This window comes from Cryptomeria japonica, chromosome 9, assembly GCF_030272615.1.
Source record: "Cryptomeria japonica chromosome 9, Sugi_1.0, whole genome shotgun sequence".
Lineage (NCBI taxonomy): Eukaryota > Viridiplantae > Streptophyta > Pinopsida > Cupressales > Cupressaceae > Cryptomeria > Cryptomeria japonica.
This window is the reverse complement of record NC_081413.1, coordinates 204,218,524-204,290,612: the sequence shown is the minus strand read 5'-3', so window position 1 is coordinate 204,290,612 and position 72,089 is coordinate 204,218,524. Positions and strand designations below refer to the sequence as shown.

General features: G+C 35.6%; 1 protein-coding gene across 1 annotated transcript; it reads right to left on the bottom strand.

Annotated features, from left to right (window-relative positions):
- Window positions 1-49,352: 49,352 nt before the first annotated feature.
- LOC131038880 (uncharacterized) lies at window positions 49,353-54,127 on the bottom strand. Its single transcript, XM_057971440.2, has 3 exons — window positions 53,903-54,127; window positions 52,111-52,388; window positions 49,353-50,095 (listed from the first exon to the last, which is right to left on the bottom strand). Exons 2-3 carry the CDS (start codon window positions 52,165-52,167, stop codon window positions 49,580-49,582), a joined length of 573 nt encoding a protein of 190 aa, XP_057827423.1. The 5' UTR covers window positions 52,168-52,388; window positions 53,903-54,127; the 3' UTR covers window positions 49,353-49,579.
- Window positions 54,128-72,089: the final 17,962 nt, after the last annotated feature.

The following is a 72,089-nucleotide window of genomic DNA, read 5'->3' as shown; positions in this document are numbered from 1 at the left end:
TTGATTTTTTGTCCTTTTCAATGGATCTCCAATAGATTTTTTTGAAACCTGCAAAGTTCTTCATCAGGGGGATCCTATTTCTCCTTTCCTATTTATACTAATGGCAAAAGCATTAGGTAGGTCAGTAATCAAAGATCAATAGGATGGAGTTCTTAGAGGGATTAAGAGTACAAATGCAGTTGAAGTTGTCACTCATCAATAATTTGCAAATGATACAATTCTCTTTGGGTAGGATGACAAGAGGGAAGCAATAAAATTTAGGAAAATTCTCAGAAGCTACTCCAAATCTTCTGGTCAGTAGGTAAACCAACTCAAATTAAAAGTTTTCTTCTTTAATTCAAACCATTGATTGAGCATGAGATCTTGTCTCTTTTGGGATTTTGGAGAGGGAAACTCCCTTTCTCTTATTTAGGTTTGCCTTTAGAGAAGGGTTCACGATCATCCAAATTTTGGGACCTAATAGATGAAATAATGGACAAAATATGGATCCTTGCAAGACAAAATAAATATCCTAGGCAGGTAGAGTAACTATGTTAAAAGCAGTTCTTTCTTCTCTACCTATCCATCTAATGTCTTTCTTATCTCTCTATATAAGAGTGAATTCTAAGTTACTTAAGAAAATGAGAACCTATAATTGGTACAGAATGTTTGATAAAAATAAAATAGCTTTGCTCACTTGGGGAAAACATTGGTAGGTCCAAAAATTTGGGGGGTGTTGGTTTGAGGAATCGTCTTTGGTAGAATAAATCTCTAGGAGCAAAAATCATTTGAAAACTTTATATAAGGACTTCAATTTGAAATGGGCCAGAATTCTAAAAAGGAAATATTTAGATGATTTGAGCCTGAAAGGGATCTTTAGGTCTTAAGATCCACCAAAAGGTTCAAGTGTATGGAATTTTTAATTAAAATGTAGAGAAATAATAATAAATTAGATCTCATCGAATATAAGGGATGGTATCAAGGCTCTTTTTCGCTCTGATTCCTAGGGGTGATATCCAGCCTTAGACAAACTAATGGATGTCACTAATATTAAGACTATTAGTGATAGCCTCTGGGGCACTCATGTTAGGGATTATATTATTTTTTTAGGAGAAGAATCTTCTTTGGGTTGGAGATGCAACTTTTTTTATGACCTCCCTATTAATAGAGAAGAACTAAAGAAATTAATGGAGATCCTACAAAACAAATCAATTTCAATTAGTGTTGAATCAAATTCTGTGATTTGGCCAAGGGAAAATTCAGGAAACTATAATGCAAAAGATGGTTATAGAGAATCAGAAATTTCAAATAATAAAGAATCAACATTTTTAGAAAACAAAGATCTCAATTAAATTTTGATGGGTGTTGAACTCACAAAGCTGGTTCCCACTTTTTGGTACATCCTGATTTTCGCTGATATCATACATTTTTTAGAAAATATAATGATTTAAGCTTGAAGAGGTCCCATTTGAAGTAATTAATTGAAGAGAGTTAGGTCAAAGGCTCTTAGATCAAAATTTCTTGGATAGAACTTCTCTACTTCTAAATCATACTTGCAATGGAGTCTCCTTTGCATCTATAAAATGTTGATAAAAAACCAATTTTACATTATCTTTTGAGGGGTCAAACGAACTCATTTAGAAGTTTTGTTTTCTTAAGGATTTAGTCGTTATTATAAGCTTTCCAAATAGTATAATTTTTAATATATTTAATTAATTATATATTTTTATTTTATTTTTTATGAATATAGGTTTTTCACCGAACATGAACTTGTTTGTTCAATGCATTGGGAAAAATAGTAAACTAATTCAAAAAAATTCTGAAAAATATCTATGCACTAGATATTGATGTCTTCTTTCTAACAAAAAAAATTAAACTGAATTTTGATATATATAGAACAAGTTATGTGTTCAAATGTACACCTATATCTAAATTATAATTAGTTGGACTTCAAAAATTAATATAATAAAAAATATTCAACATATCACTATCAAACCAATTGCATGCCCTGGGTATTGATGTTACAAACCAAAATTTAACAAAGATAAGTTTTTATCATATATAGGAAAAAAAGGTTATACGTTTCGGGATGCACATCACTCTTAAAAAATGTTGTTTGTTGTAAAAAACTACTCTTGAGGGAGATGGAAAAATTAATAAAATTTTATTCAAAAAATTTTGTAAAAATTATATTTAAGATCTACAAAAAAAGATGTTACAAATCACTAGTTTACATCATCTTCAAATTCTTAATGGTTTAAAAGTTATAGGTGTCAAAAAGTGAAGGTTTTTTTGCAAAATGTTCATCTAAGTGTCAAAGTTGGTCAAAAAGTGGGAACCAATATTGTGAGTTCACCCTGGCACCAGGACAAAATATGTCTTCCCAAGGTAGGTTACTTTGCTTAGACAACCCTATAGGGTATAATTATAATAATACAATGGTTTAGAAAGATAGGTTTTGCAGGTACCTCAATTTGTGTCTTATGTGAGCGTAATGAAGCATTTATAGATAATATTTTATTGACCTGACCCTTTTCTAATAGCTATTGGCAATGGTTATGTGTCAGATTAGGCTAGTTTTTTGCACTCCCAAACGATGTAGTAAGTATGTTTACAAGTTGGCCTACTCTTTACTCTTCAAGTTTATTTCGCTCTATGTGTATTTTTTCTCCTTCAATACTTATATGGGAACTGTGGAAAGAAAGAAGAAAAAAGAAGTTTCAAGGTGGGGGGGGGGATGGCTTGGAAGACCCTTATAAACATGATTGAAGCTGCAATTGTGGTAGTAGTAAACAATATAATTACCATATTTGGGTCTAATAAATCCCAGCCAACTAGTTGGGATAATAAGATGAAGGATAATTGGTCTGGGTTAAAAATTCCTTCATTTGTTGGGCAAGGGGGAGAATATTCTAAGAATTCTAGAAACCAAAGTTCATGGACTCCTTTGGAGTTTGGGTGGTATAAAATGAATTTTGATGGGTCCTCTCATGGAACTCCTAATATCTCAGGAGAAAGTTGTATCATTCATTCCTAAGAGGGAGTGGCAGTAGCTAAGCAATCCAAACGCATAGAATTAGATACAAACACTATAGAAAAATTTAAAGCAGCAATTGAAGGACTGGTTATTTGCATAGAATTAGGTTTAAGTGAGGTGGGAATTGAAGGTGATTCAATAATTATCATTAATGCTCTTAGAATGGGGGCCCCTCCAAATTGGAAGATAAGTTATATTTTAGGAAGAGCTTTGGAGTTGTTAAAGTCTTTTCAATAATTTACATTAAATCATGTTTACAAAGAAGTAAATTTTTTTGCTAATGAATAGGAAAATATGGGGATAGATAGAATCAATAACCAACATATTAGTGAGGCAGAAATAATTTCAAATAAGCCACTTTAAGAAGTTGGGATTCAAAGGTTGTATTGTAGGATCTTGTTCTTGTTCAAAAATTAGAAATTTATTGTTACAATATCAAAAATCTCAAAATATGGAGGATAAAAATTAAAGAAGAGGGGAGTATTATTCCATGATCTACTCCTTGCTAAGAGTAAGCTCAAAGATGGAATTGAGGATAATCCATATTGTCTCATTACAAAAAATTTAAATTCTCATTGTGAAAGTGCTTCAACATCATAACTAAAGTACATGGTAGGTTATTGGGATGCATGCGATTACCATTTTGGGCAACAATGAATAAAAAGGAAAAAAAATAAAACCCTATTAAAAGAAATTTCAAGGCAGGATTACCAAGGAGATTCTGTCAAGAAAACATCACTAACATTATGAGAAAGGAATAATCTCATTTAATGCAATACATTTGATTTGTTAAGTGTTGATAGCAGGGTGAAGGAAATATTTCCTTTCAACTACGAATTTTGAATTGCCTTTTCAAATCCCTCTTTAGACAATGATAATAGATATGAGAAGGTCTAATTTCATTAAATCCTTCAAATTTGATCAGTGATAGTTGAGAGCTAGGTGAAGGACATATTTGTTTACAGTAATGATTTCTTCTTTGTATCCCCTAGGTAGAGAATCCCATAAGATTTTATAACCTATATTAAGGTAGAGACTAATTAACTATGTTTTGCAGATTAGAGATTCTTCTCCTTACAAAGAATTTTTTGTTGGGATTGAAGCCTTATCAACTTTGGATCGGGCATAAAAGAGTGATCTTATTTTTTTCCTTTTGACTTTCTATTTTTGGCAAACAAGATCTTTTTGGAGCCAAGAGTTCAAACTTTAGTCAAGTAGGCAGTTTTTGTGGACGTTTGATGGCATTAATAACACAAAATTGGTGGTACAAATAAATAGTGGGATTAAGACGACTGTGGCTTCCTTCACAAGCTAATTTCATTACCTTTTATCCTCATTCATTTAAACAGTTTTTCTCGAAGCGTTGAAGATGGTTGTAGATTGTCTGAACTGGGCCCTTAATGTGAAGAAGGTGTGATGGACTCCCCTATCTATCTGGTTGCCTCTAAAAGGAAAATGGATTTCTTGGGAAAATAAAGGATAGGTGCCTAAAGGAAGTGTTGAATTTAGATCATTCGATGATTATTATGGAAGTTAGAAGGATTTTAGGAGAAATATAGAGTTAACATGGAGATCCTAGTGCTCTTCATAGAAACACTCCTTCACACGGGTATTTCCAAGGAAAAGACAAAGGCCCTTAGTAGGAGAGTCTTCAAGGCAACCTTGTTGGGGGACCTAAGCAGGGTAATGAGAAACAATGATGAAAATTTGACAATTCCTCTACCAATGGACTATATGGTAACAATTAGAAATGGGAAACCACCTGCTCATTTTCCCATCCTCTATATTGAGGATGAGAAGCCATTCTAGTCAAAACAATTTGGGATAAATTAAAATGCACACTTCTTACAAAATATTTTTCATTTTTCTAAGATTTATGATCAAGGATGGATTAAGAATTACTTGGAAGGTAATGATGTCCCTCTAACCATATTTGAAGAAAAAGTAACTTCTTGGGTGGTCAAGCTCAAAGAAATTATGGAAGAATTAGGTTTAGAACCTCCTAAAGTTGCCATCCGCTTCTCGTGTACTCCTTAGGTCCGGTTTATCAAAGAGGTTCTTGCCATTTTTAGTTAGGGTCATTCAGGACAAGTAATGGAGTCTCCCTCTTCTGGTTCAAGCCATGGGAATTTAGATCGCTCATTCTCATCTCGTGCTCCATAATATAGGTGTTTCAAGTTCTAGTTTATCTTCTCTAGAATTTTTGGATGGAGGTTAGGGTTTTTAAGGTTTTAGAAAAAACTTGATAATATATTTCATAGACTTCTCATTTGATTTTGGTTTTTGTCTAGCATGGATTGGCATTCGACTATGATGTCAAGATGATCAAGTTGGTTCAATCTCTGCCTTTAGTTTATAAATTCTCAAACTTTTCTAATGTTTTGTTAAAAGTTGTTTTTTTAAATATTAATATAAATAGCATCACTATGTCCCTTTATTGATGAGAAAAATGTTATCTTAAAACTGAGAAAAACATTTATTCCTATCTTTAAAAAAATTAAATTAATTTTTTTTATAATAATATTATAAAATGATATATATTAATATTATATAATTGAAGTAAATTAGTGAGAAATTGAATTATTATATTATTTAACTACACATATTAGATCATTGGTAAGCTTGTTTCTTTTAAAACGCAATGTGAATTGATTGTTAAAGTGGGGTTTGAGGATGATTTAACAACAAAGGATAAGACAAAGAGGCTTTTATTTTCATGCATTATGGGTGAGGATAAGACAAAGGGAGATAATATCTGAAGGGCCCATCAAAGCTTTGACTATCAACAATTTATTTATATAAATATTGCTATTATCTTTTTTATTGCTATTACAACTTACAAGTTTGATAAAAATGAGTTGGATTAACCTTCAAAATTTCTAAAGACTACTATAATCTAAACATGTTTTAATTTAATTGCATAGAAGATTGTTGATTCCTCTATGTTACATATAGTCATGTGTATTAGGTATATCTTACTAATGGAGTTTCTTGAGGAAAGAGGTAAATTTCATTTGATTTTAATTTGTCTTATATATTATCCTTTGAATTAAGGTTGCATTAAGGTTGTAGGTTCATAATGCAATCTAGACAAGGGCATGTTTTATTGATTAAATTATTCAATCACAATCTTTAATCAAGTTTGTGTCCATGTATAGTTGTAGAAAAGATCACTTTCTTAGACAAAACTCTAATTTTTAATTAAGTCTTGTTATACACATGATTATGAAAATATTGAGAAACTTAGAGGAAAATTCTAATTATGTAGATGTAATTGATAATAATATTGACTTTTTTACACCGAGAAGCATATTACACTCAAAAAATCAATGAAAAAGCTCTGTAAATAAAAAATCCATTTAATTTAAATTGAAGTCTATTGTATTTTATATATAAACAAATTTAGTGATTTATTTATTTTACGTTAAATTTTTTATTTTTAAATTGTAAATACTTTATCAATGTTAAAAAACTATGTTATATTATTTTATTAATTAAAAAAAAAGCATGTTATATTTGAAAAATATAAGAATGTCATGGATAAAGATATCCTTCCAAAAAAAAAAGAATCTTCTTTTAAAATATTCACAATAACTATTAATACAAAAATAATAATTTAATTTTAAAAGAGTTTTTACAGCAATAAAAATAAATAAAAATTCTTAAGTTCAAAATTATTTTAAAATACAATCTAAATAAAATAATAAAAGTAACAATCTAAATTTTCAAGAAAATTAAAATATTTTTTAATAACAAAATTTAAGAGTTATAACAAAACTATTCAGATCGAAAGAGATGGCAAAGGAAGAAAATTTGAATGTGCAGCGGGTGGGAAAGTGCAGTGAGGGAGAAAATGGCAGAGGAAGCACGGGGAATGTCTTGGGAGAAGAGGATGCAGATGGAAAAGATGATGGGGGTCGTAGTGAGTCTTGGGATGGAAGTACTCTGCGCTTTCCAACATGCCATAACGATGCTTTGTCTGGCAGTATCGACAGCTCACGTGTTTTTTAGGGTCTGAGTGTTTTTACCAGTCATTTGGACTCTTCTTCTACACGTGACTACAATAAGAAATGGTCATCTTTGTTTGGTTCTCATCCAAAACGTAAGTCATTTTCTCTTGTTTCTCATAGAACGGATCCTATTTCTGGTTTGCGTTCGATTTTTATTTTGGACTATATTATGGATAAAAACCTAGCCAATATGGTATTTGTCTTGGTGGGTAAATTTGTGGGGCTAAGGCCTAATATTGAAACTATTCATGCCTAGGTTGCTCAAAAATGGAAAGGAAAGGGCAAAATTGAAGTTACTGTGATGGTAAATGGTTTTTATTATTTTTCCTTTAACTGTGATGAAAATTTAAAATCCTTCTTAGTAGGAGGTCCATGGATGTTGGGTACATCCTCTTTGGCTCTGAAGAAGTGGGAACCTCATTTCATTCCAAAGGATTGGCAGTGCAATGAGACCCCCAGTTGGGTTCGCTTGCCGGGTCTCCCTTTGGAATATTGGAACAAGGAAATCTTTTTGGGTTGGCTGCTTGGTTTGGTGAGTTTCTATCTCTAGACCCAATGATGGTAGCCAAATGAAGACTAGTCTATGCTCGCATTTGTGTGAATATTAAACAATCAATAGACCTTCTCTAGGAAATCACTTTCAACTCAAAGATTGGCAAATGGGTTCAAAAAGTGGAATATGAATCAATTCCTTTTGTTTTCTTCCATTGTAAGAAGGTTGGTCATTGGGTTAGGGACTACCCTGTCAAGATACAAACCAAAAATGATTGGAAGAAAAAATCCTCTGAGTTGGCTCCTTCAATGGATAGGCCCCTCGTGCCCGAGATATTGAGTTCACAGCCTCATGCGTCAACCGCTTTTGGTATTCAAAGTGAGGAATGTCAGATTTCGCAGGGGGAGATGATGGTTAAAGATTCGAACATTGTTCCTTTTGGGGTCCCTCCCCTAGAATGTCTTGTCCTAGAGGATATTTCCTTCCCTTCGGACGAGATAAGATTATTGTGGGATCCCCTACTCCCATTATATCTGCGGAGATAAATTTTAATTTTATTGTGGACATGGGGTCATCTTAGGAAAAGATGGGTTAGCTGAATTCTTTCTTCGCTGAATCTTCACATCCCAACTCCCCTTTGGATATTGGCCCAGTGACTGAGGATCCTAATCCTTTTATTGAAGTTACATCTAAGTGTATACACCTAAAAAATGTTCTAAATATAATTAATTAAATAAGTAATTATTTAATTAATCCCCCTTCCCAATTTAATTGAATTCATTAGCAATTTGATTAAATTCTCCCATTCATCTACTTATTAATAAATCTAAGGATTTATTTAATAGGTTCATTTCAATAGTCCCCTTTGATTAATTAATCTAAATTGATTAATCCCCCCCATTAAATTCATTTCTTCTAATCCCCTAGTTAATTAAAACAAATCATTTTATGAGTTTGTTGAAAGTTAATTAGACTTTTCCTATTATTTGAATTTTTAAATTCAAATTCCCCACATGCCCCCTATCTTCTAACCACCTAACCTAACCACCCTCTAGCCTAACCCATTCCACCTAATCCTAGGTTTAACTAACCTATCCAATCTTGGACATCCTAACCTCCTATGGGTTGGATATTCTCCCCTTGAGACACATGGCACTTTTGCCACATGTATCCTCCCTTAGACACTTGCCCTCTTGTGAGAAAGATTCCTTGACACTTGTCACCACAGAGATGACAAGTGTCCCTCCCTCCAACCTCTTTTCCAACCTCCTCCAATTTCACCCTTGATATCTTCAAACTCAATCTTGATTGTTGATTCATGCCACCTCATCCTTGGCCTTGGAAATCCTATAAATATCCCCCATTTTGGAGCACAAAGGATCCCATCTCATATCAATTTAGGCATTGTTACTATAGGCATATCCATTCTATCATATCATTTAAGCATTGTTATTATAGGCAAATGCATCTTAGATCTAGCTTAATTTGATCTTTTTCTAGAATAACTGTTGAATCGTGTAGCTTAATCAATATCTATTCTAGCTTAATTGCATTATCATCATAGCTTAATCATGCATATCATTAGCTTATTTAGCCTCTTGGATCAATCTAGCATAATCAATCTCATCTAGCTTGCATATTATCATTTTAAATCCTACGTCTAGGTGTAGTCAGGTTACTGGGATTGCTTATCCAAATCTGAGAGCAAATCCACAATGGCATCTCTTAAGAGGTGATAGGTCGCTTTGTCATGGTTTATCTTTCATTCATTTTTAATTTGCTAACCATGCTTGTAATGATCTATTGAGTGTTTGTGTTGTAGCTGCAAGTACCCTACTTCACACACACGACATTTTGGCACCCACTGTGGGGCCTAGCCCCTTTGACCTTTAACAAGTTTTCTTGTAGGAAATTTCATTAACAGGTTGATTAGCTCTTTCAGTGTGCAAATTAGCTCTCTCGGGCTCCCAAATTGCATTCTTGGTCTCTATTATAGCATCTCGACACTTAAAATAGTGTTTATGGGAGATTCTTTAACTCTTTCTTTTATGTTTTTCTCTATTTTAGTATTTTTCAATCTATACCTTAGCATTTTGGGTATGTTCTACAACATTTCTACTATATTTGATAACATTTTCATTCGGTTTAACAACATTTTTGGTGTGCATAATAGCGTTTCTAGTGTGCAGAATAGTGTTTTGGGTCTATTTGGCAGCATTCTTGGCACATATGATGGCGATCTTGGTCAATTGGATAGTGTTTTTCAGTTTTTTATTGATTTTTCAAATGTTGTATTTTGTATTTCTTATTTCTACTTCTGTACTATCATTTTCCTGAACCTAATTTGTAGATTGTTGGTTTTGCAGGTACTCATTTCGTTGTGAGAGACCGAAGGCATAAACCATTTTTCCATCAAAGAATGCAATATAAACTACTAACTTTGTTTGCAACCGTAGGATTTTGCACTTATATTTGTTAAATTAGGCACATAGACTAGTTACAATGGAAATCAACAAACATGTCTTATGTGTTTTGATGATAGGTGAGTACGTTCTCACCTTTCTTAGGTGATCAAAAAGCTAGACTCATCTTTTTCTTTCAATAGTACATATCTTTAGTGATCCTTCCCTCCCGAGGAGCCTATAAGGCCAAAGCCATTAATGTTGGGGAGAGGGGAACAACCCAAGTGGGAACGGCTAATGCCAAGTACTCCAACCCACTATAGAATAAATGTGATTTGATAAAAATCAAGTCAATGGAAGTGCTCCGGAATAGCTCTCCTTCGTACCTTTGGGTATATCAAACCTTGGTTTTCAAGGCTGGGAGACCTCTTAATTGAGTTTATACCCCGACGCACCGAATGGATCCCTTACTAGTTCCAATTAAAATTAGAATCTACCTGGTTTACCTCCGAACATTATTAAATTCTTAGTGCATGGAGTGGGAAGAATCTCTCCTTAAGATACTCACCATATGTCCCTCTTGAGTGTATGTGCGAACTCCCCTTTTGAGACCTTATTGCTAGGCTCATAATGGGACTCCACTAGCTCTCGTAAAGGCAAAAACACAGGTGTCCTTTAGGGGGTGACAAGGCTTTGTGAGCTGATAGGGTACCAAGCGTGGGCTAAGAAATAATAATGAGGCCAATCTCCTTAGGATAGACTCAATGATGTGTTTTCAATTGTTCAAAACCTATGAAAACTTGGACTTTCTTTAAAGCTTCTTCAACATGCACTTTATGTGTCCTTTGGGACAAAAATACAATCTGAATTTTGTGTTTGTAAGTCAAGTCAAGATAGCATCCATTGAAATACAATAAAAATTGCAAACTCAAACTTCAAATTGTAAAATTTACAAGTTTCACGGCAGATTAGGTCTTTCGGTCCAAACAATCGCACTTATAGTCCAAATAGTTGCACTTTCACTCCAAACATTAGCTCTTTCAGTCCAAACAGTCATAGTTAAAATCCAAATAGTTGCATTTTCAGTCCAAACAGTAGCTCTCATGGTCCAAACAGTAGCTCTCACGGTCCAAATAGTCATGCTTTTGGTCCAAACAGTCACTCTCACGGTCCAAACATAAGCTCTCTTGGTATGAATGTTAGCTTTCTTATATTTCAACATTAACTCTCCAAGGTTGAGCTTTCTAGGTATAAACATCAATTTTCTCATTCTACACATTAACTCTTGGGGTCCAAATAACCATTGTCTAAGTTCTAACATCACTAGTTTAAGCTTTAGAGTTCTTGGTCTAAATGTCGACACTCTTTGTCTAAACGTCATCTCTCTTGGTATAAACGTCAGCTCTTCTAGTTTAAACGTCAGCTCTCTTGGTCTAATGTCAGCTCAATTGGTCTAAATATTAGCTCTCTTGGTCTAAATGTCAGCTCTTTTGGTCTAAACGTTAGCTCTCTTGGTCTAAACGTTAGCTCTTCTAGTCTAAATGTCAGTTCTCTTGGTCTAAACAACAGATCTTTTGGGTTGATTATCAAATTTCTCATGTTTCAAAACTAGATCTCCTATTTTTCACTTGCTAGGTCTAAATTTTAGTTTTCTGAGTCTGAAAATCAAAAAGTTAGGTCAAAACAACAATCTCCTAACTTCAAACACCCAATTTGCTGAGTCTAAACATCAGTGTTTTGAACTTTAGAGTCACTGCACTACAAAATAGCATTTCTAGTATGTTCCTCAGTGTTCCTGGTTGTTTTATCAGCATTTTTGGTCAGTATAGCAGCGTTCCTGGTCAGTATAGTAGCATTCTCGATCAATTTGTCAGCGTTTCTAGTCAGTTTGTCAACGTTTCTGGTCCATATAGCAGCATTTTTGGTTAGTATAGCAGTGTTTTTGGTCAGTTTGTTAGCATTTCTGGTCAGTATAGCAGTGTTCTCAGTTAATTTGTCAGTATTTTTGGTCCATATAGCAATGTTTATGGTCCATATAGCAACATTTCTAGTCAGTATAGCAGTGTTCTCGATAAGTTTAGCAGTGTTTTTAGTCATTTTGTTAGTGTTTCTTGTAAACTGCACCAAAATCAGAAAACAAAAACAACCCATTTCTTAGATAGTTAAACATAGAGACTAGATCATCTTCTTGTGTCATTCAGTCAGGTTATCTTCTGTCAAAATAGATTCAAGACTAGACACGCTAAAGGTTCTCAAGTATTCACCTCCAACAAGTTCAAGATCTAACATCTTAAAGTGCCACATCACTTTTTCTTTGATAAATTGATCGGTCAAACATAGTTTCTCATCAAGATCTATCATCCTTTATCATGAAACTATAATGCTTGATCAAATTAACCTCGTTCTCTATCATAGGATATATCATTCCTATTGAACTTGGTAATAAGAAAAAATCACATAATTGGCACTCCAAAACTAAGATTGAAAAACTTACAAACTTACAAATACTTGAATTATCTTTGCGTGCCATATCATTCTATCATATCTACCTTGATAGTTGGTCACTTATAGAAACACCTTTTAGACAATCGAATCCTTGCAATGGAAACAAAAACATTCGGAATAGCTGAAGATCATAGAAACATGACATACCAAAGAAAAATAAAAGAAGAAGACATAATAGGTCATCATATCAGAGAAATCAAACAAATCCAAAATCAAACTCCAACTATGTCAAAACCTCACAAGGATTCAAATGCATCTCCAAAGAAAGGTGGCTCTTTTATGCAACTCTTAAAGAGATCCCTAAGGGATTTTGCTGAGGAAGATCAAAATCACACACCTATGTCTAGCAATGGCTCATCTCCCCATAAGAAAATTGACTCTCCAAAGCCATCTATTCCTACACCTCTTAAAAACTTGCAAGAACCTTCCATAGCATCCTTACTAAACAATACACACAAGGATGAAGTTCCCCAAGGGATATCCATAATGGCCATCAAACCTATTTTAGAGGATCATATTCAAAGCCCATCTCCTTCATGTTCAACCATTGATTCCTTGCAAATTGAATTCCTCATTCATAGAATGCTTGTTAAACATGTGCTAATAGATGGGGGAGTTGGCTTAAACATTTTCTCATTGAGTCTTGTCCATGCTCTAGGTTATTCTGAAGATGCAGTTGATCCCCAGAAAAAGATCACATTCAAAGCATATGATGAAGAAGAGAATTCCTCCAAAAGAATTGTGATATTACCCATCAGAGTGAGACCTTTGCTGTAAGACACAACATGCCAAGTCCTAGACTTAGATTTATCATACAACATACTCTTGGGAAGACCATGGATACATTACATACAAGCTATTCCATCAACATATCATTAGTGCCTGAAGTTTCATACAATGGGCAGGAAATCATGATCTCAACAGACTCAAATCCATTATAGTGCTATAGTAATTTGAAACTAGCTCAAGAGGATATTTTTCCACATAATAGAGAGACATCATCTTCAAGCACACAATCCAAGGAACAATCATTTGCCTCAATTTTGTCAAGAATAGAAAAACAAATGCAGCTAAGAGATTGAGCAAATGGAGAATATTCACTATCATGGAAAAACAAACAAGAGCAACTTGAAATTGAAAGGGAAGAAGCAAATGTAGATGTCGATATTGTTCATGCATATGCAGGACAAACGTTAGGAACTAGCCAACATTCAGTTGATTCGGAATTAATTGAGGACGATTAGGAGATACCTACAAGAGGCCATTCTAACGAGAGTATCATTATAGACATTGAAATGCATATTGAAAGCTTTGACATCTCTATCACAACCCCTATAATATCTTTGAAAAAATTCAACCTGAGGATCCTTTACCCTTAATCCATCCTGAAATTATGGACTATGAAAATGACAGACATACCACCATTGATTCCTTTCCTAATGACCATGTCATATCCTTATATATTAATGCAATCGAACACACATCAACTTCCACCAGGGATTTTGCTAACGTATCTTTGAGTCAAGTGGGTGCCAAATCTCCTAGTTGCAAAAATGGAAATAAAGAAAATAATATCAGGTCTAATACTGAAAACCATTTACTGGCAACATTAGACCGAGAAAAAGTAAAAATAAAGGACACATCTAATAGTGAAAACCTCCTCGAGGCACCAAAACATGGGAGATTTGACACTTTACCCTAATACTATCAAGAGAGGTCATCTATCCTGATAGAACCAATAGAGGCAGTTAACATTGGCACAACTGATCACCCAAAGATTCTATATCCATTAACCTCTCTATCAGAACAAGAAGGGAAAAAATATTTGGAACTCTTCAAAAGATGGCAAATCAATTTTGCCTAGTCATATGCAGAAATTCTAGGGATAGATCCAGATCTTATAATGCATCACTTGTATATCAGTCTAGGAACAAGCAACAATAATGGAGCACAACATGGATCAGGAGTAGTCATTCTATTCATCACACTGCAAGGTCACAAAATTCCAAAGGCATATAAAATGAGTTTTCCATGCACCAGCAATAAAATGGAATATGAAGCTTTGGTCACAGGAATAAATATCGCCATAGAATGGAACATTACATAGCTACATATCTTTGGAGACTCTCAGCTTGTGATCAATCAAATAAATGACGATTATAAAACAAAAGATGAAAATCTAATGCCTTATAAGGAGATGTTTGATGATGTCAAGAAATACTTTGTCAAAATAATTTTTCAACAGATTCCAAGGAATGACAACAAAGAAGTAGATGCCATGACAACACTTGCTTCTCTACTTTAGACACAAGAAAATCAAGAGCGTTATGAATTCCTGGTAGAAGAGTTGTTTTACCCTGATCATAATTGTCCTGATTCCCAAACTATCTATCACCTTGTTGGGCATGATTCTTCCCGCTATGGCCAAACTTATACATACCTGAAAGATAACACCCTACCTCTTGATTTATCAAAAAATCAAAAGAGAAAATTTATTCGCCAATCCTTCCATTATACTCTTGTTGTAGATACCCTTTTTAAACAAGGTCTAGATGATACTCTTTTACGATGTCTCGAGTAAGAATAATCTGAGAAGGCCTTAAATGAAGTTCATAACAACATTTATGGCACTCATTCAAGTGGTCTTACCCTTTTGAAAAAACTCATACACTTGGGCTATTATTGGCCAACTATGGAACAAGATTCTTTTCAGATAGCTAAAACATGCAAACAATGTAAGATCCATGGACATTTAATTCATGCACCAGCACAACAACTTAATGCTTTGGCAACATCTTGGATTTTATGCCAATGGGATCTTGATCGAGTAGGCAAGATAAATCCTCCTTCATCCAATGGTCACAAATTCATCCTTGTAGCTACATAATATTTCACAAAATGGATTGAGGCAGTACCTCTCATCAATATCAAAGGAAAACATATTGTTGCATTTATCTTGAACTACATCATCTGTCGCTATGGAATACCCATGACCATTATCACTGATAATGGGAAAACATTCAAGAATCAAGATGTCCAAGAGCTATGTGAGAAATTCAAAATCCAACACAGATTTTCCACGCCCTACTATCCACAAGAGAATAGGCAAGTAGAAGCATCAAACAAAACTATTTTGAAAATCCTCAAAAAGCCAGTGAATGATGCTGGTAGCGATTGGCATATTCAATTGAACCCTTCTCTATGGGCCTACCATACTAGTATCCGCACACCAATAGGTGCCACACTTTTCTCTCGTGTTTATGGATCAGAAGCAATACTACCAATAGAAGTAGAGATACCTTCTCTACGAGTATCATTAAAGGGTCTTATCCTGGATGAAGAACAACGAGTATCTAGATTGCAAGAGTTAGAATTGATCAGTAAACGAAGACAAAATGACTTTTATCATTTAAAGGTATATCAGCAAAGAATGTACTGAAGTTATAATCACAAGGTCAAACCATGAGCCTTTCAAGTTGGCGAACTAGTACTAAAGGAAAATCCACAAAACCAGTCCAATCGAGAAAAGTTTGAACCAAACTGGTTAGGTTTGTTTGTGGTCACATCAGTATTTGGGTCAGGAGCATATTAGCTATCAACACAGGATGAGGATCAGCTCGAGGAACCCATCAATAGCATGCATCTGAAGAAGTTTTATGTCTGAAAAAGCAGAGAAAATGCAAAAACAATGAAAAAGCAGAGGAAACCCAAAAATAGTGAAAAAGAAGAAAATCCAAAAATAGTGAAAAAGAAGAGAAAATCCAAAAACACTAAAAAAGAAGAAAATCCAAAAACACTGAAAATGCAGAAAGTACAAAAACAACGAAAACAGTGAAAAAAAGGAAAAAAAAAACAAATATGAGAAAAAGTGCAATAAAAATAGATGTTAAAAACCTGGCAAAAAGGTGTTATTTGTCAGCTAGCTCTTCCATCTATTGGTTCATGCATCCTTCTGTTGTATTCATTTTCGTTAGCACCATTCATATCCATCATAAAGCCTTTGTACATACGCAGGCATCACAGGTGATTTCTCGTCATGCTTTAGATCATTGTATATGTCATAATAAAGTTTGTTTCTAGACTAGGGGCAAAATTTTGAACCTAGTTGGGGGCAAAAATTTTTATTGTTTTGAGCTTAATCAAATAGGTATAACAATCGTTAGACAACACTTGGCAAGTGAAAAACTGAGACACATCCAACGTTGAACACGAGATCAAATTGTCAATCATCAACCTATCACATGTTAGTCTAAGCACATCACACACTTATCAATGGATGATATCTTTTGACTAATGATTTTAACACTTTGGTTCAACTTTTATATCTTGATCTTTTCTATCATGATTTCTGAGTGACTCCAGGATGTCTTTGACTAGAGGAACAAGGAAGGAACATGATATTTTTCTTGTTTGTTGTCTGTAAATTAATCATTAATATGTGAAAATTTGTCTCAGGACATGATCATTAGAGTGTCATTGAATACATTTCCGATTTGCATATAGAAATGGTTAATACTACCTATTTTAGGCAAGCAACACTCAGGTCATCTTGGTTCGATTAGACATCGATGCTTGTGCTAACTTGTACTATCAAAATCCAGGAAAGTATTTCCCAGGTCAACATGGTTCAATTATACCATCGATGTTTGCACTCCCCACATTTTAAAAAAACTCAATGATGACAAAACGCAATAACACAGTGACTAGTCTAACCGTAGCTTTGCATTTCATTTACATTTTGGATTTGCATTTAGCTTGCATTTCTTTCTTGTATAGGATCACACACTCTGAACTTATCCAAGGCCAAATCTATCGCAAGAATCATCAATGTATCATCATAGGTGTATACACAATCACAAAGCTGACTCATCTCTTTCTAGATTTTATCGACCCAAAGAGAATCTTATGCTATTCCCCCAAATGCACCAACATCAGTGCATCTAAATCTTTCTGCAACAGGATATCAGCAAAATGCCAGTTCTTTATCCAATCAATCTTATCAATTCTATCAATCCATCTCATCTGGTCCATTCTATCATGTCTTATACAAAATGTATCTTTCCTAGAACTAGATGTTCTGATCAAGTCTTATACAAGATATATCATTCTTGAAACCAGATGCTTTGATCATCTTTGTCTTATATAGGGGGTGTCATTCCTAAAACCAAACTAAATCTTGATCTTATCAATCTTATCAATTCAATAAAGCTTTATCAATCATCACATCCAAAACCACATCATAGTGATAAAAAAACTCGTACTTTCATGAATCAACGTTGCAAAAGTCAAATGATTTCTAATCGGGAAATAAATTTTGCAACAATCCAAACACCCCAAAGGTCAATTATCTCAATTGATCTCCCAAGGGGGCATCATCATATCTCAATCTATCAATCAATTTTTAGGGCATCCTATCAAACCAATATCACATCATCATCATCAAAAATGATATTATTCTTTGAATCAATGGGTCATCACACCTCGCTTCAAAGAGGGGCAAAATGTATACACCTAAAAATGGTCTGAAGAAAACTAATTAAATAAGTAATTATTTAATTAATCCCCCTTCCCAATTTAATTGAATTCATTAGAAATTTGATTAAATTCTCCCATTCATCTACTTATTAATAAATCTAAGGATTTATTTAATAGGTTCATTTCAATAGTCCCCTTTGATTAATTAATATAAATTGTTTAATCCCCCCCTATTAAATTCATTTCTTCCAATCTCCTAGTTAACTAAAATAAATCAATTTATGAGTTTGTTGAAAGTTAATTAGCCTTTTCCTATTATTTGAATTTTTAAATTGAAATTCTCCACATGCCTCCTAGCTTCTAACCACATAACCTAACCACCCCCTAACCTAATCCATTCCACCTAATCTTGGGTTTAACTAACCCTATCCAATCTTGCACATCCTAACCTCCTTATCCTAACCTCCTATGGGCTGGATATTCTCCCCTTGAAACACATGGCACTTTTGCCACATGTCTCCTCTCATAGACACTTGCCCTCTTGTGAGGAATATTCCTTGACACTTCTCACCACAAAGATGACAAGTGTCCCTCCCTCAAACCTCTTCCCCAACCTCCTCCAATTTCACCCTTGATATCTTCAAACTCAATCTTGATTGTTGACTCATGCCACCTCACCCTTGGCCTTGGAAATCCTATAAATATCCCCCATTTTGGAGCACAAAGGATCCCATCTCCTATCAATTTAGGCATTGTTACTATAGGAATATCCATTCTATCATATCATTTAAGCATTGTTATTATAGGCAGTTGCATCTTAGATCTAGCTTAATTTGAACATTTTCTAGAATAACTATTGAATCATGTAGCTTAATCATTCTCTATTATAGCTTAATTGCATCATCATCATAGCTTAATCATGCATATCATTAGCTTAATTAGCCTCTTGGATCAATCTGGCATAATCAATCTCATCTAGCTTGCATAATATCATTTTTAAATCCTTTGTCTAGGTGTAGTCAAGTAACTGGGATTGCTTATTGAGATCTGGGAGTAAATCCACACTCGCATCTCTTAGGAGGTGATAGGTTTCTTTGTCATGGTTTATCTTTCATTCGATTTTAATTTGCTAACCATGCTTGTAATGATCTATTTAGTGTTTGTGTTGCAGCTGCAGGTACCCTACTTCGTACACATGACAGTAAGAATCAACATTGGAGCTCTCCCCCTTCAAATGTTGGGGTGGCATAGGGTACCTAATTACTTCCCAATTGTGTTGAGTATCTCTTCTCTTAGTAGGAAAAAGGCTTTTCCATTTAGATTTAAAAAAATTTGGACCCACAATCCTGATTTTGTTGATAAGATTATGGAATGGTCGGATATTGAGGTCCATGGAACTGCTATGTATAGAGTGGCCAAGAAATTTTCTAATGTTAAAGCTAATATCCAGAAATTGAATAAGTCCTCATTTGGCAACATCTTACAGCTGAAAGATTCTTTGAAAACAGAGCTTGATGTTATTCAGCTTCAAGTTCAATCCCAAGGGTAATGCCCTAATATTATGGACAAAGAAGTGGAGATCCTTTCCAAATTGCATGACATCATTTCTAAAGAGGAGGAATTTTGCAAACTAAGATCCAAAGATATTTGGTTGAAAAATGGTGATAAAAATACTAAATTTTTCCATATGTCGACTCTTAAGCATAGAGCTACAAATACAATAAAAAGGATCTTTGTTAATAACCATTGGATTGACAAGCATGGGGAGATGACCTCTGATTTGTTCGATACTTTTATGATCTTTTGTCTATTGATGATCCTCTTGACTTGGTGGCTCATGAAAAGATCCTTAATGCAATCCAGGCCTGTATCTCTCAAGACATGAATTATGAGTTGTATAGAATCCCCTCTATCGATGAGGTTAGAAAAGAGGTTTTTTTTCCTTTGAGGGGAATACAAATTTCGTGCCTTGATGGGTTTCCTATGTTCTTCTTCTATCTTTTTTGGTCTATTGTGGGGGAGGATGTTGTGAATGCTTCTCAGTAATTCTTTGGGTCTCGGTCCCTTCTTAAAGAGGTAAATGCTACTTTCATTGTGTTGATTCCTAGGAAACTCGATGCTTGTTGTTTTCAATAATTCAGGCCTATCAGTTTATGCAATTTTATTTATAAAATCTTTTCTTAGACTAAAAAAGTTTCTTCCCCATTTGATATCAAAGCAACAGAAAGGTTTTGTTTTGAGGTGACAAATTTTGGATTCCATTGTTTCGGTTCATGAGATTATCCATTCCATTTTGGTAATAAAAAATCAGGATTTTTTTTTTCTTTTGAAATTAGATCTGCTAAAGGCCTATGACAGGGTGGACTAGATTTTTCTGATTAATATGTTTCATGCATTTATTTTTAGTGATCATTTTATTCAACTGATTAATCAATGCATCTCTACTCCTAAATTTGCGGTGTTGATTAATGGATCTCCTTCTAATTTCTTTTTGGCCTCCAGAGGTCTCAGGGAGGGGGATCCCATCTCACTGTTTTTTTTCATCATTATGGGAGAAGCTCTTACTAGGATAATTCATAGGGAAGTCTTGACTGGTAGGCTTATAGGTCTCCTACCTTCCACTGAATCTCAAATATGCTCTCACCAACAGTTTGTGGATGATACTTTGCTGATGGGGGAAAGCTCCATCTTAAGGGCTAAATTGTTGAAGCGAACTATTTCTCTTTATGTAAAAGGTTATGGTTAGAGGATTAGTCTCCCCAAAAGTTCTATCTTTTTCTTGAACACCCCTAATCATAGATAGATTAAGATTGCTGAGACATTGACCTTTAAGATGACCTCCTTTCCAGATACTTACTCGGGGCTCCCTATCTGCTCGCGTCCTACTCCAAATGTATTTTGGTCTAATCTAATTGATTGTTTCTAGAACAAACTTGCGGGATGGAAGGGTTCTTTATTTAGCTAAGCTGGTAAGCTCCAATGGATTAAAGCCTCTTTGCAAAATCTCTTAGTTTATGCCATGAGTCTCTTTGATATCCCTACCAAATTTTTTGACCAAATAGAGAAAATATCAAAGAATTTTTTGTTGATAGGTATTGAATCCAAAAATTGCCTTCATCTTGTTGCATGGGATCAGGTCTGCCTTCTGAACAAGCTTAGCGGTCTTTCCATCAGACATATCTATAATTACAATGTGGATTTTTTGGCTGAGCAGTTGTGGAGAGTTCTTAAGGAGTCTAATGAATGGACTTCTATCATCCACAATAAGTACCTTCATCCTACCCATTCTCCTTAAGATATTCTTGAAGGTCTCTACCTTCCCTAGAATGCTTCTAGCCTTTGGTCAAACATTCTCAATATGAGATCCCTAATCTCTAAAGGATCGATGTGGTGCCTTGGTAATGGTCAAAATATTTGATTTTGGGAAGATTGGTGGGTTTGAGACTATCCTTTAAGAGACTATAGTTGGGTAGCTCTTGTGATGGAGAATTGTAAAGATTAGATTGGCCAATGGGTTACTGATTATATTTGGAATGGCAGATGGATCGACTTCTCTAGTTTGGATCCATTGCTCCTCCCTCTCCAGAAATGGCTCTTGAATGTTTACATTCCTTCCTTTCCTATTCAGGATTCCCTAGTTTGGGTGGCCTCTTCCTCTAGAGGGTTATTTTTCTCCTAGGTCTTTGCGTTTCTTTTTAGATCCTTTCCGTCGGCCCCTTTCTGGCCTTGTCTCTGGAACAAATTCTTAATCCCTAAACTTAACATTTTCTTTTGGCTTTTTATGCAGAATAAATCACTCTCCATTGATAATCTATGCAGAAGAGGGATGTCTTTCTCTAACCAATTCATTCTTTCTAAGGAAACAATTGAAGATGCTACTCACTTATTACTACATTGCTCCTTTGTCCAGGAGATTTGTGCTCACTTCTTTGATCTTTGGGGTGTTATTTGGTTTCTCCCCTTCAACTTGTTGGATTGTTGGTATCAATGTTCTTGCCCCTCGGATAATTAATCTCTTATGGTTTTATGGAATTTTATGCTTCGTCTTGTTGCCTAGGGCATTTGGAAAAAAAGGAATAACCGCATCTTTAGAGACAAATATTCTTTGGTTTTAGTGGTTTCTCGACATATTCAAACCTCTATTAAGGATAATTTCATTACTTCCTGCCCTTCTCGTAAGCTTGATCATGCCACTCATTCCTCCAAATTGGAGTAGGAAATTATCAATAGGTGGCACATTGATTGGGATATTTCAAGACCTACTATTTAAACAAAGCACATCAGACCCAACATTGCTTGGATTTCTCCTCCTAGAGGATGGATCAAAATTAATGTTGATGGGGCAGCCAAAGGAAATCCTAGGCCGATAGGTTGTGGGGGATTTTCTCTTGATTACAATGGTAGGCTTGTCTCAATAGTGGAACTCCCACTGGGCACTCAAAGAAACCATTTTGCTGAGGTAAATGTTGCCTACATTGGGCTTAAAATGGCTATCTGTGGAGGATTCAAGAAAGGTTGGTTGGAAAGTGATTCACTAAATATAATAAACTATTTGATTAAAAAGACTACCCTAGATGGATGATTAATCATTTAATGCAGGAGTGCTTCCATATGATTGCCATGTTTGAGGCAATTTAAATTCCACATGTTTTGAGAGAGGGTAGCAAGCCTGCAAACCATGTGGCAAATCTCATCGTAGCTAGAGATGATGAAAAGTGGTGGTGGGAAGGGGAATCCTTTCCATTTCATTTGTGTGAATTGACGAGGGAGTATCCCAAAAATATCTCTCTAATAGAGCATTAATTATCATATCTTTTCACATGTGTAAAGCTATTCATAGAAAGCAGTGGCGACGAACGTCCAGATTCTTCCTGTGGGTCTAGTTTGTTTTTGTTTGTCTGAAGCTTGGTTTTAGTGTTATTGGTAAAATTTACAGAGGCATCAATCTTATGGGGGGAGATAAGAATAGATGGAGTCATCATCGTGTGAGCTTTGGGAGAAAAATGAAGAGGTTTCGAGGGAAGTCATGGATGGGGGTATGGAACCATTTTGTCAGACAAACTCCATGGCCAAAACCACTAGCTCAGGGATTTTTTTGTTAGAAATTGGAATAATGGGGTTTTAAGCATGTATGGGGCAAAATTTAGGGTTGATGAACCCTTCATTGCTGAGATTACTAGGCTTAGTATGGAGGATAAAAAATTCTACATGGAGAGGAAAAATTTGGAAGAAGCCCTCTCAATTTTCTACGACAAAAAGAGTGAAAGAAGCAGAATCAAGAAGAACCCAAAGGGAGGATATAGTTGAAAGGATCTTTTGAAGCTCTGGGAAAACATGGTAGAGTTTATTTTGAGGTAGATAACCCTCGATGGATGCTATGCTAGTATCTTTTCCTATCATTTCACTATTCTAAAACACTTTAGGCATGATAAAATAATTTCAATTCCATTTTATTTGTTGTCATCTCTCGAGCATTCTATTCATAAGCATTTTGAGAATGAGAAAAACATGGTTCTACATGAGTGGGTTACACCTCCTGGTTATGGAGTACACTAAGGCTCATAAGGTTAAACCCTCCCCAGTTCTGAGAAACCCTAAATCCTTAGCTAGCCAGAGGTGCATGATGTTTCAAACATGGAGTTTGGTGAGGTGGAGGGCGGAATTGCTATGGGCTGGAATAACATCCATGTTTTAGATGATTCAAAACATAAGCCCTCGGAGGATGAGGGTCCCCCGTAGAAACCCACTCCTGACACAAATAGTAGTAGGAAAATTCCACCTAGATGGGTTGCAAAAAAGTTGAAATCCCCTGTTTGTCATCCCCAAAATTTGGGCTCGCAAAATCTTAAAAAGAAGAAGACTCAAAAAAAGGTGGAGATTCAAGGAAAAGGGAAAAATACAATTAAACTTGATATTCCCCTTAATGTACACCCCAATGAGATTAAATGTGACAAAATGGATGTTGGAAAGCTCTTGGGAAATTCGTTTGCTAATCATGAGAAATTCTTTTGATGGTTTTTTTGGTGAAATTAATTTTCTGAAGCAAGGGATCAAGGATATTGTTGACTCTTTAACAAAGAATCTGGCACCTGATAAAACTAATAAATTCCTGAAATTATCCCAAAAAATCATGGAAGATATTAAGGTCATGAAGACAGAGCATGAGGATAGGATTGATAGGTTGGAGAATGCAATCTTGGATTTAAAGGGTAAACTTAAGGGCATGGTGGACGTTAGTAAGCAGCTAGTGTATAACAGTGTCGGAGGCCTCAAAAGAGTCAATGAGAAAATCGCCTTACAGAAAGCTCATATGACCAAATCTGACCTATCCTCAGACATTAACATGGACAAGAAAAACTAGGATATGCAGGAATCTATGGGGCTCTCTACCAGGACCAAGAGCAAAAAATAGGAAAGAGGCAGTTTGAGGTTCATCATGGAAGAATTCCAGGAGATCAATAACAAAGCGATCCAGAAGAATGATGAGCTTATGAAAACTCTTAGTTGTTTTTAACTGGCGTTTCTTGTTTCCAGTGTGTTTTTTGTGGTTTGACTCTCTGGGGTGCGTCCCCTATTTTGTTGATGTTTAGCAGTTGGTTAGACTCTGGTTAACTCTTTTTATTTTTTAGATGGATTTGGGCTTTGGCTCCTTGTAAAACCCATTTATCTTAATAAAAAACACAACTATTCAAATACTAGCTTTTAAATTATAAAATGAAATCATAAAAAATATTTTATTTTATGAAAATCTAATTGTTTAAAAAAAAATCTATAGAACTGAAATTTAACATCTATAAATTATATTTAATTTTTTTTCCTACTTAAAATAGTAATTATTGAATACAAATATGGGATAATTTATCCACATTCAAAGCATCAACAACATAGTAAAAGTTTAAGAAGTATTTATCATAATAGTTCTACAAGTGAATTTGATAGAGATGAGGAATGATCAAGGCAAATAAATGGCTAAAATTTAGTTGATTACCAATTGTAACCATTTTTGTAGGAGAAATTTTGATCGATCAAATAGTCACTTAACCACTATTACAAATGTATTTTGCTAACAATTTGTGTTATTTGTTTTGAAGCTTTCAAATTTATGTCATTTCTCTTTGCTTGCTATAGAATAATATATTATTTTTGTTCTTTAAAATTTATTTTTAATTTTAGTTACTAGAGTTGAAAGCATTATAAGAGCTCTAGAAGTCCTTGGATCGGAAATAGGAGAAACAACCTACTACAAATATGGAATCTATTTCTTATGAGTATTTGTAGTCATCTATGCTTGTCATTATTAGAAAAGTCATCATCCACTTTTTAGGAAATTTGATATCTCTTTCTTAAAATGTAGTATGCTAGTAACTATATCTAGATTACAATACTTTAACTATAACTAAAAATTATATAAAATTAACTTAAAAATTTAGTTAGTGACAATTTAGAAAAAAATACAAAAGATAAATTATTATATATTAAAAAAAACGTATATCTAGATTATAAGGGAAAATAATTATTTTATTGGTGGGAAGGTATATTGATTAATGGAATTGTAGATAAAAATTAAAAAGGTAAGAGATTAATGTTTTATTTTTAAAACTTTCAAACAATTGAAAATTGTGATTTTAGATTATATTGGAATAGAATGTATAAAAATGTAACAAGAAAAATATAGTATATATTTTCTAAGGTTTTATGTAGATGTTTGATAGTGGGATGGAAGGAAGAGGATAATATTAAATTAATATTATTTAATAAATAAATTGAACTGAAGAGAAGGTTTTGATTAATAAAAGTGAGATAGTCCCATACCATTACATAACCACAAAGTGACACCAATAAAAAAAAAGCCTACGAAAACACAACGAAAAACCCCATAGGGTGAATAAAGAGCCAATATCTAAACTAAAAAACAAACAGAGAAAAAAAACCAAGACCTCCAAAATATAAATCAACCACATAATGGTCTACTACGTGGGGGTGCTCTTGTCCTACCAATCTTCGCACAAACTACGTGCTTTATCAAAAAAGGAGACTTTTTTACTTGATCCCATCCCGGAGCCAAAAGAGACCAATGTAGAGTCAAGGGTGACCTTGATCATTGAAGCAATGGGGCCAAAATTCGTGGCTAGGGAATCCATGTGTCTTGTCCTTTTCATCCTTCTCATTTTCATCTCATCATGGATAGCATGTAGGGAGGCATTGTGCTTGCTAGCCACATCCTCGCAAGTATAGGTGACCTCCTATACTCGCTACCTGCGTTGTTAATCATAGAGTTCATATCAACAATACTTCCACCCAAATTTTTCCACTTCCCAATAATGCCCACAAGATGATTGACAGTTTTCCACACTCTATCTTCATCTTTCCCATCAACCCAAGTGTTGTCCCAAGCCTCAACCTTGGCTACTGCCTCCAGCCCATTAATATTTTTGATGGCCACATTCATTTGTCCGAAGAGACATTTTATCAACTCTTCTTATATTTATGTGTATTCATATAAGTCCTTCACAATTTTTGCCAGAGCTAAAATAGTACTTTGAGGGTTGGAATTACTAGGGAAGGGAGGGTTGGAATTACTAGGATTGAGACTTAGAGCCAGAACCATCAACAATATCACTAAGCACATCTTATTGCATCTCAGATTGGACATCCACATCCCGATCCTTCCTGGTGGAAGCAATGGACCTAAATTTGGCCATTCTAGTAGGATTTTTCCTAGTGGGAATTTTAGAGCCAAGGTGAGCCATAATCTATTCCCCAAAATTAGAGGGGGTAACAATAAGGTCAACAATCAAATTGGGGTCAGAGGTAGAACTAACTGCAATAGAAGGGACCCCACTAGAGGGGGATAAAGGAAGGCATTTCAGTTATATAGTCTCTTGATGAGACCTTATTGGAGTGGGGTTTTAGGATTTTCAATGGCTTTGCAAACATACTAAGTCAAGGAAGACACAGAGAAATTGATTCTAACCCATACTAAAGATGATTTAGCATTGGGAAAATCTATGTCTGGAACCTTCTTTTCCTATCATCCAACATGAAGTACTTCATAGTAAGCAGAGCCACATCCTTCCAAATACCGAGGAGATCCCCCTTGTTGTAGCCACTCTGAAGCTTTCAAAATCCTTCTCTTGGTTGAAAAAAATGATCAAATTCATCCTTGTAATTTCCTTTGCATTTTCTGGGAAAGTACACACCATCAAGGACCAACCTTGTCACCTTTGCAATAATCTCTATCAAAACCATGAAATTAACACTACCAATCTTCATGTTCCCATTATCCCAAGTGTAGACACCTTAAAATGTTTAGGGTTTAGGGTTTAGGATCTTCATGTTCCCATTATCCCAAGTGTAGGCACCTAGAAATGTCTCATTAATTGCACACTATTTTTTAATCTTATTAATTAAGTAATTCTTTAAATATTTAATTAAGCTAATTAATTCTTCTTACTAATTCAAATAATCACTTTATACATTAATAATCATTCAATTTCTATCTATTAATCAATTAATCATAAATCCCCTTTTTAAAATATTGATTAAATATTAATTATTTAATTAATTATGATTAATTCCCTTAATTAAATAATATTAATCATTTAATTAATCCTATTTCTAATGATTAAACTATTTTATTTAAATTATTGAATTAATTAACATACTCCTCCAAATCCCCAAATTAAAATTTCAACTAATTCCATCTCATTTCATTTTCTCAAATTCACATTTCATCAAATCTAGATTTTAATAATTTTCAGTTAATCTCATGTGCATTTCATTATTTGAAAATCCAGGTTCAAATCCAAATAATATCAAATTCAATTTCAAATTCAATTTCCTACAACACATGTTGAAAATCCTAACTGGTTCATCAAATCAGTTAACTTAGTTTACTCTCCAATCTCCCCTTTTCACTCCAAATCACCTTTTTCTGACTAATCAATCAATTCAGTCTTCTCCTCAATCATTCTAATCAACTAGATAATCTATTCAGTCATCTCCCTAATCAATTAAGTCCACTAATCAATCAAATGAGTTAACAAATCAATCTATCCTATTAACAGATCAATCAATTCACTTAACTAATCAATCAAAATCAATTATCTATCAACCAGCACTTCAGTTCCAAATCTCACCCCATCTCACTTGAAAATCTATAAAAGCAAGGCTTATTTCTCAATTACAATGTACATATATGTAGTATCCCTACTCGTTTGAACTCATTAGACTCATATTTTATTATTGTTTGTTTTTAGTGGATACATTACCATGATGTGTTATTCAAACTTTTATGATATTATTTCATGTTTTATCTGGATATGAGATGCATAATTTATTTGCAGTATTTTAGTACCTATGATTTATGGCATTTTATGGATTATTGCTATGTACTGACATTTTACTTTATCAATGTAATGTGGAATTATATGTTGTGTGTCTACAAGTGTATTGGATGCAAGGGGATGATTTTCCTTCACTCATTTCAGTGAGATAAGGAATGTTGCGATTCTCCTTCATCAATGTGTATGTCATGTTTTCTATATTATATATATGCATGTGTGGTTTGGTGATGCGGGATATTGCAGGTACAAGTACCAGGTAGGTACGGGGTATCGTCTCCACCTGGCTTCACAGGTCTGAGCGTGCCTTATTTTTTCTAATGGAAGTGAAGGAGATAGTAGTTGACCCTATTTTACTCAGTTACACTCATGTGAGTGTCGTTAGTTGGTCATCCAGCCAGTTAGTTCAACTTTCGTATTTTGTCGTTTGATCTTTTTATGAGTATTTGCTTGAGATTTGTTCAGTTGTGATGTTTTCCTTTAGGGTTCCTAGTGGGGCATTACATTTGGTATCAAAGCCCAAGTTTCAACACTGGGTACTCTGGGTTTGTAGTGTGTCTTTCAGTTGACCATCTTGCTTAGGTCATAATGTTTGTATCTCTCTTGTCTTATCCTTGGTGTAGATCTGAACCATTTTCTCTTTTATGGTACCAGGTCATGGCTAGGAAAGCTAGAGGAGGTGTCCATACGGGTGGTCGCAAAGGAGACAGAGGTGGAGGATGGGGCCGTGGTTCTAACCATCATAGTCCTTCACCACCACCCACTCATGTGAGTGTTAATCCGAAATAGTCTGTTCATCAGGAGCCATAATAATCTGTTCATCAGGATTCTCTGCATGCAGGAGAATAGATTCCCGAAAGGGAAGAGCTGAGACAGATGTTTCAGGAGGTTTTGGCTAGGTTAGGCCAAAGGCCTGAGTTTGAGCAGCCTATTCATGCTCAGGTTGGGGAGACGCATCAGTAGGTTCCAGAGGAGAGAGAGAGGGAGAGATCACCCAGGAGGAGGGAGATTCCAGCTGACCGAGATCCACCTTCCTTGGGTCACATAAAGGACTTGATGAGGTCCAATCCTCCTTACTTTGATGGTATGGGTACTTGTCTTGAGGCAGAGACCTGGCTTATCGGGTTGGACCGGTGTTTCGCTATGTTTCCATATAGTAGCAACACCAAGGCGAGATGTGCTATTATGCGTCTCAAAAATTTTGCTTCAATCTGGTGGAGATTAGAGGAGGAGAAGATCGGTGTATGCATTAACACCGTTACATGGGAGCTATTTCTGGAGAGATCCAAGACACAATTTCTCTCACCCCAGTGGAGGCGGACTCAAGTAGATGAGTTATACACCTTGCGTCAGTATGGGATGACAATAGACCAGTATGAGCATGGGTTCTATGAGGTCAAATAGTATGCCAGAATTGGTAATGATGAGGCTATGCTGGTCCAACATTTCTTGAGAGGTTTGAATGAGCGTATCAGTGGAGGAGTGAGGGTGTTTGAGCCACCTTCAGTTGAAATAGCCATGGTGAAAGCTAGATTGGTTGAGTTGAACCTTAGCCGTGCACTTGGTGGTCAGACAGGTGTGCAGATAGGGAGTGCACCTTCCAGTGGGAATAGAGCTTGGGGAAATCAGTCTCACTTAGCTGCACCATTTAGGACTCCTCGGGCACCCGCTAAGGGTGGACAACAGCAACAGTACAAACCAAAACAGTTCTAGGGCTAGCAAGGTGCAACTCTCAATATAAGAAGAATAGGAACTGGCAGAAGGGAAAATAGGGCCCTACAAAGTAGTCCTCACAGAATGCATCTTACGCCCCTAGTCAGGGAAGTTTCTAGCAGTCTAGTGGGCCGACAAGTAATAGAGGAGCTTTCTTCTCATGTGGACAGTTTGGTCACAGAGCCGCGCAGTGCCCTCAACGTTTACACAATACAGGTAGTCAGAGGCCAGCAGCATTTGAACCTATAGTGGGAGATGCAGGGAGATCCCATAGAGTGTTTGCAGTAGTAGATGACCATCAAGCTGATCATTAGGGTACAGTCATTGAGGCAACAGGTATGTTGCATGGAATCCCTATCTCTATACTTTTTGTTTTTGGTGCTTTAGATTCTTTCATTTCTTCATCCATTGTGGAGCGGTGCGGACTTACATCTGCTAAGCAAGTGGATAGGTGGCAAGTAGAGTTGGCTATAGGTGTCCGTGTTTCTGTAGATGCTTTCATTCCTAGTTGTAAGTTGGACCTAGGAACCATAGCTACCTCAGTTGACCTTCGAGTTATTCCTTTGGGTTCTTATGGAGTTATATTGGGGATGGATTGGCTATCATCTCACAGTGCTCATGTAGATTGTCGCAAGAAGATAGTGGAGTGTTTAGATGACCCTGGTAGAGAAGTGGAGATTGTTTAAGCACAAAGGCTGATATCCCTATGTATGATCTCTGCTATGCAACTTAAGCGGTGCATGCATAGAGGGTGTCAGATTTTTGCAATTACTCTAGAGGAATTGGATGAGTTAGACAGTCAAGAAATCACTCTTGATATTCACCCTATTCTAAGGGAGTATGCTGATGTGTTTCCATTAGATATTCCTGGTATGCCTCTGAAGTGAGACATAGACTTTCATGTCAATTTAGTTCCTGGTGCAGAACCTATTTCGAGAGCTCCATATCAGATGACTACTCAGGAGTTAAGTGAGTTGAAATTGCAGATAGAAGAATTGTTGGCCAACGGATTCATTTGTCTTAGTGTTTCTCCTTGGGGTGCGCCTATTATTTTTGTTAAGAAGAAAGATGGTTCTCTTTGGTTATGCATTGATTATCGATAGCTGAATAAGGTAACCATCTAGAATAGATATCTATTGCCTCATATAGATGACATTTTTTATCACATTAAGGGAGCCAAGGTGTTCTCTAAGATTGACTTGAAGTTTGGATACCATCAGTTGCGCATTCAGGATGTAGACATTCATAAGACAACATTTTGTACTCGTTATGGTCACTATGAGTTCACAATGCTGCCATTCGGGTTGACGAACGCACCTTCAATTTTTATTAGCTTAATTAATGGGGTTTTTCGTACCTACCTTGATCATTTTTTCATTGTATTCTTGGATGACATTTTGATTTGTTCTATATCTATGGAGTAGCATGAGGGTCACTTACGTCAGGTATTGCAGTGCTTGAGGGAGAATTAGCTATATGCCAATTTGGCAAAGTGTGACTTCTTCCAGACTGAGGTGAACAATCTTGGTCATGTGGTTTCAGGAGAAGGTATATCCGTGGATCCTTCAAAGATCCAAGCCATTGTTGATTGGCCAGTGCCAACCAATGTTTCAGAAGTTAGGAGTTTTATGGGTTTGGCTTGATATTACTGTCACTTTGTTGAAGGCTTTTCTCGGATAGGACACCCGATTACTTCTCTTCAGAGAAAAGGGAAGAATTTTGTTTGGACAAAATAGTGTGAAGTGGTTTTTAGGGACTTGAAGGAACTCCTTGTCAGTGCTCCGATTTTGGCAGTTCCTGATCCATCTAGAGATTTTATGGTATGCACAGATGCCTCTTTGGAAGGTATAGGTGCAGTGATTATGCAGGATGGATGTGTGGTTGCTTATGAGTCTTGCAATCTCAAGAACCACGAGTTGAACTATCCACTTCATGATTTAGAGTTGGTAGCTATAGTTCATGCTTTGGTTAGATGGCGACATTTCCTATTAGGGCATCAGTTTGAGCTCCATAGTGATCACCATAGTCTTCATTATATATTCACATAGTTGAACTTGAATGCTCGACAATGGAGATGGATGGAATTCTTCTGTGAGTATGGTTTTGAGGTTCGTTATATTCAAGGAAAGGAGAACGTAGTAGCAGATGCTTCGAGTCGTAGGCGGCATGAAGTTTCAGCATTGTCCCTTGGACTAGACTTGAGAGAGAGGATTCTTGGAGTTCTCCCTCAGGATACATGGTATCAGGATGTTAGAGCTGTGATAGAGTCCGGAAGGCCTTTAGAGGGTAGATTTTCTAGATATAACCTTGAGGCAGATGGACTTCTTCATCACCATGGATAGATCTATGTACCTCCTTTGGAGGGTCTTCATGTTTTGATCATGACTGAGGCCCATCGTGCACCTTATTCAGCATATCCATGTGTCAAGAAGATGCACGCAGATCTTAGATAGATTTATCATTGGGCTGGTATGAAACGTGACATTGCTGATTTTGTGTCATAGTGTTTAGAGTGTCAGCGGGTGAAGGAAGAGCATCAGCACCCAGCTAGGCTTTTACAGCCTAATTTGGTACCGGATTAGAAATAGGATATCATTTCCATGGATTTCATTGTTGGATTGCCTGTCTCTTCACATCGTCATGATGCTATCATGGTCATAGTTGATAGATTGACTAAGGTTGCTCATTTTGTTCCTATTCGAGCTTCCTATACGGCAACGGTGGTGACACGAGTCATCTTGGAAGATGTAGTGAGATTGCATGGGATTCCAAGGCGGATCATATCTGATAGAGATCCTATCTTTACCTCAGCATTGTGAACCTCACTTCAGCATGCTTTGGGGACTCAATTGAATTTTACTTCAACTTATCACCCAGAGACAGATGGTCAGATAGAGAGAGTAAATTAGGTGTTAGAAGACATGCTTCACATGTATGTGATGGACTAGCAGTCACACTAGGAGGACTATATCTATCTGGTGGAGTTTTCTTATAATAATGAATATCATAGCTCCATTGGTATGTCCCCTTTTCAAGCATTGTATGGATGTCCTTACCACACTCCTTTGTGTTGGGATCGGCTAGAGGACAAGGTGCTTTTAGGGCCGGATATTCTTCGGGAGATGGAGCAACAGGTTGAGCGGATTTGTGAGCATTTGGTAGCTGCACAGGATAGGCATAAGAAGTATGCAAATACTCATAGGGTAGAACATCAGTTTTCTATTGGCAACTGTATGTTCTTAAGAGTGCGTTCACGAAAGAGTGATCCGTTATGGAAAGGGTTCTAAGTTGGCACCTTGATTTGTTGGACCTTTTGAGATCCTTGAGAGGATAGGACCGACTACCTACCATCTAGCCTTTCCACCGAGTCTATCCCGCATCCATGATGTCTTTCATATTTCAATTCTTCAACCTTATCAAACTGATATGACACATGTTCTTGATTGGAACTCTTTGAAGGTTGAGGACGGGTAGCTTTCCATGGAGCCTATCCGCATTCTTCAGCATCGGGATTTGATCCTCAGGGGTTGCAAGGGTCCTATGGGACCCAAATGATGAGACCTCGGCGACCTAGGAGGATGCAACGAAGATGAGAGAGCTGTATTCTTATTTATTTTAGGCTTGCAAGAGTAAGCCTAGTTTTGGGGGGGAGAATGTAGTATCCCTACTCGTTTGAACTCATTAGACTCATATTTTATTATTGTTTGTTTTGAGTGGATACATATCCATGATGTGTTATTCAAACTTTTATGACATTATTTCATTCTTTATCTAAATATGAGATGCATAATTTATTTGCAGTATTTCAGTACCTATGATTTATGGCATTTTATGGATTATTGCTATGTACTAACATTTTACTTTATCTATGCAATGTGGAATTATACGTTGTGTGTCTGCGAGTGTATTGGATGCAAGGGGATGATTTTACTTCACTCATTTATGTGAGATAGGGAAGGTCACGATTCTCTTTCATCAGTCTGTATGTCATGTTTTCTATATTGTATATATGCATGTGTGGTTTGGTGATGCAGGATATTGCAGGTACAAGTACCGGGTAGGTATGGGGTATCATCTCCACCTAGCTTCATAGGTCTGAGGGTGCCTTATATTTTTTGATGGAAGTGGAGAAAATAGTAGTTGACCCTATTTTACTCAGTTACACTCGTGTGAGTGTCGTCAGTTAGTTTGGCCTTCATATTTTGTCGTTTGATATTTTTATGAGTATTTGCTTGAGATTTGTTCAGTTGTGTTGTTTTCCTTTAGGGTTCCTGGTGGGGCATTACAATATTCATATATATATACCCAATATCACACCCAATATCAATAGAACCTTTCCCAATCACACTCGTATATTATTTTTTACCTATCAAAATAGGTGGCATAACACAAGGCTCAAAAGAAGAGAACATAGACTATGTAGAAGTCATCTAGGATGATAAGCTCCAAAATCTAGGATTCATCTCCTTGATTCATAACTTGTAGTAGCAAAAATAGCTTTACCTTTACTTTTAGTTTCTTTAGAAGTAGGTCCAACGTGACCTTTTACCTTAGTAGATCCTAATTGTTTAGAATGTGAAGAAGAAGTTGACTCAGACATTCTAGAAGGAAGATTAATGTTCTTCTTAAGATGTTTTAGTTCATCAATATATTTTTTATAACAAGAATTTTGTTCATGTCCAATCCTATTGCAATATTTCTCCTTCTTGGATGTTCAATGAAAATGATTTATTCTCTACTTGATCCATTTGTGTCTTTTTCATTGCTTTCTTCTATTTCCTGTGAAATTGTTCTGACTCTTTCTATCCCTTAGGCTGACCAAGAAACAAGGCTTGATTCTTTGATGGCTCAATGAGACCCAAAGAAGGAATCTTTTTTTGTCCATGTATCAACAAAAGAGGGTCAAACACATTCCAAACACAACCATTCTACTTAGTATTCAATCCTTGCATCCTTAGGGATTGGATCTAGTAGATTCAACCCCTCTTTTGAATGTATAGTTTCCCCAAGTGAAAATTAATCTTAGTTAAATTCTTCCACCCTCAAGTGGCTAATTGGGTAAGCCTCCAATTTTCTACTTTATAGTAGCAAAATAACAATTGCAATGAAAGGAGATCCTCTCATAATCCATTAGTTGACACCAACATATATCATTAACATATAAGATAATATTACTTTGAAGGTCTTTAGATAGATCAATCTTTATGAGAACACAAACATATGAGATATGAGAAAAAATAGCAATAACTATATTGACTTCAGCTATGAGATTTCCACAATCCATTTTGTATTTCTAGTGTATTTTTTCTGGATTCGATTGTGTGTATATTTTTCCCATCCAGAAAAAATATACACACAATCGAATCCAGAAAAAATACACTAGATATATTGACTTCATTATAAATCTACTATTTATGTGTATGGCTATGACAAGATGTTAGTTTCCTTTATTAATTTCCGTTTAAAAGCATATTCAGAAAATATACATTTTTATCCAACAAAGGGAGTTGTACCTTTATATCAAAATTTAGAGAGCACTTGCACTCACCATTGCAAGTGACTCAACTGTTGGTTCTTGTTTTTGTCTTTCAATTTGGGCATTTTAGAGTCATTTTTAAAAGATATTTAAGAAGGACAAATCTGTTAACCAACATAACTAAAATCACAACAAAGATCACCTCCCTTCAGTCAAGCGAGCCCTTCTCTTCCTCTGGTGGGATCTTGAAACACAAGTACTAAGATCAACTTTCTACTTTCATTGATATGTACTTCCGAAAGGAAGTAAAACAAGTTCTGAGTATATATAAAGAAGATTCATCTCAACTGAAACTAAGTACTAACTAAATTTTAAATAACTTTTCAACTGAGAACAAGAGGGATATATAAATACCCTTATTCAAAATTCAAACTAAGGTTACCCACCTACAGCAATAGTAACAACTACTAAAACAACAAGAGAAAATTACTAAAAGAAATAAATCAAGTCCGAGAAGAAGTTGAGTTCTGAATAACACTGATGAAACACACTAATGAAACATGAATATAAAGAGAGATCAAGGAAGATCTTATTTGAAATAACTAGAGGTTATCATCTTTCATGTGCGCAACAGCTATCATGAACCTTGTTGAACTCTACTTGTTTACTCATAATGTATTTAAAAACACATAAGTGTAGGTAAAATAGAACTTGAAGATATAATTCTGATTACCACCATATGTTTATCACATAAATAAGCAAAAAGATAAACATTGCATCATAACTATTACTTCTAATATTACTTATAATTAGCAAATTATTATAGTAAAAATTAAACAAAAATGCATGCAATAGGGTATGCCACAAGACATATTAGTCTGAAGATTCATAAAAGCATAAAATTTAAACTATAATAAAAAGTGCAATGTTTTCTCCTCATCATCCTCCATGGTTTCTCCATTTTTCCTCAAGTCGGTTTAATAAATTGCAGACTCTTGTATGAAATTCTGAAATGGACTCACTGTTCTTCATTTGAAGAGTCTCAAAATATCATTTAAGCATTCGGAGCTTCACCAATCTAATTTTATTGGTCCCCTTGTATCTAGTTTGGAGGATTTCCCATGCTTCCTTAGCATAGTTAGTTGTTTCTATTATAGGAAATATTGCCTCTCTTAAGGATGCTTCAATCAAAATCAATGCCTTAGCCTTTTTCCTCCTTTTCTCCCTCAACTAGTTCTTTTGATTGCTTGAGAGGGAAACAAACTAAGATGGATCAGTTGTATCCACAAACCTAGTGACATAAAGTTCTCTCAAATAATTTGCAACCATGATGGTCTTCATCTTCTTGGCCCAAACATCATAATTGTGTCTATAAATTTTTTTTTCTTTCTATTAAATGAATAGAGAAAAGCTATTTCAAAATACAAACTCCAAAAATAACTACTAATTTAATCTATAGGTAGCGATCAGGAGCTGCATTTAGCTACATAAACAACAAAGCTTCTCAGAGCTCACTACAAACTAATTCTCACTTGGAGCTGCACACAGTCAGCAGTTATCACTGCTCAACTAACAAACCACACACACCTGCAACCTATTGTTGGTCACAAAAATCTTCTTCATTGCTCAAATTGTTGTCTAGCTTCTACATATTCTCTTTGTTCGTCAACACTCTACTCTGTTGAACTGTTCTAACTGAAGAACATTCTCCCTTTTTGTCTTGGAGATATCTTCTCAAAAATTCCCCCCCAAATTCAAAATTCAAAAGAGTAACTACCTCATTAACTTATCTACAGTTGCAGTTTACATCAGGAGTTGCTGAGATGAAGATACCAGCACAATATTCTAGGTTGTTTCTATTGCAAAACTCCTAACAAGTAGGTTGAGTTTATATGGGGGTAGATTTTGGCTTAGACAATAAATTCCAACACAAACCCTAAGGTTGTAATATTGCCCACACAACTTTATAATTTATAAAGTTGACACACTAATCAAATAGAAGTCACCAATAGAAAGGCTTGGGGCCTATCCACAATTATGGTTCCTGTGCAAAGAAATGAAGCCACCAATTTATGCAAATTGCAGCCCTTTCAACTAATATAAAAGTAATATGGGTGTTGATATGAGGATCCCAAAAGATACCAAGAGCCACTTGCCATACATCAAAGAACTCCGAGAAACAAAATAAACCAAGATCTGATGCTTACTTATCAAATATTATGCAATAATTCATAGAAGGATCTATCTGAATGGTAAATCAATGTCTGATTTTCCAAAAAATGAAACTGACTCCAAATCAAGGCAGCATACAAATATAGCCTAATACATTAAAAAATAGATGGAGTAGATCAATTTCTCTAAACTTGGTATGTCAATCCAAATCTAGTGTGATGATTTTGAATTGCTTAAAGAGAAAAATGGGCTCTTGTAAAAGACAAGGTGAAACCCCAATCAAAATAAAATAATTTGATCCTTTTTAAAGTGCACATCCATAAAGGATTACCAAATCTCCAAAGAACTAAATAAGATTGCAATGTGTAGCACTTGATTCTTGATCATGGAATCAAGACAAACTTATTTGACCTATAGAGGGCTCTATGACTTTCCTTGATGGAAATCACCAATTAATGTACCAAACAAAGGCAAAAACCATGACCATCAGGTATGAGGAAATAAGGCTGTAGAAGTAAGCTACCACTGTTGGATATAGGTCATGCAAAATAAACGTAGATCCACAAAAAATGAATTTGCACTACCCTCAAATAGTCAACATTGAATAGGCAAATTGATGTTGAGATGAATGTGCAACCAATTGATAGTTATATGACCTCAAACAATGTACTTGTCTCTTTAGCTGAAATAGAATTTTTTTTAAAATATTGTTAATCTTTATAAGATAACAATGATAGGAATGCATAGATTACTTCTTTCCTATAATTGATATATACATGGATTCATATGCTTTGTTAATCAACCAAGGAAGGAATTGATACCATAAAAATCCTTAGAATGTCAAACTCTGATGTAGGTTGGAAACTCACTGGACATTGCTTTGATACCATGTAGGAGAAGACATTGATTCACCATGAAGCTACAACCTTCAAGATCACACTAGGAGACAACCAACCATCATAGAATACTAAGAAAGAGATAAAAAAGAAATTCTTGACTTATTTATATGTTACAAAGTGTACAAAATCATATTTATATAGGAAATAGGCTAAATAATGGAGACAATAGAAAGAGACATGTGTCCCAGTAATATGTGGGAGAAGATATATGGTAGAGAATATGCAATTATAATTAATAGAATAGTCATTACCTAAGTAAAACCTGAGTAATTGTAAATAGAAAAAACTTTTTAATCCAACAAGGGGTATACCCAAAAAATATGGGATGGGAATCTTCAAAGAATTAGTCAGAACAAGTGGATGGAGAGGAGGAAGAGTCATCTAAAATGATTTCCTAGTCAATCGAGATCAATAATTTTCCCCTTCTAGGACTAACTAGAGCCTTCAACATTTAGCAAAGCATTGAGGGTTGATACAAAAGGTCATACCTTTCAAGGGGGAGTGGCCTTACTAGAGGTTGAGAATCCCTATAAATTTGTCTTACAAGATACATTTAATTACACAACTAGAGAAGGGTTATAGCTAGGAAATACAAATAGGGGAGATATACAAACTAAAATTTTACAATATAAGAATCAAATCCTAGTGAAGTGGTAACTCATTATTTTTTGAACCAACTATCACAACTGACTAAGAGAGAGAAAAGAGAGAATAAAAAATTGAAACTTGTCTTAATTCTATGTCTAAAATGATTGAGAATAGATTTTTTTTTAGAATGGAACCTTTTAAACTTGTCTTTGACAGTCTAATATCTATCTATATTGCTTCTAGATTTGATTGTGTATGTGATTTTTACATCAACGTTTTGAATCACACTCTATGATCCATCATTAGGATGATAGAGAGCCAAATGAGATTAAAGTGGATGTGGTTGCAGACTTGAACATAATAAAAAGGGCGAGAAAGGTGGGAAGAGAGAATGGGGTTGCACATAATACAAGGTTAGTACAAGTGGCAAGTGTTAGGAAAAAGAGATTAAAAATAATAATAAACAAAAATAAACACAATTTTTATTTAAGAAAATTATTTGTTCAAGTGACTTTTCTTATTAAAATAATTGTGTTTATCTTTATTTATTATTATTTTTAATATCTTTTTCCTACCACTTGCCACTTGTCCTAACCTGGTACTATGTGCAACCCCACTCTGTCTTCTCACCTTTCTCCCACTTTTTATTCTATTTAGGTCTACAACCACATCTACTTTGACCTCCTTTGGGTCTCTATCATCTTGATGATGGATCACAAAGTGTGATCCAAAAATCTGATGCAAAAAACACTTATACAATCAAATCTAGAAGTAATATAGATACTCTCATGGATTTTGGAAATATACTAACCTTTAGTCTCCTACTCTCATGGATTTTGGAAATATACTAACATTTAGTCTCCTATCTCATCAAAACATCAAAAACATCCTTCTACTTAGTCAAGAGATTGTCCCTTTTAAATTCATTTTGCAATTGAGTGATTGTTTTGATAGCCATTAAAAAATTCTTGAAGTCCTCTTTGTAGTTTCCTTTAGGCTTCATAGTGAATGTAAACCATTTCATCAAGAGACCAATGGTGGTGAATATGATCTACATCAATACAGTGAAGGAAAAACCTATAATATAAACCCTGCCATTTCTCTAAGAGAAAGAAAACATAGAACAAAGGTAGGGGTCATGATAAATCATGCTCTCTAAGAAGGAGAAAAATTTCTCCCTTTTAACAATTGGCTGTACTAGCCCATTTTCTTTAGGGAGTTGCAATTAGTAGGCTGCACCTAAATTAATTTACTACCCATGGTAGGCTAGAATAAAAAAATAAGAGTAACCTTAGTTGTATTAACCAAATTAGGAAATTTGGATATAAAGAGTAGAAGAGGCCAAAATTTAATGTAATTTAAAAAAGGTGGTCCCATCTAGTAAATGATGATTCTTTTCCCACAAAGGGAAATAATGACAAATGACAACATAAAAGACCATCATTAAAATGATGGCCCACATATCTTTAATCCACATTATAAATTTGATCATCTCAAATCACAACACGAACATCCTCTAGGAGTTCATACAAGGATATCCAAATTTGCAAATTTTGGGCAAATTGGTCCAAGTAAGCTAGCCTATCGATAGACTTCTTCCCTTCCCTAATAGTGTGGAATAATCTAAACTAACACAAAATAGAGAGATTGTGGAAGGAATCAATAGTAATATCTCTCATAGACCATCTTGGGGGGACCTCTTCTTTGAGTAAATTATGATAACATTATTTAAATCTCCTTCAGATCCTTTATCCTTAGCTAGGGGAATTCCATGAGAAGCAACCTCTACCTCAATAAAGTTGGAGGTCAGGAATTTAATGTTGACCACATAGGAAATAATTAACTTTCCTTTCTCATCCCTTATGATGTCACCTATTCCCACCCAACCCATATTCCCTTAAGAACTATCAAGGTTTAGGTTTTACCAACCAATGCTGGTGGGACTAATAAATAGTAGTTCCAAAACTGGAGGGAAACAAGAAGAAAATATAGAGGGCCTCAGATAACTCCCAATTTATAGAAATATGGAATTCAAGACTTGAGGGGAATTCTTGTGCTTAGAAAAAGGAAAAGCACTTAATATTATTTTTTATGTTGCAAATTATGGAGAACACCAAGGCTTCCCATGGAGTTTTCCTTTCCCCAGATAATTTGCAACTATTATTTTCTTTCTAGAAACTCATACCTGTATGAAGAATATCCTACCATCATATCCCAACAATCAAAGGGTGAGAACATGTGGGGCACTAGAAGTCCGAAACTAGCTTTGGGTCTTTGTGTCACATCTAAGACAATGAGAAGAGAGTCATAATTTTTAGTCTAATATTCCAAGAGTAATCATAGTGGAAAAGGAGATTATTTATAATCTCTTCAACTTTTTCACATAAAACACATTGATTCACCAATTGTGTGAACCTCACTTCTATATGCTATTAATAGTAAGAATCATTCGATGACAAGTTATCCAAAAAAAAGAAGAATTTTAAGATGTTTTAAGAGATCCATATTTTAATCCATTTAAATTGGGAAAGGCCAAGAATGAACAAGAATATTGAACCCAAACATGACCAAGTATTTCCCATCCTTAGAAGAATGCCAAATAAGGATATCTTGAGAATGGGTTCTATAAAAATCATTAGTTGTTTAAGATCCTAAGGGGTTCAAAATTCATAGGACCAATAATGGGATCATACTAATTGTGATTATTTCTTCATTTGGAGGAGATAAAGACATATCCTAATAGTTCTTGACAATGACCCCAAGTTTTCGGGTTAAATTTGCCTCAATAGTTGTGAGATAGGTAAAGTTTTAATATAACAAGTGAGGTCCAAGGGTCCTTCCAAAAGTGGATTTTTTCAAAATTATCACAAAGCCATAACACACCTTTATTCATGAATTATTTGGTTTTAATAAGATTTTTTCATATATGAGAACCATGGGGAAAGGGGTTCATGGCTAGAAATGAATTGAATTTTGTACCTTGAAAATATTTATCTCTCATCACATAAGATTAGTCAAAAGGTTCAAAATAAAGTCTCCAACTACTTTAGATAGGAGAGCCATGTTCACGGTTTTAGATTCTCTAATATCTAGTCCCCTCAACTCTTTACTAGTGCAAACTATCTCCCAATCAGACAGGAAAATATGGTTCATCTTTTCCATAGGGGGTTCACTTAGTTAACGTGGGTTATATCATGTGCGTTCATGCAATACTAAAAAATCCCCTTATTTTCAAAAAATATTTCCCTAAATTCCTTTTTTGTCACCTCCTCCCAATACATAGCCTGAATTAAAAACACACCAATTGTCACCAGATATTGTATTTTTTCATAGCTTGAATTAAAACCCACCTATTTTAACCAGATAGGCAATATATTGTTTTCAAATTTTGGTATATTAAACCCCCCAATACGAATGTATCTGATATAATATTGCCTAGCTAGCGAAGTCCCTACGATCCTTTCCATTCTTGACCAAAGGAACCTCCTTTAGATCTATTAAAGCTTCTTAGTCCAATAAACGAGCATTTGAAAAAGAGAAAGAAGGTACATAGGCGATCTTTTGTGAGAGGCCTTAAGAAATTGGAGTTTCCTTACATTACTCAAAAGAGAACATTTCCTGCTAGCTAACATTTTTTCAATCCATTCTTATAGAGAGGACTACATAAAACTATCAACTTTCCTAGAAGTTAAAGGTAAAACTAAATAAGAAGTAGAATTGCTAGAAAAATGGTACCTTAGTACACCAAAAATATGTGTCTATAGGGAGGAATGAAGATTTATGAATAGAGAGAACTTTTTTCCAAATTAATCATCTAGCATGAAGCCATAGAATAATCAAATAAAATAGAGATCCAATCACCCTCTCCTTGAGTAAGAAAACATTTCCTAGAAGAAGAGTTTCATCCACAAATACTTGGTGGGAAACAACCTGGGGACAAGAGGAAGGCCTAATACCCTTCAAGAGGCCTCTAATAACAATTTTTTCAATATTTCTACCAAGATCATTATCCATTAGAATGAATAATTAGGAGAAGAGAGGATCCCCCTACCTAATCCCTCCAAAGTTCCAAAAGACTCCTTGAGGGGAGCGATTAATAAAGATAGAGAACATAAGTGAATGAGAAAAAACCTTAGCCATCTTCAAGATCTTTAATAGTTCTTAAATATAAATATATGCTAATTTTGCAAAATAACATTTTCTCTACTATGATGAATTTCTTCTCTACATACTAAAACCAAAATTATTCTCCATCTATTAAAAATAATTTTCATTTGAACAATCATTTGCTTCTATTCTCTAAAAGTTTTTTTTTTACCTTCAATTTTTAGTGTTACTTAAATATAAATTTACCTCGATTATGTAGAATTTATTTTTATCTTATATGATAAATTTCTACTTTCCATTCAAAAATTTTAAAATGTAAATTTTCTCCACTTCTTCAATAAAAGACTTTAAAGCAACATAGCTACAACGATTATTAAAAACTAAAGCTATTGTAATTAAATAAAATTTTCTTTCGTACACTGGTTCAAGAAGGCAAATTGTTAGGTTGACTTGCATTCCAATTTATATTTGCTAAAACTTAGTTTCAAGATGCAAGTAATTGGTCCTATAAGCTATACTTTTAGACACCTTTAACCAACTACAAAATAAGCATGTCTTTTCTCTATGCTTTGATTACTTTAATATTGGTTATGAACAAACCATGATGTTATCTGGTTCCTTTTTGTATTTTGAGGCCAAATCGAAAACTTGACTTTATTTTAGAATTGCATGTTTATTATCCATTTTTTTAAACAAAAATTAAAATTTTTTATTTTTAAAATATAGTTTATTTTTTTATTCAAATAAGTAGGGACTGGCCCTAATGCATTATAGATGGAAAACATGAATTATCAAAACAATTCTGGAATAAAAATTTGTCACAAAAATAGCAAAATAGAGCAACCAACAAAGTAACAACAGAGGTGGAGTTGATATAAATATTTTGTATCAAAGCTTTGGGGATGCTTATCTAGAATAAAAACTAGAGAAGGTGAAGAATTGTTAGTGGAGAATTATTTCTTGTGTTGAACAATTGTATAGGTAGATCCATCACTACAATAAAAAATAGTGCTTACCTATACAAGAAAAAAGTGGGTTAGCAGAAAAATAGTTAGAAAGGGTAGTATCATTCAGATCAACAACAATATTACAAGAAAAATCATAAGGATCATTAAAACCATTATTATCCTTAAGAACTATGATTAAAGCATTTATCTGACAAACATCAACTAGATAAAAAAAAAAAAAACCCTACATGCAACATCTATCATTTTATTGTATGAAAAAAAATTTAAAATAGAAAACAACACCAGTAGGTACATCTGTAATAGGATGAAGAGGAGTAGAAATAGTTAGAGGAAGAGAGGGCCACAAATCCTCAATGACATCAACTAAACTAGGAGGAGAGGAAACAAGAATTCATGAATCATTTGAAACAAAATCATCATAAAAAATAACATGAAGAAAAATAGTACGATGGTCACAAACAACATTCTTGCACTAGGTTGATGAAGATTTCCTTGGAGCATTATATGAGAAATTACAGGCTAAATACCTAGTAGCAAAATAATAATTGGAGTGAAAGGGATCCCCTCATAATCCACTAGTTGACACCAAGATCTATCATTGACCTATAAGACAATATTACCTTGAAGAGTTTTAGATAGATCAATCGTTATGAGAACACAAGCATAGTGGATGTGAGAAAAAATAACAATAGCTATATCCACTTGTATAAAAAAACACAAAGCATTTTAAATTGCCTCACAAGCATATTTACTCCAAAATTTTAAAGAGAGATAAAATATTTTGATCCAAAGAGAGACAACATCAATCAAATCTTTAAGAGGTTTAAAGGAGGGTATCCAAGGATGAAGAAAGAGAGGGTGTGAATCTCATGACTAGGCATTAGCCTCAAGAATAACATCCAAGTCATCACTAGAATAAAAACTCATAACAAATAAATCCCTAGAACAAGGGTAAATCTCTATCTTATTATCCACTAAAGGGAGGCAGTGTGTAGAGGTTCACTAGTTTAGATTCGATAGAAATGGCCATGATAAGTAGAACAACCTACCAACTAGGCTCAATTCAGAGAGAAGAATCTTATTGTTTATCACCTCTTATCCTCAAACCACCTTGGGGGAGGTAGATGAGCAAGAAAAATGTCCAACCTTATAGATGGAATCCCTAGCTTGAGATGAGCCCAACATTATTTTTCTCAACAAGTCAGTGTAGGTTCTTTGATGAGAGGCAAAGAATAAAGGAGCAAAAATACCACTATAAGGACTCTTTCCAACTTTGTCAAGGAAAGAAGAATATCTAGCAAGAGAAGTCGTAACATCACTCAAAACACAAGAGGAGAACCACATAGCCCCCTACAATAGCCACCAAGCGAGAAGCACCTAAAGCCACACCAAAAGGATCTAAGGACCTGGTAGGCGAAGCTCCACCAATGCATGAATATGAATATAGATGTACAACCTTAGCAATAGAGTCTCATACAAAACCCAATTCCACCACCAAGTTGAGCGTAGAGAAATAGTTGATGGGTGGGAAGGGTGATTTTAAAACAGTAGAGCAATACTGTTGGTAAGAGACATCGCTGGAGTTGTCTTAGACTATTCTAATTAAATATAGTTTATCTAATTGGATATAATATATAAATATATATAATTAATATAGATTAATTAATGGTATTAATTAATTTAGTAATTAATAACATTTGATTTTCTAGTTCCAATTTAAATGAATTGTATTTAATAATTGATATTCTACAATTTCATTTTAAATAACATAGTAAATTTAGTTTTCAATTATATTTTTAAATGAAAAATAGAAAAAATAGAATTACATAATTTCTTTTCATATTGTACAACTGATGTACTAAATTGTAGAATTTAATATTCCTACTTTGGCCTATTTCTCTTTGTATCTTCAATCTTCATTGGTATATGGAGACTACTATTATATTTTACTTCAACCCAAACAAATAAATCTATAATATTGAAAGCAATAATTTTGATAATATATAGATAGCAACATCTATGGAAAGACAATTTCAATTTAAAAATCATAATTTTCTTTAGAATAATCCTTTTCCTTTGTGTTTTAACTTTTTTATTAAATTTATATTTTTTTAAATGCAATATTTAATCTTTTATTTTTTATGTTTCTTAAATATAAATTTCTCTCAATTCTACATAAACTATTTTTATTATATAATTATTTTCTTCTTTTTTTTCAAAATTTTTAAAATGTAACTTTTCTCCACCTCTTCAATAAAAGACTTTGAAGCAACGTGATTAAATTTTTTATAAAAATTAAAATTGTTGTGTTACTTCTTCAACCTTCTTAGTTGTCATCAACAACAAGCCTTCTCATTTATTTGGGGCTTTTAAGGACCTTCACCAAGGGGATCCTTTATCTCCCTATTTGTTTATTATAATGGCTAGGGGTTTGGGTAAATTTATTCATTCTCAGGTTTCTCGATGGTTGATTCATGGTGGAGCTGGGGAAAAAGGATGCAAAAGCAATGCCACTTCCAATTTATTGATGATACAACTTTTATAGGGGTTGCCCATTTTCATGAAGTTGAGTCTTTTAGTCACATGTTCAATATTTATTTAGTTATTTTGAGGAAAGAAATCAATGAGCACAAATCTTCTATCTATTTTTTTTTATGCTCCTGCGTCTATTTAATGAACGATTGCAATTATTTTGCATTTATAAATTGCTTCTCCTCCCTTTGTTTATTTGGGCATTCCTCTTGTTGTTGGTCAACAACTTAGGCCTTACTGCTAGAAGTTGTTGGATAAGTTACATTAGAAGTTTAATCACTAGACTCATCGTGGATCTCCATGCTAGGGTGATTCTCTTTCAATTTGTGATCCAGGCTCTTCCTATTTATAAGTGTTTTGTTCAGGTGGTTCCTTCGTATTTCCTCAAGAAGTTTGATGCTCTTTTGTGCAAATTCGTTTGGGGTGGTAATTTGTTTCCTTCCAAATAGAGCTTAGTTAAGTGGGATTCTATCTACTGGCCAAAGATAGAAGGAGACCTTGGTCTTTGGTCAATTATTCATAATGAGCAAGTTCTAGCAGCCAAATTATATTGGCGTTGGTGCACTAGTCAAGATTGGGTTTGGGCTTGCATTCTCAATCATAAGTATTTACCTAGAGTTAACGTTTTCGATGTGCTTCATTATCGATTGAAGGGAAAGGGTTCTATGATTTAGCATACTATGAAGAATGGAGCTCAATAGATTAAACAACCTGGACTTTTTTTGATCTGCAATGGGCTCAAAAGCTCCTTTTGTCTCAATTCATGGGATGGTAGTCCTTCAATCCTTTACATGTATCCATACTTGTGGCCACTTTGTGATAGTTCTACTATAGTTGGTTGGAATACTGTGGAAGATTATAAGACTATTTAGAATTTAAGAGCGGTTGTTGGTTGCAAGGGGAAGGACCCTCACAATTTTCACTAGGTGGGTCAAAGGAGGCTAAGCAAGAGTTATCTAAATTTTTTGCTTCCCAGGAGTGTAATTCTTTGTCAAGGAAGGATACTTTGGCTTGGGGTAGGAATTTGACTCATAAGTACTTTGTTGCTACAGGTTACTTGGCACTTGATAGGAATCTTTTTGGGAGTATTGGGGTTCCCTAGTGGAAACAAGCATTGAACAAATTTTCTTGGCCTAAATGTAACTGTTTTATGTGGCTAGTTGTTTAGAATCGATATCTTACTTGGAATAATTTATGCAAGTGGGGCTTCCATGGTCTTTCTATGTGTGCATTGTGTTGTAGGAGTGAAAGTGTATTTCTCATCTTTTCTTTCAGTTCTCTTTCGATAGGTCAATATGACACCTTTGATGAGGGGTTTGGAAGCAGGCCTGTTAGCATGTCTCCTCTTTAGCTGAGTTTTAGGCATGTTGGGGTAAGTCTCTAGTTAAGACTTTCTTTCTTTATCTTACTCGAGTTCTTGGACAAACCTTCATTATTTGACATGTTTGATTGGATAGTAATCAGTGGATCTTGAGCAGATTATTCACACTCTCTGTGAAACTGTCTTGACAAAGTGTGATCTTGTTTTTATTTTTTTTTAAGTTCTCAAACTTTTAAATTTCAATAGCCTTATAATCTTTATCTTCTATTGATACTCTTTCTTTGTACATGGCTTTAATTTACTTATCTTGAAATTCAGTGGTTGGAGGAGCGTTGAAACCTCAGGTTAGGTGCTAGTCCAGATTGTATTACTGTTTCTACAGCCCTTGAACCCATTCCTTATCTAGGAAACCAAGATGAATGAAGAGATACGTCAAGAATAAGTGATGAACGAGATAGCTCACCTGAAGGAAGTTGTCAGGTATGGTAGCTAAGGAGCCTCTGGAAAACCCTCTGCTACAGTTTGAGAAATAAAAGATGAGGAAGGATAATCACAGAGATAGAGAAATAGAGAATTTTTGGCCTTTTGATACACGAGGAGTGAACAGTAGTCTTTATTTAGTATCAATATATTGGGGGTTTATAATGGTATACAATGGGAAATGGTAGGCAAACTTCAGGTGTGGCCTCGTTGTGCCGCATTTATCTATAAAGAAACAGTCACAGGAAAGAAATGATGACAAATATTTATGAGCATAATAAAAATAGAATACAAAAGACTTAATGCTATTATTTTCAAATAGAAAGATAAATACACAGTTCTACAAACTGTTTTTTATGAACACCATTCACCACTTACTATTCTGCGCTTTGACAAAAATATGCTAGCTTTATATAATCAATGCTCAATACAACATTGTCTTGACATAGAAATTAATTAATAAAGGACGGTTTTCTTTCCACCATAGGAAACATGGTATGACATGCTGAAGTTTATTGAATAAATTACTAAGTTCAAACTAGAAACTATGAAATAAAATAAAAACTGCAGGTTGCAGGCAGTGATGTATCAGTTTCCAACATGGGTGTCTGCGATTATTACATGTTTTTCATTTGGTCCTGCTGAAGCTTCCATCTTATGTAGCGTTATGCGAACTCTTCTTTTGGGTGTACCTTCAGATGACACATCTTGCTGATAACTATGAAATGATCGACTGTGAACTCATAATTGAAGATTTTGAAATACACAGCAAAAAACTATAGGCTGTTATAGCAAACAGAGAATTCGCAACAGCAAACACTGTTTGCTATAACAGAGAATTCACATTTGATGTCACACAAAAATAAACATCTTTTACTAATTCAAAACAGCAATTACATCATTCGTTTATATAGAGGTCTTGCTCATTCATTATAATTTGCAGACTCGACAAAAAGGAACTCTTTATAGAGCTCATAATAAAGATAGACTTGCAGTTTTATGCATAGCAACTAAAATACTTAAAAATATAGAAATTACTATCTACCAAAGTTACCAAAAAAAAACCACTAAAATCTAATTTAGAATCTCTCTCCCAAATCTCCAGGACGACCATTGTTGAATTCACTCTCAAATAAAAGAGAAGAATCACAATTCTCAAAGTCATTAAGTTCTATATAGTCACCATTCAAGATGTCAGCATCGCTATCCTGAGGGAAAGAATGGTCCACATTAGAATTCTGGGAATCCAGACATGCCTGCAGAATTTCCTCTATGATCTCTGTTTGTTCAATATACTCATCCATTTCTTCACCAGTCAAATATCCATATGTAGCTTCAGGCCTAGTAAAGCTTATATCAGCTGGAACTTGAGGAAAATCATTGTTGTTTGGTGGAAGCCATCCAAACTCGGAATTTGATCCTAAACCATTTGGCATCGAATCATGTTTAGACCCATCTTCAGACTTGTCTTCACCACAGGAAGGAATTCTACTTTTAGGAGATGAATCAAACTTCTCAATTTCTGTATTTTTTAATCCACCACTTTTTGCAGGAAGTTCGTACCTTCTGAGAACATGGCATAATACAAAAGCACTCTGCAGAACAGAAGAAAATTAGGACCAACAGTTGCTTTACAAATTGCTAATAATGATAATAAATGTCAACAATATTAACACGTTCAAAGTATTTAAAAAATATTATGATTCTCAATATAAAAAAAAGTATAGATGTTGACTCAATTATGTGATCTCATTATAAGACTAAGGGTAGACATCAATTAATGAACTTCTGTCTATTCCTGTCTGCCATATACTGGAGGGAAATGCGATGAAAAATGTTTTCCATTTAGTAGAGGGAAATGAGATAAAAAACTCTCACCATTTAAGAAATCCAAAGTTGTTTTGGCTTATGTGAAAATAAACAATACAGCTTTTTCTTAGAAGAGGTCCATAAAATTTGCTTATTCATTGAGACCCTATTAAAGATCGAAGTTCCAGTCTTTTCAAGCAAGAAAAATGGCATTGTACAGACAATTATTTGTCATTAGTTATCTCAGAAACTTATGTCCTTTCACTAATGTGAGAGATTGACAAAAACAACCTTTTATTGTAAGTGATTCATTTGACAATACAAACTTTATTAGAGGACTAAGCAAACCATCCTTATTTTTTCCTTACCCCTTTACCATCTGAAAGAGAAAATAGAAGTGCAAAAGTCAAAGAAAATCATAGAGAAATTCAAGGCAACTGAAGCATGTTGGGGAATATGAACAAAACAGCCTCCGTAGAAATATGTTATTGAGGCTTGTGATTCATTTCCTGTTTACATGCCATCGTACACCCTTGTTGCCTATTTTTCTGGAAGAGAAGTGAATCTTAGAATTCAAACAGGGTCACCACTAATATAACAAATTCATGTTGCTTTGGCATGAGAAAGAATGAACATAATGAGATTTATGAGAAGTATGTCATAATGTCACTTATTTATTTCCTCTTCGCCAAAAGAACGAAAGAATCCTGCCACATATAAGATTGTACATTCAAAATGCTTGGGCTATGAGCTTCGCAATGAAAATAATAAATGTAAAAAACAGCCAAGTTCAAGTGTACAAGAGTGGCCAACATTCTAATAAGTAACAGCCAAGGCAATTTTAAATCATATGTAAGTGCAAAATGAATTCATATCATACCATATCCTTCTGTACGTATTTTTTAATCTAAAATTCATTTAAGTAACACTAACACTTCTATTACTGCCGAAGGCTACTTTGGAACTTCTATATGTAAATACACATATAAGATTAATATTATCATCCTCACAAAGCAGATAGTTTAACTATAAGCTATAGAAAAATACTGATATTCACTTATTTATATCACCAACATCATCAACTCAACATGCATTCCTACCAAGATTTAAAAAAATGGATTGAAAAAAAATTGGACTTAAAAAAGCAAGATGTTCATGAATCACATTGCTACTTATCATGAACGGCCCTGACCAATGTTTGACAAATATCTTAAGAATATGAAAAGAATTGTTTCGACAATATCTTTGTAAGCATTTTTCCTATGATGGAAAAATCCATTACAATAACAACATTCAATTGAACCCTATCAATCAAAAAAAGATGCTGAACACATGGTCCTGCCTTGCACTCATTTTTACTAATATGGCATTTATGCATCAAAAGTTCATTTTTCTACAATCCATTGAGTTAATGTACACAGTTTTTACTAACATGGCATTTATGCATCAAAAGTTCATTTTTCAAAACTATCATATTTCCACAATCCATTGAGTTAATATATACAGTTTCTGGATTTGATTGAAACTGTCTACATTAGGTTCAATTTTATTTTAAATCATCACATTTCTATGTAATTAAGTCAATGTATGACAAAGCATGAGAGAGGTATGCGAACATGCATTTCTATGTATCTATTTATTAAGTCAATGTTAATAAATGTATGTATAGAAAAACCTTAGTAAAAATAATTAAAGGTTAATGGATATTTATGTTTTGTCATGGTTTTTCTAGGATTTCTCTATGGAAATTATTGTGAACTTTGTAACCCTTGACTCTCCAGCAAATTAGTCAGAATAATACCTGCAAACCAGCTCCTGTCTTGAATTCATTTTCATCAATATGGTATTCATGCATCATCCATTCAGTTTTTTCTCCAAGTGGAGGTCTGCCCTTATAGAAACTTAGAGTCTTTCTTACTCCTGTTAAAATTGACTGAGAGTGAACTGTGTGGTAGCTTCCTGTGGTCTTCCATTAGCCAGCTTCAGTAGCCATATTATCAACTGAACCGGCGCGATACTTCCAATCGTAAGGACTAAAAAAGTACCACTGTTTGTTACACTTCGGCAGAAAAGATCTATCTGCAAAATTGCAAAAGATTCAATTTAACAATGATTAATTGAGCACAAGTTGCCAACTTTTACATGGACAAACATGCCTGGGAATTTATGTAATGCGAAAACATAATTAAACTTTTCAGGAAATTTGACATTAGAGGAAAAGTTAATCTGCAAAATTGCAAAAGACTCATTTCAAGCACAAGCCATTATATACTACTTCATCAAAATTCATTTGATACTCTAAACTAGTGAGTCATCTCTATTTATCCCTAAGTTTTTTTCCTCTAAGGAAAGCATGATTATCATATGCAGAATCTGAATTCAGTAAACATTAGGCACTATGGAAGTCACTGCCTTACAGTGGAAACTACAAATCTCTCCATGGAGAGCAATAGATGAAATCTATTTCCACATATTACAGAAATTTTAGTGCTCTTTGGAGAATATTTTTATCTGATCATGGGCAAGATATAAGGATGCTAATAATGTTACAATATGAAGCTCTGCTAAATTTTGGCTTGATATTAGAAAAGTTGTTCAAATCTATGAGGCATTTAGAGGTCTGATCTACCGATAGTTTTCTCACATAAAGCTGATTACGACTGCTCCAATTGAGCCATATTGCAGGTCTTTTTAAGCCTTCCTAACATTGAAAGTGGTACTAACTCAGAAGTCACCTCATGCAATATACATATCATATAGTAAGTTGAAATAGATGAGCAGTCAATCCATTTTTCTGAGATTATTTCTAAACCAAACAGTCAGGGAATTCCATAAACTCGTTCTCTAACTTAATCAGTTTAGAAATTACATTAATGTCTACCAATGTGAGAATCAGTCAATAAACTCAAAGATACAATCGATTTCCAACTAATCTGTATCCAGATACGAAATACAAAGAAAAGAACATTAAGGACGGACTGTCATCCTCATCAACCGACATAAAAACTTTTGTGTCCTAAACCCTTAGATTAAAAGTTTTTATGCCCTAAACATTTGACATTCCATTCGCAAACACTTGACAGAGTAGTAAGAGGCCACTGCATTCACAAAACCTGATTCGAAAGACCATATACGAAACCTGCTAATTTAATCAACAAACTATCCCATAAAACAGGATCCTGATTTAATCATCAAATTAGACCACGGACAGGATAACAAATTTAATCGGCAGACTATCCCACAAAGCAAGATGACTGATTAAATAAGCAGATTATAACATAAACCAAGATGACTAATTCAATGAGCATATTATCGACCAAGATGCCAGAAGAAAACACTTTAAGGCAGACATATCTATCCTAAGAAATCAATTTTTTTTGACAGATTTATCTAACGTTTATTATTCATTTGATTGGTTAATGAACGGTTAGGGTCATTCCCACACAGAGTTATCATGGAGTCACCGGCATGATTGGAAGCCATAACCCAGTTGTCCTACCCTTAATCACAGCCCTTATGCAAATCTATCATAACATATTACAAGCATTTTCAAATCGATGGGTAAATATACAAATACAGTTTAGATTCTTGACCTGGCAACTCCCAAGGCTCGCATTTGTAAACATCCACCTCAGGAATCACATCCAATGTTTCCTTAATGCCACAGTTTTTCCGCTTCAAATACTCAAATACGAGCTCTCCTTCACTTTGATTGAATCTAAAGCCCGGTAGCACAGATGAATCCATTTGCTGAAAGATACCTACTTGAAAACCAAAAGAACAAATTGGACGGCGATCTCAGCTCAACCGTGAGAATAATGGAAAAGGCCCTGAATCTCCCCTTCTATACATACTATCATTCCATACTGATCTGAATTACTGGCGTTCCGCTTTTCATTTTTGGGTATGTGCATTTATTTATTTATTTATTTAGATTCCCTATAAATCCCCCATTGGAAAATTAGCTTACTGTTTACGCCAACTACTGTGGTGTAAACTAGGGAATGGCATTAGAGAAAATTGGCCCAAGCTTTCCTTGCACTTTGACGAAGAGCAGCTACTTTTCCAATCAGTAGTAGGCATTTGTACGTAAAAACTATCAAAATGATGTAATTCATCTCTAAAGAATACATGTGAGACCGTTTTAAGTAAAAGGTGGTGGTTTAGGTTTTAAAGGGTCAAAGAGTAATTATCTAGTTTACGGGCTTAAAGTGTATTAACAAAATTGTCCTGTATTTTTGTTGGTTATTGGTTTTAAGTAAAAGATATTTTAATTATTATTTTTTAAATAGGGTAGTTAAGAATATAGTTTTAGGATATAGATGTTTTAATTTGGTTATTTTTTTATAATGGAATATAGTTTTGTGTTCATTAAATATAAATTATAAAAATAATCTATTCTATTTGTTCAATGTTCTTTATACTAATCCATGTTTCAATTTGTGTCATAAGATGACGTCAGTCTTTGTAAAGATAAGATGTAGAACATATAAGACACTTGAGATGACATCTTAATGTTTTAAATGTAATGTTGTAAGAACAAATAAGGTACTTGAGATGACATCTTATTATGAGGTGCTTGAGATGACATCTTATTCTGAGGTACTTGATATGACATCTTATTCTCTTAAATGCAATTCCCGACATAATAAAAGATCGAGATAGTTTAACTATTTTCTATATGATGTCAGAAAAGATGTTAAATATCATGCCCGACAAAAAAGATGAAACAATTTAACTGTTTTTTAACATGATGTCATAATAGAGAAGACACTTGAGATGTGGGACAAGAAGATTTAAATGTGAGACAGTTAATTTATAACTTTTACATTTTATAACAATAAAAACGTTCAATGTGGAACCATTAATTTCAAACTTTTAATAGCAATGAGAAAGGTATTTCTTGAGATTTTCAGCTCTAAAATAGCTATTCATGATTTATATTTTATAGGGTTTTCACAAAAATATTTTGTAATGACTCTTAATAACTTGATCTCACTTACAACTTTATCTAATATGACAAAATATAAAACAATTTAATTTTTTTTTAATTTAATATAATTGAAATCTTTTATACAAATATTTGAATTCTTAATTTTATCTTTAACTTGACTTAAAAAATATTTTCCAAAATCAGATTAATAATTTAAATCAAATTACCTTTAAACTTTCATATCATAAATAACTATCTATTACAATTTAATTTTCTAGATTAGAAATACCTTTCTCCTATCATAACAATACATAAAATTCCTTGACCTAAAATAATAAAACTTCTATTATAAATAAATACATATATAAATTAAATATATATCAAAATAATTGAAAATATAAATTTTAATCATAGATACAACCTTACGGCCATCAAATTGAAACCCTAAAGCAAACATGACAGTTAAAAAGTCTGGTTTGAAATTAAAACGAAAAAAACACAAAATCTGGTGTGGAAGGGTTCATTAAAATAATAAAACTCATGATCGCCAGGGTTTGAAACTTTGAAACACAATTGGTGTGATTTGCAGGTGGGAGAAGAGAATGAGAAGGGTATGGAAGGATTGGCATCGTGAATGGAAACTAACAGCCTGGAGTCATTGAGATAGGAGAACGGTAATTGAAAGCTTAAATGATTAAATGATTAAATTACTAATCCAAAAAGTGCCCTGCGAATCCTCCATACTTCCTAAAATAGCCGGTTGGGAAACAAATTTGAGGTTTCTGCCCAAACAAAATCAAAGCAAACCTGCCTATACTGTCTAAGAAAAGAAAGGAGAGCACCGTATTATTTGTGTGTCATCCCCCACACCACATGAAGAAGCCCTCAAACTCAGCTTATCTCCCGAACACGCAAAGCCAAGGAATTAAGTCTACCCGATGATTTCTCCCCAGCAAAGCGTCCGGAATCTCATCTGTCGAAGACAACTGTCTAGAACATGGACTCTATATTCCCATGTTGGCCAGCCAATCCGTTGTTGAATTGCCTTCTCGTTATGAGTGTGTAAAAGTACATTCAGAGATGTGCCCTGTAAGGTGTTGGATCCTAGGGATCCAACAGTCTAGCGTTCAGTCTGTGAATCGCTGATTAGATATGCCATTGAGTTTAACCTGCGAATCACCTTCAATCAAAACCTTGTGAACCCCTTTCTCTATACACCATTCAAGGTCTGCCTCAAGTGCAGTTAATTCGGCAATGTTGTTAGTCAATACTCCCATCGGGCCAGATTTAGCCCCCAACATATCGCCAAACTCATCGCGGATAATTGCCCCATATCCAGACTCACCTGGATTCCCTCTGCAAGACCCATCGAAGTTCATTTTCAAAAACCCAGGGGGAGGAGGAGTCCACTTCATTTTTTTTCTACAAGATTTCAAATCAGAGAATTTGAAGTCACTGCACTTCGACAATATCTAAATGTTTTCCATCGCCATGTCCCATTTTGTATATGTTTTATAAGTTTTACCAAGGGTCCTCACATTAACTACTTCTTCAATGGCATGTTTGATCTTTGAAATGAGGACATCAACTTCCAAGGCCTCGTCATTAAAAATTCGGTGGTTTCTCTCCTTCCAAAGATGCTATGTCAACATAGATGGACTCACAACCCAAAGAATACCCCATTTAGAAGACTTTGCCGAATTTGGCCAAGAACAAAGGAAGTCTTCTAATGACTGATTCTTGACTAGATGACACTGCAAACAATCAAGGAGCCAGTCCCAACACTGCTTTGCGTAGGGGCACCAAAAAAGTAAATGTTTGACCGTCTCTCCATCCTCCTTACATAACCTACTATTGAAATGTGGCGACTGATTAGTAAAGTACTATACACTCAGCCCCCGAGAAAAAAAAAAATTTGGGTATTTTTTTGATGAAAACTGATATTGTAATAAAAACCCTAAAAAGGCCGACTTTATTTTGCCCTAAAAATGCATGTTATAAGCAATTGGGATGCTTAAGGCGTTGTAAGGTTGATGTACTATTTTTGCTGGATAATAAGAAAGATTGGATGACTGTGTATGGTGGATGTAACCCATTCTGGGTGAACCACGTTAAATCTCTGTGTTATCTGTGTCCTGTTTTATTTCTTTATCTTTTGTATTTAAATCTGCATATAATTGTTAGTTCATATTTGCTTCGGATCTGCTTCAAACCCTAACACGTACATATACTGGGTCCTGAGATACCAATCAACTTCAGTCTCTCCCCTGTAAGAATACTTTCATGTAACACGATCCACAAAAAAGCACCCACCTTGGGTAGCACACTTTTATGCCAACACAATGCCCCGAGCCACTCAATGTCTTTCTCTCTATGTCTTTGTAACTCATAACCCAGTCACACTTATTATAAAATGATATATATATTTATTATATTATTTAAGTTATTTGGTGAGAAATTATATTGTTTTATATAAATTTTATTAAATTATTAAAATTTTAATAATTTTATTGTTAAAGTTGTTTCTTTTAAAACACAGTGTGAGAGTTTGTTTCCTTAGGAAGAATGTAGGGTGGTCTTTATTCTATAAAGTTTAATTTCAAATAGCTATTATTGCCTTAGGAAGAATGCAGGGTGGTCATTGTTCTTGGCAAATCAATTGGTAAAGTGGGATTTGAGCATGATTTAACAACAAAGCCTAATCCTAATCTTGGTCCTTCTTAGGGGCAGCAATTGTCCTGAATTTGGCCATTCTAGCAAGGCTTTTCCTAGTTGGCATTTTAGAGCTAGGGTGAGGCATAATTTGTTCCCTAGAATTAGAGGTGGTAACAATATGGTCAACAATCAAATCGGGGTCATAGGTAGACTCAGTCAGAATAGAAGGGACCCCACTAGAGGGGGATAAATCAAGGTGGAAGTTATACAGCCTCAAGATGAGACACCGGTGGAGTGGGGCATTACCCTTTTCAATGGCTTTGTAAATAGACTAAGACAAAGAAGACATAATCGAGAAAGGGAAATTAATTCTAACCCCATATCGGAGATGATTTAAAATGGGAAAAATCTACATGTGGAACCTTCTTTTCCAATCGTCCAAGGTGAATTACTTCATAATAAGCAGAGCCGCATCCTTCCAAATGTCAGGGAGATCCTCCCTGTTTTAGCCACTTTGAAGCTTGTAAACTCATCCTTATTGAAACAACTGATCAAATTCATCCTTGTAAATCCCTTTGGGTTTTTTGGGAAAGGACACACCATCAAGGGCCAGCCATGTCACCTTCACAATAGTCATCGCCAAAACCATGAAAGTAACACTACCAATCTTCATGTTCTCATTATCCCAAACATTAACAAAATCAGTAGAGAGCTTAGGGTCATGGCATGTCATCCCTTCAACATAATTATCCAAGTTATCTTTAATCACCTTGTCCCACAACTCCCCATTACTCTTAAATTCAACGCAGTTGTTGGGTTTAGTCTTAATCAAATCACCACCCATAGTCACAAAATAGAAAACCAGGTTGAGAAAGTGAGAAGCCTGAGAAAAATTGTGGCAGGTAGTACCAACTATAATTATTAAATACTATTGACTTAAGTAACAAGGAGACGAAAGGGTGCGAAAAGGAAGTACAAAAAAGATAACTTTGGGATTATGGATCATTAACCGACGAGTCCTTTAAGATCATGTTACAAGCCTCCAACAAGATTTTGTGCAAGTGGATTCAAATTTTGAAATCATTAACAAATGCGCCCATCCTCGCTAGCTTGTCTGCTACACAGGTGCCTTCCCATCTCATGTGACAAAACCTAACGCCTCCCAGTAAGGGAAGAAAATCATGACACTTGGTGATGAGAGGGTTAGATTTCCAATCTAGTTTCGCCACCCTTTTGAGCATCATTGTGGTATTGCTCAAGTCACCTTAAATGATGATATTCTTGAGGCCCTTTTTCTTGGCCGCAATCAACCCATGATAAACAATAGCCACTTCAGCCATGCTCAAAGTTTGTATTCCAAGATTTGGCACATAGGAAAGGATGAGTCTACCACATGAGTCTCTAATCACTCCACCTCTAATCACTCCACCCCCTCTCGCCCGACCAGGGTTGCCCCTAGAAGAACTGTCAAAGTTTAGATTTAGCCAATCAATCTCTAGGCGTCTGAACTAAAGAGAAGGTTGTTTAAAAAGAAGACATTTTATTTTATAGGAGAAAAGACTAAATAGTTTATGGAATTAAAGAGTATTAATAAAGGTGTTTTATGTTTTTTTGTTACGAATACTTATATTTTTTTTTTAAATTAAATGTTTCTAAAGAGGGTAGTTAAGAAGATAATTTAAAAGATGAGATAGTTTAACTATCTAAACCTTTACCATTATTTATGTTATCTTTCTTTTATGTGACTTTAAGGGGTGACCTCCTGTGATACCGTAATTTGTTTAGGTGTTTGCTACTTTCCTTTTCACATTATCTTGCAAAGGATGTGAATTTTTTTTTAAATTGTAGGTTAAGAAATTAATTATAATGGGAATTGAGTAAAAGGAAGGAGGTTTTACGTTCTATAGGGTTAAAAGACTAATTATCTAACTTATGTGATTAAACAATTTTGTGTTTTTTTGTTTGGTTATTAATTTTTTGTAAAATATTTTTTAATTAATTATTTTATATAGGGTAGTTAAGAAAATATTTTTTGGGATATAGTTATTTTGCAATTTAGTTATTTTTGTAATCTAAATATTTTATAAAGGAATATAGTTTAGGGAATATTGTTTCGTGTTCATTAAATATAAATTACAAAAATAACATATTCTTTTTGTTCAATGTTCTTTATACTAATCAATGTTTCAATTTGGGACATAAGCTGACATCAATCTTTGTAAAGATACGATCTCAGATTAGATAAGACACATGTGATGACATCTTTTTGTTTTAAATGAAATGCCAGACATAATGAAAGACCTAGATAGTTTAACTTCTCTTTATATGATGTCAGAACAAAAAAATGCATTTAAGATGACATCTTATTGTGTTAAATGTAATGCCCGACATATTAAAAGACACAGATGATTTAACTTGTTTCTATATGATGTCAAGAAAAAAACCAGCACTTGAGATGACATCTTAAATGGTGGTTTTGATATTAGAAGCAGCCAAAAAATAAGGGGGTTGACCCATAGGAACAACAAGGAGAACAGTGGCAGAACCACTGTCCGCATATAATCAGCAGAGTTACAACCCTTTACCTCTATCAAAAACTATGACATTCTATGTAAGTTTAGCAGATATAAAGCAGTAATAAAAATTTTTTTAGACATATGCCACACAAGGCAATAAACATATAAATTCAAATAAAAACATAGGCTAATGCTATCCGCCCACAGGCTACTAAGAGTAGACAAAAAACCAACTTTTCACAACATACAGAGAAATTATTTCTTTTTCCCATGGCTCTTCTTGGGGAGGAGCTTTCTTGCCCATTCCTTGGTGTGGAATTTGAATAGGGACTTGTAGTCCTCATCATCCTTGCCTTTACCCTTGGAAGCACTTTCCTGTATAAGGCATGGAGTGGTAGCCGAGCAACACATCACATTCAACGCGAATTTAGAAACATCATGCATTTTGGATTCTGTTGCCTCGAGTCTATTGGTGATATCCTGCACATTATTAGATAGGGCCTCCACTTTTTTCCCCAGTTCCGCAAGGTTGTGTCATCCTCCTCTTTTATGCTACTCACCTCCTCCACAACCATCATTTTTTCCATCCTGAAATTCGGGGAGGGGGAATTCGCAGGCTCCGAACTCTTTGAATATGTGTGGCTTTCAGAAGCCTGGGTGGAATTGACAAAGTAAGGGGTCGAGTTATGGTGGAGTAAAACCACAATATTAGTTGGGTTAGAATTCCTAGTGTCATGCGAAGAGGAGGGGTCTCTCAGAGGTTTCTCCGAGGGTTTAGAGGCAAGTCTGCTTGAGCAGCGGGGGGTGTTGGCCTCGTCAGTGATATCCATGTCATAATCAATCTCCTGGATTCTAACTTTCTTGGGGGTTCTGACCTCTTCAGGGGAGTGTTTTTTATTTTTCTTGCTGCAAGAGCCAATTTTCGGGAGCCGAAGGGGGATAGCATCATTTTTAGCAATGGGGTAGGCCGAAGGACTGGTATTAGTCACATTCTAGATAGAGATAGAATGGGGCAGGCAGAGGGTGAGGTGGAAGTTGTAAAGGCGAAGAATGAGGCCTTGGTGAAGGATGGGGAAATCTTTACCCTTTTTCTTGGCCTCGGCAATTTTCTTTACATTAGCATCCAGAGAATGCAGAAAGAAAAACATAATGGAAATATAGTCCTTATTTCTCAAATGGTTAAGGAAAGGGAGATGGTAATAATAGAAGATACAATACCTTCCCTCCAGCATGAATTATTTCATCACAATATAACAGACCTCATTCCACGGAGAAGGGAGCTCCTCCCAATTGAATTTGCCTACCCTCTTAACTAGATTTTTGCCCTCGCAGAAGAACTAGTTCAAGCTGGTGGTATCCATAATACGGCTCTGCTTTTTCCATTTCTTCCCCTCCATAAAAAGACCCATCGCTTGAGGAATCATTGCTTCATTGATTTATAATGAGATACCGCCCATGGTGACTCTTCTGTCTTCCCAGGAATTCACAAATTGCTTGGAAAGTCTTTCATCATTCCCCTTCATACTTTCCATGAATTTATCTATCAGAGCCTGTCCCCCCCATTTTCATTTCCTCTAGTTTAACAAAGTAAATGTGAGACCTTCTAACAGAAACATAGAGCCGAGGCAGGACTAAAGAAAAGTTGATATAAAATCTACGTCGAAGTTGAGATAAGAGCACATAATAATTGGAGTGATTATTATCTCTTATGTTTGAGTAGATACCAAAATTAGGAAATCTACTAGAAATGTGCGGACCTTCAATCCAGCGAGTGTGATTTGACCTTTCCGTTCTATCACCTTTATCACCACTAGTTGGCTCCGTCCGGGTAATAATTAGGGAATAATCATTCCCGATATCAAAACTGTCATCATAAATACATCCCTTGTGAGGGTGGTGACATGGCCTATCATGGATACATGCCAGCCTGGGTTTATAATGGGTGGGATTCCCATCCCAATTTAAAGTTTGAAAGTTAGCTCTCTTCATCTGAAAACGGGTAAACAAATTCCTCATTGGACTTAGGTTTTTTCCCTCTCCAAGATCACCTTGGTGGTTATCGGTAGCAAACTGGGGTCCCTCCAACATTGTAAGCCATTCTGCAGCCTTCCCACTGCCGCCATGGAGTCAGTAGCCACATTCCCTTCTCTAAAGACATGTCGGATGGTGAAGCCATCCAGATTGGCTAGGAGGATCCTGACATCCCTCAAAATGGACTCCACTCTCCATCCACTTGCTGATCCCCCCCTCACTGTTTCCACAATAATCTATGAGTCTCCTTCAATTTCCAACTGTTTAATTCCTATGGAATTAGCAAATTTTAGACCCCATAGGAGGGCCATTCCCTCTGCTTGAGTGACAATATTGTTCTTTAGATTGCCTGTGTAGGCTGCCACAGTGTTCCCCAAGTGGTCACAGATGATTCCACCCCCCACTTGGCAGGAATTTTTGGCAGAACCATCAAAGTTCAGTTTGAACCAGTGGAGTTTTGGGGTTGACCATTTGGTCAATTTCATTTTGTTTTTGGCACTGTTGTTGAAGATTTCAAACTCTCGGGGGAGCTTCCAACTTTCAGCAATTTTTTTCTCCATCCAATTAGGAGGATTGGCGGGGGGGGGGAGGGAGGGGGGGGGGGGGTTCACTTTGTCACCGATATATTTTCTGAAATAATCTTAAAGCAATTATGTAAGACACTTTCAAGAGGGGTTTCAGTATCTCTGAAGATTCTATTGGTTCTCTCTTTCCATAATGGCCAGTAGATGTGCAATGGTATTTGCCTCCATAATTGGATGATGATGGGGTGGTGGGAGGGGGGATTCTATCCGAAAACAAACTGCTTTATATCATTTTGGAAGACCCAATAGAGACCATGTTTCTGGAGGGTGTTAATCCACAGATGTTTAGCAAAGGAGAAAAGGACAAACAGGTGGTCAATAGTTTCCTCATCAACTTTATATAGGATGCACCCATTAGGGAGTTGGAAGTCCCTCTTTTTAGGTTGTCCAAGGTTAGGGTTTTACCATGTATTAGAGACCACCAGAAGAAGTTGATTTTGGGGATTAGCTAGGAGTTCCATATCTTCTTCCAGCACTCAACATTAGCAGGGGGTCTCAGGAGTTGCCTGTAAGCAGATTTGACCGAGAAGGTACCCGATTGGGTCTCTTTCCAAATGAAACTGTCTTCATGAGGGGCTAGGGGGATTCTAATCTCCAGCATAATATTCTGAAGGTCCTGAGCTATGGGTAGCAGGGTGGGCCTATTGCTAAAGAACTGGACAATATTCTTTCATCCTCTCCTTCCTAGTTCCATATAACTAGAAATATAATCCCCCAGGAGTTCCTTTAGGTGGTGCATAATTTGGTGGAAGCGAGTGCTAGCCAGGGGCCTATCCTCCACCTAAAATTCTTCCCAAAATCTAACCTTTCTGCCATTTCCAATTTTCCATTTCAATCCTTCTCTTATTATCAATCTGCTTTTCAGGATGTTATTCCATAGCTTAGATCCTTGGGGAAGGTCTCCTGTTCTCAAATTGTAATAGAATTGCTCCCGATCTAGGTACTTTTCTCTGATAATGTTACACCAGTTTGCCTCACATTTAGCCAAGGTCCATCCAATTTTCGTTATTAATGCCTTATTCAAGGCATTTATCTTGCTTATACCTAGGCCACCCATTGACTTGGGTAAGCACCTTGTCCCAATTGACAAAAGCAAGACATTTTTTCTCCTCTAGGCCCGTCCACATGAAGGTTATTTTGATTTTCAGTGTTTCCCTAATGGCTCCAGATATTTTAAACATGGAGAGGAAGTACACCAAAATTCCCTGTAGAGAAGCCGCGAGGATTTGGATCTTTCCCGCACTACTAAGGAATTTTCCTTTCCAACCAGCAAGCTTCTTTTGCATCTGCTCAAGGATAGTGTTCGAGAAAGTGGGCATGACTTCTTTGACCGTGATGGGGAGTCCAAGGTAAGTCCCCAGAAGAGCAACAGTCTAGCATCTAATAATTGAGATAATTCTTAGTTGGAGGTCATTAGGAGTGTTGAAAAAGAAGAGAGTACTCTTCTCATAATTGATACATTGCCCCGAGGCCTTGGCGTAATCAGCCAGTAAGTTCTTGCACTATTTGGCCTCCATGATAGATGACTTACCAAAAAGAAAGGTGTCATCGACAAATTGTTGAATATTAGAGGGGGGAAGCATGGAAGTAGCCTTGAATCCTTGAAGTCTGCCATTGGTAACCAGGTCAGCCACATTTCTACTAAAGACTTCAGCAATCATGATGAAGAGGTAAGGTGATAGAGGGTCGCCTTGCAGGATACCTTTTTCAGCTTTGAAACAACCCCTAGGAGTCCCATTAATCAAGACCGAGAACTGAATTGTGGTAACACACTCCCATATCATATCCACTACCTTCTGGTTGCAGCCAAGCTTTAAGAGAGTTTTGAGTAAAAAACACCAGTTAACTTTATCATATGCTTTTGAAATATCTAGTTTGAAAGCCATACCTTGTATCCTGCTCCTATCCATGGAGTGAATTATTTCATGGGTGGCAATGGCAGCATCCAAAATTTTGCGACCCGGGACAAAACCTTTCTAGGACGGGCTGATAAAATTCACTAGGAGGGGTTTAATTCTATTCACAAGGACCTTGGAAATTATCTTGTATATGGTATTGCATAGACTTATGGGTTGGAATTCCTTCATGCAATTGGGGTTTACAGTCTTATGGACAACAACAATGTAAGTGTTATTGATTTTTTTCAATAATTTCCCCATCTTGAAGAAATCCTTCACAGCTTTTGTAACATCATAATTAACAATGTCCCAATAATCCTGAAAGAATGCCAGGGAGAAACCATCCTAGGCCGGGGTCTTATAAGAACCCATCACAAAGACATCCAAACAAACTTCTTTCGAGGAGATAGGAAAAGTTACCCGACAGTTATCATCCTCCTCAATGACATTCAGAAGCTTGCTCAAAAGGCTATCTTGAAGAGATACATCATTCCTTCCAGACTCTGTGTATAATCTTATGAAAAGTCAATGACAGTCTGTCCGATTAAGGAGTCGCCAGTGATTTCTTGAACAGAGTCATCTTTTAGACTCTTGATGTAGTTCCTTCTCTTGTGGATGTATGTCAATTTGTGGAAGAAGCCGAATTTTTGTCCCCTTCCTTCAGCCACTAAATTCTGGATCTTTGCTTCTAGTAAACTTCCTCCGTAGAGAGGATATCCTTCCAACTCTTGTGGCACTCCTCTTCCTCCATCAAAATAGGGCTAGGGGGGTTACCAATAGCCATAATACTCTAAATTTGTTCTAGTCTAGAGTCCAGAGCCTTCTTTTTCTTGAAGATATCTCCAAAGGTAGCCTTATTCCAACCTTTGACTTCCCTATTGATGAGTTTTAACTTCTCCATGATTTTGAATAGAGTTGTCCCTTGAACCAGGGTATCCCACCAGTTCCTAACTAGGTCTCTAAAATCCGGGTGAGAGGCCCACATAATCTCATAGCAAAAAGGAGGGGACCCAGGTAGGGTCTATCCTTCCAATGGAGAAGAAGGGGGTTAGGATCAGAAGCAATCCTTTCGAGCATTTTTAGGAAGGAGTTATGGCTAATGTCCCAGTTGGTGGAGGCTAGGAATCTATCTAGTCTGACTTGAATTAGGTGTTTGCCTTTCCTATTGTTCGACTAGGTGAAGGGAGCACCCTGGAGATCAATATCAACAAGGCTAGAAACATTGATGAGGCTGGAAAGATCTCCCATACTATCAGTAAAATTGAAAAGACCTCCACACTTCTTAAAGGGGTAGAGGGGAGAATTAAATTCTCTCACCAACATGTATTGGGCCTTCTAATTAGTCAAGATGAGTTCAGAAATTTCCTCCCACACTAGCCATCTTCCCACCTTGGAATTGGCAGCATATATGTTAAACAACTGCTAGCAATACTCGCCTTGTTGGAAAGCAACCACTAAGAATTTTTGGGAGGTAGCATAAAACTTTCCTTGAATATTAATGGGGTCCTAGAGAGTGGCAATACCCCTAGAAGCCTCCAAAGCATCCACATACAGAAAAGCTGCCCCCGGCCAGAGTTTACCAGCAATTGTAGCAAAATTTTGGTAGGACATTTTGACTTCCTTAAGAAGGAAAATATCAATTTTCATTTCCAAGATGTATTGTTTAATAGAAAATTGCTTCTGGGGCCTATTCACACCCCTTATGTTCCAAGAGAGGAACTTTATTTCTTATTTATGTTGATTCCATCAAGGGTCAGCTGCCTACCCCTTGCAATGTCCCTAGCCATAACTTTATGTCTCAGAACCCTTTCCAAGGGTCTACCCACTTTATTTTCAGTACCCTCACATCTTCTTTCTTGGCCTTGGGTTTCTTCTTCTGGGTTATCCATTCTTCATTATCTACCCAAGGAGATCCCAAAGGTGAAAGCTTCAAAAGAGGGGGAGTTGTTAGGGAGTTTCCTGTTAGAACAAACCTTTCCTCCTTACTAGGAGAGAAATGACGGGTTGTGATTACAGCTTAATCTTAGCAGTAGGAGACATAGCTTCTTCCAAAGTGGAATCCTAATGGGTTGGGGGGGTAGGAATAGCAAAGTGAATGAGGGGGATGTTCTCCGAAGGCAAGTCGGGGGGTGGCGAGGGTTTTGGGGAAAGGCGAAGATTCATCAATGGTGGGATTTCACCATCTTCCAGGGGAATAGCTGGATTAATAATCTTTTCAGGACCCACCAGGGATTTTGAGATTTCAAGGATCCTGTCCATGTGGGGGTAGTCCTCACGGATTTCATTCACATTGGGAAGCTCCAAGAGAGCAGATGATGAGGGTGTACTTGGGCTGATGGGTTCGACCAAGATAGCCTTTTCTTTAAGCTTAGGTTCTGCAGACACAAGGGTCTTACACTCAGTGTAAGTATGACCTTGTTTATTACACTTCTAGCAAAAGAGGGTAGCATTTTCATAGACAATAGCTTGGGACCATTTTTCCAACTTCGACTTTAGAGAAACAAAGTTTGGGAGAGCCTTATTAATAGTAACATTGACACAAAAGTGTGCATAAAACAACTTGGATTTATTGAGAATGACTGAATCTACTGCAACATAGCTGTCGAACAAGTTCCCGATCCAACGAAAGATTTGTTCATCCCAGAACTTGAGTGGAAGGCCAGGAAGTCTAACCCAAACAAGGGTCATGTGGTTGAGTTGAGCTGAGGGATCAAAGCCAGGATTCCATTTATCCAGAGTTAGGAAACACTTACCATAAGCCTAGGATCCTAATAGGACAAAGATCAGGTCTTCCTCTGCATTGAATTTAAACAGGAAGATTCCTCTAGGCATTGCAGAGATGTCAACACTACATTTGAGTTTCCATTGAGATTTCGCCCATCCCCTAATCATGTCGATAGATGGCTGGAATGAGAAGAAATGACCAACAATCGACAGGTGAAGGGAAGAGACAATTTTTTCCATGAGATTGTCTAGGAGCTTGATCTCCGTTCCTTCCTCCGTTTGGGTAAATTTGGCCAAAGCTTCTTCTAAGGTTGTATTAGTGGACCCAAGGAGGGTATTCTTCTAGGTAGACTTGGGATCCTTCTTCCCATTCTTCGCATTCCCATGTCTGACAAAAGTTTCTGGTTCGAGATGGGGTATATTCTTCCCTTCATCACCAAGGCGAGAGTCAGGCAGAACTGGCATGGCAGAACGAGTGTCAAACTTGACGGTTATTTCCATATGACCCATAGACCGTGGGGTCCCAATAGCAGGAATAGAAACATGTGAACTGACCATGGTATTGGGTTGGGGGACCTGTTGCAGGGAGGGAGGGACCTCCCCAGAGGGACGGTCATTCAGGGGGAACATAATCAAATGGAAAGAAGGTGGGAGAGTTGTAGTCTTAAATGGTGTTACATGTAATGCTCCACATAATAAAAGAGCTAGATAGTTTAACTATTACAAATGTTAGATAATTAATTTATAACTTTTATAAATTGTTAGACAATTAATTTATAATTTTTACAACTTAACTTTTGCATTATAACAACAAAAAGATTTAAATGTCAAACAACTAATAATTTGGTCTCATTTACAACTTTACCTAGTATTACAAATTATAAAGCAATTTAAAAAAAATTAATTTAAAATAATTGAAAAGTCGGGCTTCCACGGTCCTATGTGGGGCTTCCATGGTCCTATGTGTGTATTGTGCTGTAGGAGTGAAAAGTATATTTCTCATCTCTTCTTTCAGCTCTTTTTCGATAGGGCAATTTGGCACCTTTGGTGGGGAGTTTGGAAGCAGGCTTGCTAGCATGTCTCCTCTTTGGCTGAGTTTTGGACTTGTTGGGGTAAGTCTCTAGTTAAGACTTCTTTTCTTTAGATTGCTTGAGTTCTTGGACCCACTCTCATTATTTGACATATTTGGTTGGAAACTAATCAGTGGATCTTGGATAGATTATTCACACTCTGTAGGAAACTGTCTTGACAAAGTTTGATCAACTTTGATTCTTATTTTTATTTTTTTTAAGTTTTCAAACTTTTTAAATTCAATAGCCTTATAATCTTTATCTTCTATTGATACTCTTTCTTGGTACATGGCTTTAATTTACTTATCTTGAAATGCAGTGGTTGGAGGAGGGTTGAAACCTCAGGTTAGGTGCTAGTCTAGATTGTATTACCATTTCTATAGCCCTTTGAACCCATTCCTTATCTAGGAAACCAAGATGAATGAAGAGACACGTCAAGAATAAGGGATGAACGAGATAGCTCACCTGAAGGATGTTGTCAGGTATGGTAGCTAAGGAGCCTCTGGAAAAGAATCTTCTACAATTTGAGAAATAAAAGAACAAGGAGGAGGGGTAATCACAGAGATAGAGAAATAGAGATTTTTTGGCTTTTTGATGCACAAGGAGAGAACAATATTCTTTTTTTAGTATCAATATATTGTGGGTAGAATGGTTTACAATGGGTAATGGTAGGTCAACTTTTAAGTGTGGCCTCGTTGTGCCGCATTTATCTATTAAAAAAATAGTCACAGGAAAGAAATGATGACAAATATTTATGAGCAAAATAAAAATAGAATACAAAAGACAATGCTATTGTTTTCAAATAGAAAGATAATTGCACAGTTCTACAAACTCTTTTTATGAACAACATTCACCACTTTTATTATTATGAACTTTTTTTTTTTATATTAAACATCGAGAGTAAAAGGAGAGTAACAGAGCAAAAAAAAACCGGGGAGGCTAAGCCTCAACCAGACTAGGCGGTTACAACATCATTAGAGTATAAGAGAGGGGCAGAAGAAGTTCACGGAGCATATACAAAAAGATGACAAAAGACAAGCACAAAACTAGTGCAACACATAGTCTTGATTTTCGATCCAGGAGGTCCATCCATTGGAGTCCTCCATCTAGACAATATTTTTCCTATCCTGAAGCTAGACTAACATATCAGCAAGAGAAAGGGAGGGTTCTCTTCTATCTTGGATGTCTTTGAGAAGCTTCTTGAGAGCTTTGTCAAAGGCAGAGAGATCATCCACACATTTCATCCATTCATAGCCATCTCTCATCTCGTAGACAAACATGGTGGCCGCACCCTCTTTCAAGAATCTAAGCAGTTTGTTCCTTTCAATGGCCAGGATGATAGAGATTTGCATAGCAAAATTGTATAAGGTAAGTCTTCAGAAAGACTCAGTAAGGGTCCTTTCTTGATCTTGGAACTAATCCTCATTCCTAATTTTCCATATGTACCAAAGCACACTAGCAGAAAAATTAGACCAAAAGAAGTTGGCATCTTTATTAAGACTTTTAATAGAACCAAAAATAACTTCCATAATGTTAACATATTGAGGAATCCGAAAACCAAACAGAAGCGAGATCTCTTTAGGTATAACACAATCAAAAAAAATATGTCTGCAAGTCTCAGGCACCCTACAAATAGAGTAGAGATCAGAAGAAGAGGGATCCTTTCTCAGGGGGAGTCTGTCAAGAAGGAGCAACTCATTAAAGCATTTTATTTTAGGAGCTATGGATCTTTTCCAAAATCAGTCATGAATATTCTGCCACTGGGAGACACTATAATTGGTGTACCATAAGTTGTTAAGGTGCTGAATGATGGAGTACCATCAGGCCACTTGAAAGAGAGGAAGTTGTGGGAGTCCATATTGCAATAGTTAGGGAGACCAGGACTAGAGTAGGCAGATTGGATGAGCTTATAGGTTCTCTTATGGGAAGGAGGGAGATCAAATTTAACTCTGATCTCCTCCAAAGAGATGAGGTAACCATCTTCTAGAATATCAACAAGGCAGGTGACACCTTAGAGGGCCCAAGTTTTGGCAGAGCACCCTCGGGTGAGAGATAACGGTTTGGAGGCGTGGATGAGATTCCACCATATGGATCTTTCCCCATGCACAAGATTGTTGTTGAAGAATTCAGTATCAGTTAAGAATTTCCTAGCACACTCCCAGGATTTCCATAGAGACTTAAAAACACTAGAGCCATGTATGGCAACAGGGAAACTACCAGCAATAATGTCACTAAGGGGGAGACCTTTCCAGGACTTGGCAAACTTAGGCACCACCTTCTCAATATTGTAACTAATAAGTATTTTCCAAGGCTCCTGACTGTTGAGAAAGTGAAAGATCCATTTGGTAGTGAGGGAGATACCCTAAGTTCTAAGGTCATTAAGCCCCAGGCCCCCAAGCTTCTTCTCAACATAGCACCATTTTCATCTAACAACATGTTTTTTCCTGCCACCCTTCCCATCAGACCAGAGGAAGCGTCTAATTGTCTTTTGAATCTCTAAGATTTGGTAATTGCTAAACATCCAGGCTGAGGAATAGTAGATGTTATAAGAAGAGAGAATTTTTTGACAGACTTGGATTCTGCCAGCAAGGGAGAGGTATTTATTATTCCATTTACATAGCTTTTTGTCAATCCTCTCCCTCACCCAAGACCACATGTCCTTAAGAGAGGGAGAGATAGAAAAGGGAATACCAAGGTAGTGCACAATCTTATTAGGACCCCCCCACTGGAAGCCAGTATCTTGGATCCAGGAAGGAGAATTTTCACTCCAACTAAGAAGGATGGATTTAGACTAGGATATTTTGGCACTAGAGATATCACCAAAGACCTTAATTTTATGATGAAGGGCCTCAAAATTATGTCTGGAAAGCTCAATAAAAAGGGCAGTATCATCATCAAATTGAATGTTCAAGAGGTGAGAATCATCAGGGAGCATAACACCTTTAACACTGAGGGACAGAGAGTTATCCCTAAGCAAATAAACAAGAGCATTAGAAGCGATAGCGAAGAGGGCAGGGGCTAGGGACATCCTATCCTGATAGAGTGTGACAACTGAATAGGGGAGGAGAGTGATCCATTGACTTCAACAAGGGAAGAGGCATCCTTAAAAAGGGTTTTAGTCATGTTGCAAAATTATTTAGGGAGGCCAAAGTCTTCAAGCATGGTGAAAACAAAATCCCATTCAACCCTGTCATAAGCCTTCTCAAAGACCAAGAGAAGCATGATTGAGTTTTGCCCAGAGTTTTTAGACCATTCCATAATCTCCCAGCTAGTTATAAGATTCTCAAGGATGTACTTGCCCTTGATAAAGCCAGTTTGGGTGGAGCATATGAATTTGGGGAGGATTTTTACAAGTCTGATAGCAAGGAT

Bases quoted from the DNA above. Each gene is read 5' to 3' on its own strand.
- LOC131038880 (XM_057971440.2), bottom strand. From the start codon at position 52,167: ATGATGCATGAATACCATATTGATGAAAATGAATTCAAGACAGGAGCT. The intron at 50,096-52,110 runs GTATTATTCTGA...TCTGTTCTGCAG, and splicing joins AGACAGGAGCTGGTTTGCAG to AGTGCTTTTGTATTATGCCA.